A 57,366-nucleotide genomic window follows, 5' to 3' on the forward strand; every position below is an offset into this window, starting at 1 on the left:
TGGATTGCTTGAGCCTGGGAGGTGGAGGTTGCAGTGAGCCAAGATCGTGCCGCTGCACTCCAGCCTGGGTGACAGAGTGAGATTCCATCTCAAATAAATAAATAACTAAAAATGCTGGAAAGAAACTTCTGGTTGTAATATGGTAAGAGTAAATATTGCTGTGTTCATTAGAAATACACATATTTCCAATAAGTTAGAACACCTAACTTACAGTGGCACAAACAAATAGGGGTTTATTTTTGTTACATAACAAGAAGTCTAGAAGAAGGTAGTTGCTGGCACCAACTCATTTATCTAACAGTTTTGTCAGGGACCCTAGCTGTCTTCATATTTCTGCTCTGTCACTTTTAACACTAGCATTTGGCCTCATGCTTACCATTACTTAATGGTCACAAGATGGCCAGATATCACATTAATGTTCAAGACTGGAAGTGGGAAAAGGTGAAACTAAACTCATCTCCCCTATTTTATCAGGAAAATAAAAGCTTCACCAGGAACCTCCTCCCCAAAAATATGCTTATTTCTCCCTGGCCAGAATTCTGCTGCATAGTTAACTCTAGAACAAGGATGCCTGGAAAAGAATTTAATTAGATATACTGCCAGTATGAACAAAACCAACATTTTGTCGGGAAGAAAGAAGGGTAGAATAGACACTGGGTTGGCAGCTAAAAGTGTCTGCCACAGTGGTATTTCCCCTGTGGGGGAAATCACACAAAAACAAGAAAAATGAGAAACATTTATACAAACTTGATATCCAACAAGACTAAGAGATATTTATAACTCTGACCACATTAAAAAAAACTATCAAACATGATCAGCCTATAACCTGAACAATACCCAAGGAACTGACCAAACACCAAGTCCTACCAGAAGTTACATTTTTCAACAAAGCTAGAAGGGGAAATTTTAAAGCAAGCTTGTCCACCCTGCAGCCTGCGGGCCACATGCAGCCCAGGACGGTTCTGAATGTGGCCCAACACAATTTTGTAAACTTTCTTAAAACATTGTAAGATTGTTTTGTGATTTTTTTTTAAGCTCATCAGCAATCGTTAGTGTTAGTGTATTTTAGTGTCGCCCAAGACAATTATTCTTCCAATGTGGCCCAGGGAAGCCAAAAGATTGGATACCCCTATTCTAAAGTAACAGGCATATCTTAACGGGAAAAAAACCCCATGGTATTTGTTATTTAAAGCAAAGGGAAAAGGGTGTGCTGACTAGACGTGAGAAACTGCTTATACAGGCATTTGTGCTGCAATGTAATATATGAATGTATTTTTAAAAAACATGCTTTCTGTAAAACTGCAGAAAAGTGACAAGATTTATGGGGAAAATATGGTTAAAGGGTGGACTATTTTAACACCTACACAACTTTGTCACCAGAGCACTATTAAAACAGTAACAACTCCCAGCCGGCACGCGGTGGCTCATGCCTGTACTCCCAGCACTTTGGGAGGCTGAGGCAGGCGGATCACGAGGTCAAGAGATCGAGACCATCCTGGCCAACATGGTGAAGCCATGTCTCTACTAAAAATACAAAAATTAGCTGGGCGTGGTGGCACGTGCCTGTAAATCCTAGCTACTTAGGAAGCTGAGGCAGGGGAATCGCTTGAACCAGGGAGGCAGAGGCTGCAGTGAGCCAAGATCCCGCCACTGCACTCCTGCCTGGGGACAGAGTGACACTCCGTCTCAAAAAATAAAAATAAAATAAAATAAAATAAACACTATAACAACTCTAGTAAAAATATAAGACATTAATAAATCTTACTTTAAGTATAGGATTTTACCTTAGAAAGGTGATGTTATCTTGTTAGAAACAAGTGTGAGGAAAGGGCGAGGCAAGGTTGGAAGGATATAATCATCAAAAATTCACAGGTGGGCCAGGCACGGTGGCTTACGCCTGTAATCCCAGCACTTTGGGAGGCCGAGGTGGGCGGATCATGAGGTCAGGAGATTGAGACCATCCTGGCTAACACGATGAAAGCTCGTCTCTACTAAAAATACAAAAATTAGCCAGGTGTGGTGGCAGGCACCTGTAGTCCCAGCTACTCGGGAGGCTGAGGCAGGAGAATGGCTGAACCCCGGAGGCAGAGCTTGCAGTGAGCCAAGATCGGGCCACTGCACTGCAGCCCGGGGGACAGAGCAAGACTCTGTCTCAAAACAAACAAACAAACAAACAACAACAACAACAACAAAAATTCAAAGGTGGAAAGACATAATCATCAAAAGTCCAAGTGAAGAGGCTTAAACATTTGATGTTATATCCTTCCACCCTTGGATATAGTGATACTACAAGAAACATGATGTGGGTTCCGGTTCATTATCTTGTTTTTATTTATTTGACAACGGCTTATAAAAAGATACCCAGTGTTTGCTGTTTTAACACTTTCCTTCTTTCATAAAGAAGCTGTTTTATATGGGTCCAAATAGGACTTTATGTCATGAAGTGAAATCATGCTGCATTCTGCATTGTAGTCACTATCTTTTATCCACTCCAACTGCTTCTCTATCATACTTGAAGCAGAAGATAACTGAGAAGTGAAAAGCTCTTGGGAGGCAGCTTGTAGCTTGTGGAACTCCATGTTCTTCTTCCTCCACACCTTCCATTTGTGCCTCAGCAACTAACTTGCAATTCTTCTGTAGAAAGATCTTGGGTGTCAAGATTACAGCAGCTCCGCATTATCCTCACAAGCAACTTCTTCAAATCCAACCCCCTTTGCAAGAGCAATACAGCTTGGGTTGGTTTTGGGGAGCTCTTCTGAAGGCTCAAAGGCTTTGGAATCATAAATTAAATCAGGGAGAATTATATATCACACCCCATGCAAACAGGCTTTTGTGAAATCATTCCAGGCCTCTATAATAATATCAATAATAAGTTTAATGTTGAATCATTTACAGAATTCAAAAAATGTTAGGGCACTCTCACCTCCTGTATAGGCAATCAATATCTTGAATGTTTGCTTTAAAGAATAAGCTTTAAAGATTGCAATCACACCATGATCAAGGGGCTGCAGTAAAGAAGTTGTATTGAGAGGTAAAATGAGAACTGTGATATTTGAGGAAAGCTCAGTGACTACTGGAAGGTGGCTTGGTGTATCACTGAGAATTATAAGAATTTTAAAAGACAATTTTTTTTCTCTTGCAACGCTTTTTTTTTAATTTACAAAAAAAAATCACCCAAAAGATCAGAAAATGTCTGCCCTGTCATCCAGTCTCTCTTGCTAGACCTATAGTAGGCACCAAGGCTAGTCTTTACAATTCATTTTAAAGCTTATAGACTGGCAGAATGATAATCACAGGCTTTAGCTTTAAAATTCCACTGGCATTTGCACCCAGCATCACCATCAGTTGATCCTTTGTAGCCTTAAACCCCACAGTGTGTTTCTAGAGTACTTCCAGTCCTGCTTACTCCATTGTGGATCCATGCACCCAAATTCTCCACATATCCCCTTGAGGGCATCTGCTTCCAATAGAGACTGGTTTCATAAAAACTAAAAATCTGAGCCAGGGAATGGCTTTCCTTATCAATCTAATTTCTTAATGCTGGGGAAAATGTCTTTGCAGCTTCTTCATCTGCACTTACTTTGACTGCACAGACACTTTAACACTGTGGAAAGTACAGTAGTTCCTGAAGCCACTAAGCCAGCCACTACTTCCACTAAATGAAGGCACTTCTGCGGGACTTTCATCTTTTTTTCTTAATGTCTCCATACATTGTGAAGGTATTTTCTTTAACTCTGAGAAAGACTGCATTGGATTGCTTCCTTGTTTGGAATTCAATCCACACACTAAACAAATGCTCCACTTCCTCCATTTCCTTATGCCTTGTTCCAGTAGATTTCCTAACACTGGCAGTTGTTCCAGCTAGATAATTTTCTTTTATTTTCCCCATCATTGTCTCTAATTGTACATACATTTACTCCTTTATGCCAGTCGCATGACCAATCTCACAGTTTCTTTTCTTTCAAAACACTGTATAGTTTCAAACTTGTCTTCAATTGTTAAAGCTTTTTTTCCTTTATACTCACTAGCAGAAATTTTATCACAAGCACACTTCCATGGCACTTACAAAACCTCTGCTTGCTCCTTTTCTGGAATACAAAAACGTTTAGCAAAAAATACACAAAGATGGGAGGGAACAATGTAAATAAGCGCTTCCAAGACAGCCAGAGGAAGGATGTGGGGGCAAACGGGAGTTATGTACAGTACTGTATGTATTCAGGACTTGCTGTGCTCAGCTAAATCAGATACTCTGAATTCAGCTATTCCCACCTGGTGGCCCCAAACATCAACTTGCTGGGAAAACTCATACATGAGCCTACATAATTTCAGCATTATACTGACTCACTTCCGGCATACTGACCTCATTTTAAAAGATTTTGCATCCCAGAAACATGCGTTTTTAACAGATCACACTGTATACATAAAGGGTTCATATTTTGAAAGAGTTCAGATAAATGTATGAATAGTATCACTAAAAAATATAAGAATGTCTGGCAATATCCATCATGTTCTAAAATTACTGTCAAAGAAGGCAAATATACTCCTTTAGAAACAACTCCACTGTAATGGCAAAAAGCTTTTAAAATTCTTCTAAAAATAATTTTGAGCTCAAAACATTTTACATACCAACTCTAGATACTGAAAAGAACCATGGAAATCATGCAATTAGTATTTTCATTGTACAGATGAAGACATTAATGTCCCAGAGAAGGTGTAATACGCCCAAGATTACACAGCTAATTAGTGACAGAGCCTAGATAGCTTCAAAAGACAGTAATTTTTTTAAAAAAAATTTACTATTGTATATTTCTTTAATCTCATAGTCACTACATAAAATATATTTTCTACTGGTAAAAAATAGATCAAGCTTTTCCATTTGGTTAAATCATTTAATTATTTGTATCATACACAAAGAGTGTTATCTCATATGCACGCATCTATTCATCTACACCAGTGATCAAATAAGAAATAATGCCCCAAACCAGGGTTTGCAACCGCCAGTGCGAAATTACTCCCATTGCTCCATTCTGGATCCATCCACAGAAGATGGCACCTCCAATTTCTCACCTGCTGTCTAGGTTCATCAAGCTCCCTCTCCAAATCTTCCAGCAAAGTCACCACCTCTTCTCCACTCTCAGGATTATGCTCCCGCACCCAAGACTGGAGCTCCTCAGGCAGGATGGTCAGGAACTGCTCCAGCACCAACAATTCCAGGATCTGCTCCTTGGTATGTACCTCTGGGTTCAGCCACTGACTGCAAAGTTCCCGCAGTTGACTGAGAGCCTCCCTGGGCCCAGGTGTCTCCTGATAGCAGAACTGCCTGAAGCGCTGACGAGAGAGTTCCCTGGTATAAGGCAAATTCCTAGGTAGGGCTGATTCCTGATCCCAAGTATGGTCTTCTTCCTTAACCTTTACTTTGATAATCTCCCCTTGTTCTTCTGGAGCCTGGCCAGCCAAGGCTGGGAAGACCCTAGAGACTGCTTCCATCCCGAGCTTAGACAGCTCAGGGAAAGGCTCTCTCCAGTTGGGGTCTAGGCAAATGGGTGATTTTACTTGAGCTCCTTTTTTGTTCTTGGTCAGGAAAGTTTTTTATATAAGAAAACACTCAACACAGGACAACTACAGACCCCGTTTAAAAGGACTTGTTTACGTGACAACACAGGGCAAGTTACTGGGGCAATTCCATTGAAAGTGAAGCCATCCTCTGAAAAGACCAGAAATAGTGAGCACAGAGCGACTCACTAAAGCTTCAGGGTCACAAAGTGAGCGGCAAGATACTTGCCAGACAGAAAACTGAGGTTATGAAGGATACTTTGGCCCTAAATAAAGCCTGGGTGTATGAGCCTAGGCAAGGAAACGAAGATCGGAGCAGCCTGGGCGAGGGCGGAGAGGGAGAGGGGCTCACAAGCTGCCTGGGGAAGAGGCCCGATTGTCGCCGCGCACATGCACCCTTCCCTCGGCCGCAGCTCCCACCTCTGAGGAGCTCAGACCCTGTCGAACCCAGACTAGTGGGTCGAGGGAAACACTCTACGGCTCAGGTGGCAGTTCCGCAGACACACCCGCAGCTGTGCCCGTAGGTTCCGGCCGGGCCCGGTGAGCCACGCTCACTTCCGGTCCGCTCTAGGATTCCAGGTGGTGCAGTCTTCTCACTGGTTGTGCAAACACCTACGGTACCAGTAATTCTAGGGAGGCAAGTACTCTGGAAACTACGGAGAATTAACTCCGGAATTACCTAGTTATCTGGCATCCCGGTGAAAAGAGTTTCACAGCGTGAGTAGTGTTGGAGTAGAGGCTGCTGGTCTGTGTTTTCCTGTCACCATGATAAACCACCGCTAGCACTCAGACCCGCGGTGCTCACCGCAGCAACCTGAAACAAAACGGAGAGGAGCATCCCTACGACTACCACGTCAGCGAATCTGTAGGCTCCTCCCCCGCCTTTCCTCATTAATTTCGGGCCACTTTCACCTTTCCCTTTCACCCTAAATCAGACTTAAAAAGAAATGTAAGAGTTAGTCCATTGTTTCCATTTTACGGATTAGAAAACCAAGACTACCGAGAATGAGCCTCAGTTGTTTAGTCCCGGAGCACAGAGCCGTGACTAAACAACTGTGGGAAACTGGTCCCAGAAATCTAACAAAATCTGGACGGCTGATCAGCGCCTAGAGAATCACTGGAGTGGAGTAACCAGAACATTCCCTTCAAGCAGTCACTGGGATCCTCCATACCTCTGGTAGCGCAGAGATGCCCAAGGAATATTTCTTGAATTGCTGCCTGGTTCCCTTCTCCATTCTCTGTTTCCTTCTGCTGTGGTCCTCATGTTGATTTCTCGTATTTTGGCATTTCTGAGTAGAGAGGCTTTGAATAATCAGAACATTTCTTTGAGAAATCTCTAAATAAAAAAGAAATCTTACGCTTAGAGTCCGTGAATGGTCTTGAGTAACATTGTGTATAAAATTTTTGTCTGTGTGCCTGTGTCATCCAACCCTGAAAGGATCATATTCCCAGCCACTTTTCACGTGCTGAACTTATCTTTTGTGTTTCCCCCCTAACTATCCTTTGCAGTCAGGGATTCTACTACCTTTTTCTCATTCTGCAAGGCAGTGATCTCTGCCATGCTGAGCACAGTAGGCAGTTAACATGGAGTAAACATGACTTCTAATTCCTTTACTGACGAGCCTTACTCTTTTTTTTGTTTTGTTTTGTAGATTTGCATTTGTTAATTACTACAACAGTGATAGACACTTATAAAAAAGTCAAATATTTAAAAAGTCAACATGGCAAAAAGTGAAGTTTCTTCATCCTCAGTTCCATTCCTCAGAAAAATTGATGCCAAGAGTTTGTTGTATGTACCTCCAACCTATTTTTAAAATGTATATATAAAATTGAGTACGATATTATTATGTACAAATATAACTGAGTCACAATTATAATTCATTATAATTTACAAAACTTAAATCATACTAGACTACAATTCACCAAGTTACTGGGCTTTTTTTGTTTGTTTTAAATTTAAATCCTCCCCCACAAACTGCCAAGCCAACATGTGTTACATGTCTATCCCATTCTTTTTAGTGGCTGTAGAAGAGACTATTTTGACAAGATATTGCTAAAAGATCTGCACCCCAGAGGGATGTTTATCATGAGTCTTAACACACATGAGTGTGTTAAGATCCTTTCCTTGCGCTGTGCTTTCCAAGACCTTGGGAAGAGGTTGCTCTGTATGAAACATATTTTGTAAAATTTGCAAAAGTATGCAAGTATAGTGAAAATTAGTTAAGACACTTGCCTCTCCCTACTCCAGCTTATCCTCAGATACATCATACAGGCCTTAGAGTACCCATAATTTTATGTTGATAACAGCTATTCTTTTTCTTAAAGAGGACATTCTAAATTGTTAAGTTTCAGACCTCACAAATCTGCCCCGGTTGATTTCTGAAAGCTAATTTATGCTCCCAAGAAAAGCGCAGGAAAGAGTGAACAGATCTCCCTGAATTTTATTTTGACAGTTACTCCTTCTTCAGCAACAAAGCGTCAGCTTTCCTGTCAGCGTGGTCTCACCGAAGCCTGACCTAACTCTTCCGGATTGGAACAACTAGAAAGTTTATTATCAAAGAGGTATTTAAGCACGACTGTATATACCTATTCTATGCTTGCGGTTGGTCCCATGGTGTAATGGTTAGCACTCTGGACTTTGAATCCAGCAATCCGAGTTCGAATCTCGGTGGGACCTTTCAAAGGTGAACGTTTTACAGTTCTTGGCTTGGCCTCTGGATGTGGGAAAAACTCGTTCCTCCGCTTCCCGTCGAATTCTTGTCGAAAACACCTTAGTGGCCGCGTGCACGGTATTGGACTCTCCCCTTCTATCCAAGCATGAATTAAGTACCAAGCGCTTTCTCCTAGAAGAACGCTTTCAAAGCGTATCAAATTTACGGGTTTGGAGACAAAGAGAAAGATGCTCCTCTTACCTACTTACAAAACGCTCCAGCAGCAACGTGGAAACCCAATTCCTGTGATGGAGACAAACGCTTCCTCAAAAGTGCCTAGGTTCGAAGCCCTCCTCGCTGCCACAACTAAGTCCTGCGTGTAAAGTGGCTGAGCCTTGGTCTCGGGCGTGTCTTTTTGTTTGTTTTTTTTGTTTTGTTTTGTTTTGTTTTTGTTTTTTTTTTTTCCGCTGTGGACCTCGCGCCCCGGGTTACTTCTCGGCCCTTTTCCCTATCCCCCATCTTGATGAGACAATTCACCCTCATCTGCTTTCTCTAGTCCCCCGTACTTCTTAGTCTCTCCGCTCACCCCGACTGCAACCTCTGGAAATCCCTCCAAAGCCAGCAGCCCTGGAGGGCTCGGGTCCCTGGTATCCACGGCGTCGGGTCTTCCAGCGGAGAGAAAAACTCACCTAGGGACCGGACCCTGGCCTCGCCGCGCCGGGAGCTGGCATTCCCAATTCAGGACTAGACACGGTGGAGGGGCCCTACAACTTGTGTGGGAGACAAGGGAGATGGGGGTAAAAAGACCTCTGCCTTCGGCCGTTCGCCTGGCATCTCGCCTCTTCAGCTCCTAGTACCAGGGTGAAAGGAGGGGGCTCCCTGACAGAGTCCTCCCCAGACACTCCCAAACACTCGGTCCGAAGCACCCGGGAAACAGTCCCTTGGAGCTGAAGGTCAAGAACAGAAAATGTACCCGCTATCTTGCCTCCCTTGAACTGTGTGTGTAGACCAGGATTGAATTGGAGATAGAGGTGATGAAACCTGGAAGGTCTGGAAAATTCCTGATAGACACTCATTTAGCTGTTAGAATGAGGTGGGAAATGTGAGGTGGCAAGGTGAGGGAAAGATGTGCCCTAGAGGACAGAGAGAACAAGAACTAAATTAGAAACAAGCATTTGTGTTTTGTACAAATTAATCTCTTCTATGATGTAAGAGACAACGTTTAAATCCAATTATTTATTTTCAGATATCTTACTTTGACATTTTGATTTTCGCATACATACCAAAAAACCAAGTCGAATCCTACTTTCACCAAGTCCATTAAACCATTAATAATTCATTAGCTCATATTATGAATTACCTTTGGTTACACAGAGACTCTGTAACTAAGTTTACAAAATTTATGAAAGCATTATTTTGGCTCCCATTAGGTGTGCTTGATTGTATTTCATATGGTCTGTAATGGTGCTAATTGCAGAGGGAAATAACATTTTCTTGTGGTGTTGCCTTAGCTAGTGTGGCCCCACCTTCTTTCCACTTTGTTGATGTTAGCATGATGAGATCTCACCCAAAGTGTTCTCCCTTTTCCTAATGGCCTAACAGCCTCTTCTACCTGTTTGGGATGCTTATAAGTCCAGCCATCCTTCCACCTAACACCATAGCCAGCCTGTGGTACTGTACCTAATCATTATGATCACATCCATCATCAAGCATCCACTTATCCTAGCTCAAACCAGTAACTCAGAGTTTATCCCAAGCCTCTAAATTAAGGCAATGGACAAGACCTGATTGGAGATGGTGCCTGCACAACGTGACCCAGAACTGAACAGAAGGCCAAGGAGCAGCTGCTATGAGGAGGCAGAAGCAGCCACCAACACTGGGAGAGGCTGGGAGCTTACATACATGCTCTCCCTGATGCCTTACATGTTCTGTGGGTCTCCAATCCCTTTAGGAAGCTGAAGAAATTCCCGTGGGTATTTATAAAAACCCCATCCTTGAACAAACTTTAGTTAGGTTCCTCTGAGTCCTCCTCTCAACTAGGTCCCATCCTTGGCTTGCCCAGCCCAATTTCAGCAAATAATCCGGTTGAGCCTAGTTTTAGCAAAAGTCCTGCTAAGCCAATTCAGTAAGAATTCCTCACCTCAAAATCCTATCAAGTTTCCTTTTTCCACCCTTGATATCTAATCAAGTTCCTCGTAGTCATTTTCTATCAAATGGTTGTCTTACCCTTACTATTGGCTATAGATCCCCAGCTGCCCCTGATGTATTTGGATCTGAGTTTATTTAATCTCTCTCCCCTATTGCAATTGTCTGGAATAAAGTCTTCCTTGCCTATTTAACTCCATCTGGTACATTTTTTCTTTGACAGTTTCATCAAAGAATGTATAGGCATATCCTGGGAAAACTTCTTTTCCAAAGAAGACATCCAGCTAAGGATTGAGAATATGATCAGTTGCCCAGAGAAGATGTGTTCAGAATAGAGGACCAAGCCAATTAATGGTAGCTGATTTCCTGAGGAAATTAAAACCGATTTTAAAATCTGTCCATATCAAAAAATGTGTTACGCCACATTAACAAAAATGAAGGATAAAAACCATGTGATTATATCCATAGATACAGAAAAAGTATTTGACAAAATTCAACACCCTTTCATCATAAAAACTCTCAAAAATTAGTTTTATAGAGCCAGAGCAATTAGATAAGAGAAAGACATAAAAGTCATCCTAATAAGAAAGGAATTAAAATTAACTCCATTTGCTGATGACATGATCAGCAAATAGAAAACCCTAAAGATGTTACAGAAAAGTTAGAAATGATAAATTCAGTAAAGTTGCAGGATACAAAATCAACATTAAACAATCAGTAGCATTTCTATATAATGATGAACTATCTGAAAAGGAAATTAAAAAAACAATCCCATTTACAATAGCAAGAAAAACAAAATAAAATACTTGGGTATAAATTTAACAAAAGAGATGAAAGACCTGTACACTGAAAACTATAAAACTCTGATAAAATGACAAAAACACAAATAAATGGAAAATATTCCATGTTCATGAAAGAATTAATATCTTTAAAATGTCTACACCACCCAAAGCTATCTACAGATTCAATGCAATCCTTGTCAAAACTCCAATGTCATATTTTACACGAATAGAAAAAACAATTCTTAAATTTGTATGGAACCACAAAAGACCTCAAATAGACAAAAAAATCTTGAGCAAAATGAACAAAGCTGGCCAGGTGCAGTGGCTCACGCCTGTAATCCCAGCACTTTGGGAGGCCGAGGCGGGCGTATCACGACGTCAGGAGTTCGAGACCAGCCTGGCTAACATGGTGAAACCCCGTCTCTACTAAACAAAATACAAAAAAATTAGTCGGGTGTGGCGGCGAGCGCCTGTAGTCCCAGCTACTCGGGAGGTTGAGGCAGGAGAATGGCGTGAACTCGGGAGGCGGAGCTTGCAGTGAGCTGAGATCGCGCCACTGCACTCCAGCCTGAAGCCTGGGCGATGGAGCGAGACTCTGTCTCAAAAAAAAAAAAAAAAATGAACAAAGCTGGAAGCATCACATTCACTATTTATATCTATTATAAAGTGATTGTAATAAGGCATGGTACTGGCATAGAAACAGACATACTGACCTTTGAAAGAGAATAGAAAGCCCAGAAATAAACCCATGTATTTATTGTCAATTGATTTTTGACAAGGTGCCAAGAACACACAAAAGGAGAGCTTCTTTAATAAATGGTGATGGGAAAACTAGTTATCCACATGAAGAAGAATAAAATTAGACTTTTATCTTACACCATATATAAAAATCAACTCAAAATGGATTAAAATACAAGACTGGAAGCTATAAACCTATATACTGAAAAATAAATAGATAAGGGAAAAGCTTCATGACATTGTCTGGGCAATGATTTTTTTTTTTTTTTTTTTGACTCCAAAGCACAAGCAACAGAAGCTAAAGCAGACAGACGGGATTGCATCAAATTAAGAAGTTTCTGCACTGCAAAGGAAACAAAGTGAAGAGGCAAACCACAGAATGGGAGAACATTTGCAAACCCTATATCTAATAACGGGTTAATATGCAAAATATATAAGGAATTCAAACAACTAAATAGCAAGAAAACAATCAACCTGATTACAAAATAGGCAAAGGACCTGAACAGACATTTCTCAAAAGAAGACATACAAATGGCAATACATATGAAAAAAAGATGCTCAGCATCACTAAGCATTGAGGAAATGAAAATTAAAGCCACAATATCACTTCACACGCATTAGAATGACTTTGTTTTGCTTTTTGCTTTGTTTTGCTTTTTGTTTTGAGACTGAGCCTGGCTCTGTCGCCCAGGCTGGAGTGAAGTGGCAAGATCACGGCTCACTGCAACCTCAACCTCCTGGGCTCAAGCGATCCCCTTGCCTCGGCTTCCCAATTAGCTGAGACCACAGGCATGCACCACCACGCCCCGCTGATTTTTATTTATTTTGTAGAGATGGTGGTCTCCCTATGTTAGCCAGACTGCTCTCAAACACTTGGGTTCAAACTCCTGGGCTCAAGCGATCCTTCCACCTTGGCCTCCCAAGGTGCTGGGATTACAGGCATGACCCACCACACCTGTAACAATCTTTCATCTTTTTGACAAAATCTTTTTTATAAAAGCCGGCTTTTATCAAAAAGATGAAAGATGATAACAAGCGTTGACAAGGCCATGGAGAACAGGCAACTTTTGTACATTGTTGGTGAAAATGTAAAGTGGTACAACCATTATGTAAAATAGTATATAGATACCTCAAAAACTAAAAATAAAATTACCTTATGATCCAGCAGTCCCACATCTAGGAATATATCCAAAGGAATTGAAATCAATATATCAAAGAAATATCTGTACTCTCATGTTCATTGCAGTTAATAGCCAAGACATGGAATCAACCTAAGTGTCCATCATCAGATGGATATATAAAGAAAATGTGCTAGGCCGGGAACAGTGGCTCAAGCCTGTAATCCCAGCATTTTGGGAGGCCGAGGCAGATGGATCACCTGAGATCAGTAGTTTGAGACCAGCCTGGCCAACGGGGTGAAACCCCATTTCTACTAAAAATGCAAAAATTAGCTGGGCATGATGGCGCATGCTTGTAGTCCCAGCTATTTGGGAGGCTGAGGCAGAAGAATCGCTTGAACCTAGGAGGCAGAGGTTGTAGTGAGCTGAGATGGCGCCATTGCACTCCATCCTGGGTGACAAGAGCAAAACTCCAAAAAAAAGAAAAAGAAAAAAAAGAGGAAGAAAATGTGCTATATATACAATGAAATACTATTCAGACTTTAAAAAGATAGAAATTCTGTCAGTTTTCACAATGTGGATGAACCTGGAGGACATTATGCTAAAAGAAATGGCCAGACCCAAAAAGAAAAATACTTCATGATCTCACTTGTATGTGGAATCTAAAAAAAAAGTTGAACTCATAGAAATAGAGAGATTAGAATAATGGTTACCAGATGTTATAGATGGGGTGGAAGTTGGGGAAGGAATAGAGTTGTTAGTCAAAGTGGTACAAAGTTTCAGATAGACAAGAGGAATGTTTTGAGATCTATTGCACAGTAGGTGGCTATAGGCAATAATTTAAAAAGTGAAATTAAATTAAAAAGAAAAAACCTGTCCAAGTTATGAGATGTGTACCTGGGAACATCGAAGATAGAAACTGGCCAGAAGCGGTAATCCCATGCCTGCAATCCCAGCATTTTGAGAGGCTGAGAGGGTCAGGTCAAACCTAGGAGTTCGAGACCAGATTGGGCAACATGGTGAAACCCCGTCACTACCAAAAACAAAACAAAACAAAACAAAACAAAACAAAAGCAGTCCCAGCCACTCCAGAGGCCGAGTCTGGGAGGTGGAGGTTGCAGTGTGCAGAGATCAGCCACCTCCCAGACTCAGGCGATCCTCCCACCTGGGTGACAGAGCAAAGCCCAGTCTCAAACAAAAAAAAAAAAAAAAAGAAGAAGAAGAGGAGGAGGAGGAGGAAGAAAAAAGCAGCTTTCCTGAGGCAAACATTTACAGAAATAAAGAAAATTCTAGGCCAGGTGCAGTGGCTCACGCCTGTAATCCCAGCACTTTGGGAGGCCGAAATGGGCGGATCACCTGAGGTCAGGAATTCAGACCAGCTAGGCCAACACGTCGAGACTCCGTCTCTACTAATAATACAGAAATTAGCTGGACTTGGTGGCACGTGCCTGTGGTCCCCACTACTCGGGAGGCTGAGGCAGGAGGATCGCATGAACCCAGGAGCTGGAGGTTGCAGTGAGCCGAGATCGCACAATTGCACTCCAGCCTAGGCAACAAGAGTGAAACTCCGTCTCAAAAAAAAAAAAAAGAAAAAGAAAGAAAGAAAAAGAAAATTCTAGATGAATGGAGATACCATGTAGATACTTCAGCCATGTACAAGCCTTAAGACCAACATAGGAAACATCTGAATACTTTATTAAATCACAGATTCAGGAACATCCCATCCCCTACTGCCCTGCCACTGAGGTTATAATGCAATAGATAATGATCGAGGCCCAGAATTCTTCATTCATAACACACACTTTGGGTCACTCTGATGTAACAGCCCAGAGGAGGGTGAGAGGAACAAGAATTTTAGTCATTACTGGTTAAGAGTGTAAACTAATAAAATCCTTTTGGAGGGCCATTTGGCAATATCTATAAATATTTTAAATGAGTATATCCTAAGACACAGCAAACTCACTTTTAAAAATTTATATTGCAGTATTACATATATATACATTCAAAATTTTATGTATGTATATATAAAGTTATTTGTTGCAGCATAGTTTATAATAGCAAAAGATACAGAAAACCCAAATTGTCCAATAGAGAACTGGTTAAATAATATATGGTAAAGTATGCATTGGGATAAATGCATCCTTAAAAAAGAATAAGCTTTCACTTTTTGTGATGATAGGGAAAGCTCTCCAGGATATATTGGTTAGGGAAATGGGGCAGGATAAGGAACAATATTCATAATATGTTGTCATTTGTGATTTTTTTGAGATAAAAATAGAAATATATATTTTATGTAATATATATTCATATGTGCTTAGTATAATCCTGGAAAGAATTAACAACAGTGGTTATCAGTAAAGAATGTAATTAGGTGGTTGGGGAATAATTATGGGTGGGTGCAAGATTTTATATAGCTTTATACTTTTGGAATCATGTGAATGCAGTGCCTATTCAAAAACTTCAATAAAGTAAATAAAATATATTTTTTTCTCCGAAGGCCCACAATGGAAATCACAAGTAGAAACTATTCAATATGGACATTCCTCTCTGTCTTGCTTTCAGAGGCATCTTTAAATATAACTGGGAATGTCGTAAGGAGTATATTTTTCAGCTTTGTCACATCTCTAAACAGAGACAAATCCTCCTCAAAGCTAGAGATCAGCAGACAATAATGTTTAAGAATTTTGTTGGGGGAGGGCACTTTAAAGTTAGCAAACAGCAAAAATTTCAGTAAGGTTAAAATTAGGCTGAAAATACCTGCAACACATAGTATCAATAATTTGTTGTACATGTTTATGTGGATGATTTTTATCATTTATTTTAAGTTTATTGACAGTATTTTTCTATAGCCCTCAATTAATTATTCAGTTGCTCCTTCAGAAGAGCTGGAAACTCTATGTAGAACACAAATATTCCTTGCCCTTAGAAGGTTACCATCTGGAGGGAAAAGCAAACACTACCCAAATGTCTCAACTGGCTAATTTAACTTACAAGTATGATCAATGTTGCTGAGGAAGAACTGTCCCTGAGATTTGAGAGAATCTTGTACTCAGAACTGAAAATTAGCAGAGGCCAGTTAAGATACATTTAGTAATTTACTCGGTTTCTTGGCAAATTAATCTACCCAAGATAAACGCTAACTAGGCAGCATTCAGACCCATCCTTTTAGAGGGTTAAATAAAACCTTAGGCAACGACGAGGATGGGATTCGAACCCACGCGTGCAGAGCACAATGGATTAGCAGTCCATCGCCTTAACCACTCGGCCACCTCGTCACATGTCAAGTGTGGCAAAGTCATTTTCTTCCTCCGCACAGTTAGTCCTGTAATAATACTATTTTTAATCGCTCTTTTTCTGGCTTAATCCTGATTCAGTCCTTACAACCACACTCAGGATCGGGTATTTTTTAGGTACATTTCGCAGCAACCACAAAAGTGATAAATGACACCTAGTTCAGTTCAGTTACTTGGCACACATCAAACGAACAGATAAAAACAGTACGCCTAGGTATTAAACACGTAGATCCTTGCTGAACACCGGAATGAATGGACATAGGATTTGAACCCTGGTTTGCTGACTTGGGTCCAGCTAGCTGCTCTGTGTTCTCCCTTTGGAGGGACCGGATTATTCCTTCTCTTGATGAGAACATCTCCAGGGATTCCTGTTTTCTGGGAGGTGCCAGAAATTAGCAAGTAAACTACAACAAACAGCAAACCGGCTCTGTGATTCCCTTATACATTTTTGCTTCGGAAATAGCCGGACAGCAAGGAGACGCTTTCATTTCTCTCTTGTTCTTTCTCTGGGTTTTGGAATTATTGCATTGCTGCGATATGCAGCAATGGGTCAAAATGGGGTTGGAAAAAAAGTAGAAAGACTCCCCTATGCGAACATTTTCGTTCTAGAGTAGTTTGGAATGTTACTGCGTAAGATGATTTAGCCTGGCTGCCACCAGCACTTACAGGGTCGGGTGGGGCAATCCTTCCTAGAGCAGGAGCCAGCTAGCTTGGGTTGGGGTTCTGTCCCACTCACCGTGTGATCTGGGCGGGCCACTTCACCAACTCCATCCCATAGTTTTTATCTATCCAGGAAGAAGCTGACTTTGGCAATTTCAAATAAACCCAGCACCAAGGAACCCATCTACTCACTAGGGCTTCTCGGCTTTTCTATATTTGGTGGAAAATATTGGAGAGATTATTTCTTGCCCAAATACTGGGGTGTTTTTGTTTTTGTTTTGTTTTGTATTGTTTTTCCTTCCTTTGAAATCTTTACTTCTGTTTAGGCAGAAGGGACTGTCTTCTCTCCCCATCATGTTCCTTTACCAAATTTCATATATCCATCCTCACCATACAAGTACCCAACATGGAAAACTGACCTGGGTTAGAGGACTAAAGATTTGTTTATTTAATGATTCAAACAATCGTAGTTATTTATTTGAATGAGGACAGTTGTTACGATTTTCCGGTCCGAGGTGGGTGTATCACTTGAGGTCAGGAGTTCGAGACCAGCCTGGCCAACATTGTGAAACCCTGTTTCTACTAAAAATACAAAAAAAAAAAAAATTGGCTGAGTGCGGCGGCGCACACTTGTAATCCCAGCTACTCATGAGACTGAGGCACGAAAATCACTTGAACTCGGGAGGTGGAAGTTGCAGTGAGCTGAGATCACACCACTGCACTCCAGCCTGGGTGACAGAGTGAGACTCTGTCTCAAAAAAAAAAAGAAAGAAAGAAAAAATAAAAGAAAAGAAAGTAATTATAGCAAGGTTGCAAGATACAAGGTTAATATATAAAAGTCAATTCCTTTTCTACATACTAGCAATACTCATTTGGAATTAGAAATTAGGAAAGCAACACTATTTATATTAGCACAAAAAAAAGAAAAGAAGAAAGAAACAGAAGAGAAAACAAAAAAGAAAAAGGATACTGAGATATAAATCTAACCAGATATGTACAAGATCTATGTGAGAAAAGCTACAAACTCTGAAGCCATCAAAGAGAATCCAAATAAATGGAGAGATATTCCATGTTCACGGATACGAAAACTCAATATTGTCAAGACATCAGTTCTTTCCATTTGATCTATAGATTCAACACAATCCTAATGAAAACCCCAGTGAGATACTTAGTTGTAGAAAAAACAAACAAACTCAAAATTTATATGGAAAGGCAAAAGATTCAGAATAGCCAACACCATGCAAAAGAACTATGCTGAAAAACTAACATTACCCAATGTCAGAGTTACAGTAATCAGGACAGTGTGGTGGTGTGATATGGTTTGGGTGTGTCCCCACGCAAATCTCATCTTGAATTCCCACGTGTTTTGAAAGGGAACTTGTGGGAGGTAATTGAATCATGGGGCAGGTCTTTTCCATGCTGCCCTCATTATAGTGAATAAGTCTCACGAGATATGATGGTTTTAAAAAGGGGAGTTTCCCTGCACAAACTCTTCTCTTGTCTGCCGCCATATGAGACATGACTTTCACCTTCTGCCATGATTGTGAGGCCTCCCCAGCTACATGGAACTGTAAGTCCAGTAAACTTCTTTCTTTTGTAAATTGCCCAGTCTTGGGTGTGTCTTTATCAGCAGTGTGAAAATAGACTAATACAGTTGTCAAAATAATAGAAAAATAAATCAATGGGAAGAAGTGAGAATTCCGAAATAGACCCATAGAAAACTTATCTTTGACAAGGAAGCAAAGGCAATTCAGTGGAGAAAAGCATGATTTTTAAAACAAATTTTAATAAAACAATTGGAGATCTATATGTTAAAAAAAAAGACTTTAGACATTGACCTTAACACTTTCATAAAAATTAACCCAAAATTGATTATACACCTAAATGTAAAACACAAAACTCTAGAATTTCTAGCAGATAACATAGGAGAAAATCTAGGTAGTGTTGGCTTTGGCAATTAGTTTATAAAGACAACACCACAAGCAAAACATCTGGAAAAAAAATAAGTTGGATTTTATTAAAATTAAAAACTTCTCTGTGAAATACACTGTTAAGGGAATGAAAAGAAAATGTACGAAGAACTCTCAATAATTTAACGAGAAAACAAACAACCCAGTTAAAATGTAGGCAAAAGATCTGGACACTTCACTAAAGAAGGTGGCAGCTAAGCTTATTTACAGATTCTCAACATCATACGTAACTAGGGAAATGAAAATCAAAACAGCAGGTGGGGAGTGGTGGCTCATGCCTGTAATCCTAGAACTTTGGGAGGCTAAGGCAGGCGGACTACTTGAGGCCAGGAGTTTGAGACCAGCCCGGCCAACGTGGCAAACCCCCATCACTACTAACAATACAAAAATTAGGCAGGTGCAGTGGTGTGTGACTGTAGTCGCAGCTACTTGGGAGGCTGAGGTGAGAGGCCTGCTTGAGCCCAGGAGATTGCAGTGAGCTGAGATCGCACCACTGTACTCCAGCCTGGGTGACAAAATGAGACTCTGTCTCAAAAAAGTAAAATATAAAAGAAAAACAGAGTTTTAAGAAATTTATCACCCAGAAATAATATATGAACCTACTTTGGATCATAAATCGAACAACTCACCTATAAAAAAATTTTTGCATAACTGGGAAAATTGAACCTGGACTAGGTATTAGATAATATTAAGAATTTTAGTTAAATATTTTAGAAGTGATAAAGTTATTAAAATTATGGTTTTGTTTGTTCGTTCTTTTTGTTTTCTGTGCCTCAGGAGGTCCTGACAACATGTGCCTTTTTTTTTTTTTTTGAGATGGAGTCTCACTCTATCGCCCAGTTTGGAGTGCAGTGGCGCAATCGCGGTTCACTGCAAGCTCCACCTCCCGGGGTTCACGCCATTCTCCTGCCTCAGCCTCCGGAGTAGCTGGGACTACAGGTGCCCGCCACCACGCCCAGCTAATTTCTTTTTGTATTTTTAGTAGAGATGGGGTTTCACCGTGTTAGCCAGAATGGTCTCGATCTCCTGACCTCGTGATCCGCCCACCTCAGCCTCCCAAAGTGCTGGGATTACGGGCATGAGCCACGGCGCCCGGCCACATGTGCCCATTTTTTAAAATGTTCTTTTCTCTTAGACATATACTGAAGTATTTAAACATCAAATTACATGATGCTTAGAAGTAAAATACTTCAGTGGAGAAAAGGAGAGATGAATGAAATAAGAATAGTAAATGCTAATTGTTGTTGAACCTGGTTGATGTGTGCATGGAAAGTCATTACACCATTCTCTCTAACTTTATATAAGTTTGAAAGCTTTAATAAACAAAACTAGAAGAGCTTTTTTCGATGCAAGCATTAGCTGTCAACTACCTGTTTTTGTCAATGATATTCAAAATTACTCTCACTCTTGTTTTGAGGGGAGAAGGGGGACAGGGTCTTCCTCTGTCGCCCAGGCTGAACTGCAGTGGTGTGATCTCAGTTCACTGCAGCCTCCGCCTCTCAGGCTCAAATGATCCTCTCACCTCAGTCTCCCAAGTTGCTGGGACTACAGGCATGTACCACCACACTTGGCTAATTTTTGTGTGTGTATTTTTAGTAGAGATGGGGTTTTGCCATGTTGGTCAGGCTGGTCTTGAACTCCTGACTTTCCGCCCTCCTTGGCCTCCCAAAGTGATGGAATTACAGGCGTGGATCACTGTGCCCAGGCAGAACTCTCACTCTTAAGGCTCCACCAATGTTGAGGTGTTTGAGGGGGGGAAAGTTGTTGTTCTGTGGGATCCTGGTACTGAAGACATGATCTGGGTAACCCCTAACTCTTTCCTACCCACCCACCCCTCTATGCCCTCCATTTCCCTCTCTCTTCTGACATAATGAGGCATGCAGGCCTGAGTGAAGGAGTACATTCTGGCAGCTATGGGAACTATGGCTATGCTGATAGTGCAGCTAATGCCTGTGAAGAAGAAAGAGAGACTCACTGAAAATTTGATCTGTATAGGTCCTTTGGTTTATTTTTTAATTTAATTTTATTTTTATTTATTTTTTCTGATGGGTTATCTTTTCTTACATATGATGATGATAATTCATGACACTTAAATAGTGATGTTTTGTTTTGTTTTTGACACGGAATCTTGCTTTGTCACCCAGGCTGGAGTGCAGTGGCATGATCTCAGCTCACTGAAACCTCGGCCTCCCAGGTTCAAGTGATTCTCCTGCCTTAGCCTCCCGAGTAACTGGGACTACAGGTGCTCACCACTACACCCACCTAGTTTTGTGTTTTTAGTAGAGACAGGGTTTCACTAGGTTGGCCAGGCTGGTCTCAAACTCCTGAGTTCAGGTGATTTGCCTGCCTCAGCCTCCCAAAGTGTTGGGATTACAGGCGTGAGCCACAGTGCCCAGCCTCTTTTTGCCTAAATCTTCCTAATAATTTTTTATGATGATGGCCTCTCTTTCTTCTCTTCCCCAATACCCCATTCTTTAAATAAAGCTTATGATTTTGGCATGTTTCTAGTAGGGCCCAATTCATATGTGTATTAGTCTAGTTACTGTTTTATATTAACTTTATAAATTCCGTTGACTTGGCTTATAATAGCTTTATGATTTTTGCAACTTAGGTAGGCCATTTGATTATCGCTGGTGACAGAATAACGTAATTACTAAACTCTGAATGGAAATAAAGTATTCAATAAACTCAAATTGAACTTGGAGTATTGTTGCTTTAATCTAGTGTATTTATGGAAAGCAAATCACAAAGATGGACTGTTGAGTAAAAGAAAATATTAAAATATTGTTAAATACTCTGTATTGCTGCTACTTTGGGATTTACCCATTTATAGGCACCAAAAATAAATTTTTTTTTTTTGAGATGGAGTCTTACTCTGTCACCCAGGCTGGAGTGCAGTGGCGCGATCTCAGCTCACTGCAAACTCCGCCTCCTGGGTTCAAGCCATTCTCCTGCCTCAGCCTCCCGAGTAGCTGGGACTACAGGTGCCCCCACCATGCCCGGATAATTTTTTTTTGTATTTTTAGTAGAGACAGGGTTTCACCATGTTAGCCAGGATGGTCTCGATCTCCTGATCTCGTGATCCACCCACCTCAGCCTCCCAAAGCGCTGGGATTACAGGTGTGAGCCACCACACCCAGCCAAAATAAATTTTAAATAAAATTTTAAACACTTTCTCATTCTTAAAGTTTACTTTGATGGGTACACAAGTCTAGATTGGCAATTGTTTTATTTCAATACTTCCAAAATATATTTTATTGTTTCCTGGATTTTATCATGAAGATGCTTGTTAACATTCTAATTGTTCTTTCTTTGCAGAAAATCTATACATTCTCTCTGGCTGATTTGAGACATTCTCTTATGTTTGGTATAACACAGTTTCAGTATGAGATGTGTAGTTATGGTTGTTTCTCTTTAACGTGCTTGTGACACATTTGCTTTCTGACTCTCTAAGTGAAAATTTTCTCTCCAATTTGGGAAATTTTCCAGGTATATTATATCTAAATATTATCTTACTTACATTTTTTTCTCTTCTTTTATTCCTGAACTCTAATCATATATACTTCAGAATTTTCACATAATCTTCCATTTCCATTATTATTATTTTTTAAATCAGTATTCTGTGGCTGTGTAATAAAGTACTCCAAACTCGGTGGCTTAAAACAACATAGAACTCAGCTGGAATGTATCATCTCATCTCCTTGTAAAATCGGCTGGATTTACAAATTCAATGTGAGTTGGCAGGTCAGGTGGGACTCCCTGCTCTTGGATGCCCTTAATGCCTGGATGTCTGATACTTGGCAAGGGCTATTTTCTGGAGTTATCAGTTTTCCTTCATTTGATCTCCCCAACAGGACTGCCCAGCTTTCTTATACAGTGATAGTGTCCCAAGATGTTGAGAACTGATGCTGTAAGCTTTCTTGAGACCTGCACTTAGAAGTAACACAGCATCACTGCCACTGTGTTCCCATGGTCAAAGCAGATCACAAAGGCAGCCCACATTCCGGGTTAGGGGAAAAAGATTTGGCTTCACCTTCTGATGGGAGGAGATGCAAATAATTCGCAGTCATGTTTATCTATCTCAGCTTGCTTCATATGTTCCATGTTCTTAACTATTTTTGCTGTATTCTGGGTTAATGTTTTGGCTTTATCTTTCAGCTTAGTAATTCCTTCCCCAGCTGTAGCTAATGTGCTATTTAGCCTTGTCTATTAGGAATTTTTTTTTGGCCGGGCACGGTGGCTCACGCCTATAACCTCAGCACTTTGGGAGGCCGAGGCGGGTGGATTACCTGAGGTCAGGAGTTCAAGACCAGCCTGGCCAACAAGGTGAAACTCCGTCTCTACTAAAAATACAAAAATTAGCCGGGTGTGGTGGCACACCCCTGTAATCCCAGCTACTCGGGAGGCTGAGGCAGGAGAATTGCTTGAACCCGGGAGGCAGAGGTTGCAGTGAGTCGAGATCGCGCCACTGCACTCCAGCGTGGCTGACAGAGTGAGACTCTGTCTCAAAAAAAAAAAAAAAAAAAATTAACTATTATGTCTTTATTTCTTGAATCTAAATTTTTACATAATTTTACTCACTGTTTTGCATACTTCCATTTGTAATCATATCCTTAATTTATTGATACATGTCAGACATAGCTGTTATACATTTTGTATCTTAAAATTTAACGTCTACAGTTCTTTAGGTTTCAATATGACTTTTTTGTATGTGTTGAGTCTCAAGCATAGTAATTTACCTTCTTAGGTTTGTAGTAATCTTTATTATTAACCTTATTGTGTGATCTTAACATAAGAGAGTTCTGCAGGCCTAACTCAGGGAAGTTTTCTTTCAGAGAGGATATATTTCTACTTCTGCCAGGAGGTAGGTGACAAACTTGACCCTGAACCACTTGGTCTCACTATAGGTTTTGGCCTATAACAAGAGTGTCAGGCTCAGCTCCTCCAACTCTCTGCTTTTCTGATATTAAATATTCATCCTCACAGTTGTATTTCTATTGGTATCTGACTTCAGGTTAAACCCACTCCTCTGTTGGTCCAAGTTGGCTTCCAGCAGTTCTTGCTCCCAACTGTTCCAACTCCCAGGAACTTTAGGCAGAGTTCCCACAGCTATGGCTTTGACTACTCACTACACTGACCTGGGCTCCAGGTGTTTCTAAGTCACTTCAGCGCCCAGAAAATATTCGTTTATTTTTGTTTTGAGTGACCTCTAAAGAATTCCTTAATCCTTTGTGAAACCAGAAATGTCACAAAAAGTGTACTATCTAGAGACTTTATTGAGAAGACTTTTTTAAAGCAAGAACCAAAAAGTACAGACCAATGGCTGAAAAATATATAAGCACGCAAGATTATCTATTTAGTATTCCAATGGAGAACGTACATCCTGAGCCTAGTCATGAGAAAGTATCAGTCAGTGAAAGACATTCTATTTTTAAAAATGAAATGAGGCCGGGAGCGGTGGCTCATGCCTGTAATCCCAGCACTTTGGGAGGTCGAGGCGGGTGGATCACGAGGTCAGGAGTTCGAGAACAGCCTGGCCAACATGGTGAAACCCCGTCTCTACTAAAAATACAAAAAAAAAATTAGCCAGGCGTAGTGGCAGGCACCTGTAATCCCAGCTACTCAGGAGGCCGAGGCAGGAGAATCATTTGAACACGGGAGGCGGAGGTTGCAGTGAGCCGAGATCGCGCCATTGCACTCCAGCTGGGCGACAGGGTGAGACTCTGTCTCGGAAAAAGAAAGAAAGAAAGAAATGAAAATAACACTATTTTTTAAATGACATATCAATGTCATAAAAAATAAAGACTATGCAAATATTTTTCACTAAAGAAGGCTAAAAAAGATAGGACAACTAAATGCAACGCCTGACCCTAGACTAGATCCTATGAGAGGAAAACATCAGATCAATTGGTCAACTTGAAATGCAGACTGTAGATTAAATACAGCTATTGTATCAACGTTAAATTTACAAAAGTTCCTAATGGTACTGTGAGTATATAGTAAAGTACTTTAAGTAAAGGAAATGGACGTGATGTATGCAACGTACAGGAGAGAGAAGAAGCAAATCATAAGGCAAACGGGGTAAAATATTAATAATATCTAAATCTGAGTAAAGGATAGAAGGGTATTTTTGTGTCATTTTTATTTTTTCAACTTTTTAGTGAGTTATAAACTGAGAAAGAGAGAGGGAGAGATTTCAACGGAGGTGCCTCAGAAGTCAATAGTTGTGAATTTCGGTTGGGCTGGGCCAGCTCTTTAAAATACGAGAAGCTTCCCCCACCTCCCCTCAGCATTCGAGAAACCAATAATTTTTCATTGCTCCATGGTTTCCTACAGATTGGTCGCCAAGCAACAGATGCCAGCCCTGCCTTACCTAATTCATCTTTTTTTCAAATAACACTACTACCCCACCCCAACCCCCACCAGTTTGGCTTAGCAGGGGACCCTCAGAGTTTTGTCGGAAGTAAACTACTCTAGAAGTGCGGAACTGGGTACCTACGTGATGCCTCTCCACCCGGGCCCAGATTTCCAGTTTGTCCTTGTGATTGATTCATGACATCTTGAGCTCGCAAGAACGTTCCCTGCCATCACCACTAAATGTTCAGCGGACGTTTTGGGCTTTTGGAAACGGTAGTGATTTGAGAGTCTTTGTTCCAAGAAAGGCAGTGCTGGGCGCGGGGACTGGAACTCGGTAGGCGAGGATCCCCTTTGACGCCCCCCTACAGTTCCCCTTCAAACTCGTAGGTCTCAGCTGGTACCCGGGCTGCGCTACTGGCTTTGGCCTCCTGGGGCCTTATGGTTGAAAACAGCAGGAAATGAAGCTGGAAAAAGCGAGAGAAAACAGATTGTCTGCTTTCAGGCTCCTTCCTTTGTAATTTCACTGTGTTGCTTTCTTTGGACGCTGCTTGTGCAGGACCCAGCCTAGCTGTTTCACAAATTGCGGAGTTTGCATTCATGATTTCACTGCAATTTACTGAATCTTTGAGAAATACTGATTATAAATCATGAAAGAAATGCAAAGGAAGCTGTCTGTGGTTGGGGGTGTAGCTCAGTGGTAGAGCGCGTGCTTAGCATGTACGAGGTCCCGGGTTCAATCCCCGGCACCTCCACCAGTTTTGGGAGTGCGCACTTTTCTCCTCTTATTGGACCGGTTTCCACTTTCATTTCTCCCTCCTGTTAAATAAACCTAGTCTCATTCATTCAATTTTCTGCTTGTACAGTCTTTGTGGTGTTAAATATCTATCGATAGCATTGCCATACCAGGAAGGTCTTGAACCCTTTGTAACAAGCATTTTTGCTAATTAATCAGCCTGGTTTCTTTGGATTTCACGCTATGGTATTACTGAAAAACAGAAAGAAAAAAACAGAAAAAATATAAAAATAATAAGAGACCCTTTGTTTTATTCACTGTTTTTTTCTTTTCTTTTTTGAATTCTAAAGAATTCTTGGAGCAAAGAACAGCATGGAGGTGGAATAGCAGAAACATATCTTATTGATGTCTTTCTTCTGAGCTTCCAACTACCCTGTATCTTACCTTTTCTTGAATCACCAGATATGGAAGCGGTGGGCCCCGTTAGTACTGTGGGGTGATAGGTACATGAAGGACAATAAAATGCTGTCTGTCATAGCATGGGGTGCCTCCTAAGTCTAACCTGAATGAGACAGATGGGATTGGCTGGTTAAATGGAGCCAGAACTACTGCCCCTTTGCTGAAATAGCTTAGTGGGAGTGTGAGAGACCAGGCATCCAAATATCTCTGGTTCAAGAAAATTTCAGTAAAAATAAATGACATGTTTTTGGGAAAAGGGCTTGTGGGAAAAGTGCATGTGGGGTGCCTGCATAAACTGGCCATAAAAATATGAGACAATATGTTGTGGAAAGCCACAAGAGGCCTCTGAGGAGGAAAGCCTCCTAATTGCCATCATGTTCCCATGCTCAGAGCGAGACCAGCTCTCTTATCTGTAAACACTGTGCTCGAGGAGAAAGACACTCCTTTGAAACAATGGAATGTGGACAGACTCCAAGTTAAGCCCGCTCCCACTAGCTACTCTCCGATAGGTTAAAGATATGCTGTTTGAGCACAAAGGAGATTCATTTAAACCGCTATTGCTATAGATTACGGCTATGACGCACTGCCACCTTTTCACTGTTTCGCCCTGAACATCTGCTTCTTAGATCTAAGTGATTGTACTCTATAAAGAGTGTGGAGACCAGAGCTCTGAGCCTTTTGCAGCCTCCATTTTGCAACTGGCCCCCTGGCTCCCCACCTTTACTCTTAACTTGTCTCTTCTCAATCCTTTGTCGCCACCGGACTTTGGGTACCCTACGGGTGGTGTTGAGGCTGGTCTCCAACACATGTTGAACTCATTTTACAAACACATTTAACTAGATGACCACCTCCACTGCCCCTAACACAAAAAAGTATGCCACAACACCTACATATGTTAATCAATCCAAATCAAAGGTGATTTGCCTACGCCAGAGCTAGTATGAAATATTGATCAAATACATAATATGAGAGGAAAGAAACCAGTTTTTCCCTTTTTAACTTATTGATTTCTAGAAATTATGTTTTATTCTGATAAATTATTCTGTATAATATATAATGTTAATAGATGTTTATGAGGCTGGGCATGGTGGCTTATGCCTGTAATCCCAGAACTTTGAAAAGCTGAGGCAGGAGAATTGCTTAAGCCCAGGAGTTCCAGACCAGCCTGGGCAACACAGAGCAACATCATCTCTTTTAAATTAGCAGGGCATGGTGGTGCATGCCTGTATTCCCAGCTAGCTACTTGGGAGGCTGAGGCAGGTGGATCGCTTGAACCCAGGAGGTTAAGGCTGCAGTGAGCTGTGATTGTGCCACTGCACTCCTGCCTGGGCAAACAGAGGAAAACACTGTCTGAAAAAAAAAAGCTGGGGGGGAGGCACTGTTTATGGTATGTATTCCCTATTTAAGTCTTTTTATGGTATTTTGTGATCAAATACATTTAAATTGTTTTTCATGACAAGACAAGGATATTCATTATCTTCACTACTACTTAACATTGTAATGGCAGTATTAGCCAAAGCATTTAGACATGAAAAAGTAATTAAAGGATTAACTACTGGATAGAACGGGATAAAGCTATCTATGTATCTTGGTAGGATTATGTATCTGGAAGCCACCCCTCAAAATGAAAAACTTACTATAAATAGAGAATTTGGTAAAGAAGCTGGTTGCAAAGTTAACATAAACATACTCACACACACACACAAAATAGCTTTTCCATATTCAACCTTTGAAGGTTTTTGAATATCAGTTTTATTTTGAAAGCTAACACATGAAGGAAAAGAATCAAGTATTTATCCTATCTCTCCTGTATGGAATGTATTTCAGGATAAACATATAGTTGATGAGGGAAAGATTTTTCTTCTCAGGAAATAACAGCTAATAAATGCAGGAGAGATTATAAAATTAGAGTCAACATTTTGCAACTGGTATTGCTATAACACATCCAGGTCACAATTGGCAATGGCTGCTATAACCATGAGGTGAAATTGGATGAAAGACTCTAGAATGGTCAGAGTAGGCTGACGTCACCTAAAACCAAAGCTAAATTTTATATCATCAAATGTGAGACAACTACATATCATGTAACCCATAATAAAGTAAAGTCGACCATGCCCAGGACCACAATAAAATACTTGTGTTGAAAATTAAATTTCTATAATCAAATAGATAAAAACCATTTGTTTAGAGTAAATATTGGAGATACAGAAATGTGTTTAATAACATTATAATGATGCAATCAGCTAAATCCAGAATGTGGAAAATTCTCCTGGACAAACTGACCTTCAAGAAATAAATGGCATGGAGTCCGGACACGTTGGCACATGCCTGGAATCCCAGCACTTTGGGAGGTGAGGTGGGCTGATCACTTGAGGTTGGGAGTTCGAGACCAGCCTAGCAACAGGCTGCAACACCGTCTTTACTAAAAATACAAAAATTAGCCGGGCATGGTGGCAGGCGCCTGTAATCCAAACTACTCAGGAGGCTGAGGTACAAGAATGGCTTAAAGTCAGTAGGACCCTTTTTCCCCAGGTTTTTAAAATAACCTTTATTTTTTTAAAAGGTAATATGTGCATTATAGGAAATTAAAAAACACAAGAGGCCAGGCATGGTGGCTCACGCCTGTAATTGCACTTTGGGAGGCAGAGGTGGGTGGATCACCTGAGGTCAGGAGTTCGAGACCAGCCTGGCCAACATGATGAAACCCTGTCTCTACTAAAAATACAAAAAATTAGCTGGGTGTGGTGGTGTGTGCCTGTAATCCCAGCTACTCAGGAGGCTGAGGCAGGAGAATCGCTTGAACCTGGGAGGCGGAGGTTGCAGTGAACCAAGATCGCGCCACTGCACTCCAGCCTGGGCAACAAGAACAAAACTCTGAAAAAAGAAAGAAAGAGAGAGAGGGAGAGAGAAGGAAGGAAGGAAGGAAGGAAGGAAGGAAGGAAGGAAGGAAGGAAGGAAGGAAGGGGAAAAAAGTAAAACACAAGAAACAAAGAACAAAGTCATCGACGATCACAAGTAGTTTATACTTTGATGTGTCCTTCTAGGTCTTGTGTGTGTAGACATAACATCCAGTTATATGGGATTGAGATTTTACAGTATATAGTATATATTATGCTTTTTTACACATCATAAATATTTACCAATTCAGAATTGCAAAGCTATATGAGTATTCTGATAACCAAGAATATACAGCACCAACTCAGTCTGTTAGAAAAAAAATGTAATATTCCCTTTTTTGGGACAAAAATTTTATAGAAGGCAAAAATGGAGACATGCCTCTGGATAAAAGCATTAGCAGAGTTCTGATTAAAATACTTCATTCCCTTAGTGCTCAATTTAAAATAAAACATAAAGCAACTGAATACACTAAGTAAATGTTTCTAAGAGAATTCATTAACAGATCTATACCATTAAAATATTAGCAAGAAGACATGTTTCCTTTTAATTACTTCATATATTCCTATTGTACAGCCAAAAGAGATGCACATACATCAATGGCTATTGTCAAAATGGAAATATGGACACATCTGCATTCATCTCTCCCTTTATACTTCCTTCTGCCTCTCTACTGCTAACCTGATGAACAAGTCCTGATATACACTACCCAGTGGTGGTTTCACAATGCCATGTCCAAGATACATCTTTTCTAAAGATGTTTACTGAAAAGTAAAGTGCTCATATAGACCTATGGTTATCATCTAAAACCATGTTCTAGATAATGGAGATACTAGCAAAGAGCCCTTCCCTTCACCTTTCCTCTTTTCCCTCTTCCACCGTCCAGGTGGCTATGTCCAGCTCCAAGAGGTGGACTAACAAAGGTCACTCCTAGAAGACAGGCCTTCCTAAAAACTAACAAAAGGATATAAATGGATTGTTTTGCTACCTCTACTTCCAACACACTTTGAGCAAAAGGACTTACATTTTAATATACAACAATATTAACTAAAATGCACATATAGAACAATGGTTAGACCATCTGAACTAATCTAACTCACCTGCACAGAACTCTTCCGCCTACATACTTCTTCCTCCACAACTTGCCACTACCCAGTGAAAAGTCAGTGTACTCTCCAAAACACCAAGTTTAACAATTCCATTCCCAAATACAACCACTCCTAGGCAATTTTGGTGGAAGGTGTTACTTTAGTATCTACTTTTAACCTATGTTGTGTGCTTTTACACATCTACAAAGACAAGATGTTTCAAATAGGAGTTGTTTTCCACTGTATATACAGTAGCAGTGAATAAATGGTGCATATACATAACACAGGCTATAATTTAAAAGTGTCTTCTAAATAGGAACATTATGGCCTAGAATCCTTCCCCTTCTCACCTCTAAATTAACCCTGTGGACAGGTATGAGCATCCAGAAGAGGTATAAGCATCCAGTTAGAGATTTTAACAATTTCACTTCTGTGGGGTTTTTTGTTGTTGTTGTTGTTGTTTGTTTTTTGTTTTTTTGAGACAGAGTCTCACTCTGTTTCCCAGGCTGGAGTGCAGCGGCGCGATCTCAGCCCACTGCAACCTCTGCCTCCCAGCTTCAAGCGATTCTCCTGCCTCAGCATCCCGAGTAGTTGGGACTACAAGCTTGTGCCACCAAGTGCCCGGCTAATTTTTTTGTATTTTTAGTAGAGGTGGGGTTTCATCGTGTTAGCCAGGATGCTCTCAATCTCCTGAGCTCATGATCTGCCCGCCTCGGCCTCCCAAAGTGCTGGGATTACAGGCGTGAGCCACTGGGCCATGATCACTTCTGTGTTTTTAAGAACACTCTAAGAATTTTAACACAAAGTGTACTCAATGTATCGGTTTACTAACTCTACTTTTGTCATACACTAGCAACCTCCTTAACATCTGGAAAGACTAGATGTTGTAAGTTAGGACTCGTTTGTGCATTTATATACACTATATACACAGCATAGTAAAAGACCATAAACACATTGGTATAAAGCCCTTTGCACTTTCTTCTCCTTCCTCCGTGAACCAGCACAAATATAATAATGTGTACTGCTCAGGGAAGTAGTTTGATCAATTTTCAAAAGACAATATTTCATATGAATCAAAACAATGTCTACAATGTATTTTGTGCATTTCTAAACATTTAGAAAGCCTAGATGTTTCAATTAAGGACTTAAGTTTGTCCACTATATACACAGTAGCGTTGAATAAACCACACATATGTAACAGTGGTTATATCTGAAAGTGTCTTCTAAATTGAAACGTTCTAGTCTAAAATCCTTAATTTCTTCCCACTCCCCTCCACCACAAACTCAGTGGATATAGGCACTTGTGTCACTTAGCTGATGTTATCATTTCACTTCCAAAAGTCCTTTTCAGGAGACAGTCTTTAAATGAATTTTAACACAAAGTGTACAAAATATGTTAGTTTATTAACACTACTTTTGTCACACGCTGGCAACCTCTTTAATATCTAGAGACTAGATGTTATAAAATTGACTAGATATTAAAAAATTTAATATCTAGAGACTGTATATTATAAAATATACACTCAACAACTCATTTGCCCAGTATTTACACAATATGCACAGTATAGCAAAGTTAAATGAAAAGCACATAACATATAAGGCAATGGATAAGCTGAAATTTTCTAGTACACACTAGCAAAACACCTTTTGCAGTTTCTTTCCTCCTACCTCCCTCAACTCAACGAACAAGTAGAGAGCACACTGTTCAGAGAGGTGGTTTAACAATTCCACTTCCAAATACAGTATTTCCCATCAGTCTTTAAAAGCTATTTACAAAGTGTTATTCAACTACTTCTACTTTTAAATACATCAAGCACTTGTAAATAGCTGAAAAGACTAGATATTTCATACAACTTTTCCACCATGGACACAGCACTGTTAAATAAAATTGCATACATGTAACAATGGTTATAATCTGAGGTATCTTCCAAATATGGTCATTTTGGTCTTGAACCATTCCCTCCTCACTTCCTTCTCTTTGCCTTTAATTCAGTGGACATGTACAGGCACATGTAATGCTTGGAGATGGTTGAACAAATTTGCATCCAAAAGTCAGTTATAGAAGACAAGCTGTCCTATGAATTTCAACACAAAGTGTACAAAATGTGCTAATTTTACTGAGTACTTTATCATACACTGGCAACCTCTAACATCTAAGGGACTAGATGTTGCAGAATTATGACTCATTTGTTTATTATAAATTTATACATGGCAAAACAAAATCCACAAAACATACAGAAAAATGGTGTCTAAAAAGTCTAAGTATAAGCATACTAGTATATTACCTTTTGCAATATCTTCCCTCCCACTTCCACTAAACCATTAAACAAGTATAGACCCTACTATACCGCTCACAGGGGCAGTTTAACAATTCCACTTTCTTTTCTTTTCTTTTTTTTTTTTTTTAGATGGAGTTTCGCTCTTGTTGCCCAGGATGGAGCACAATGGCATAATCTTGGCTCACTGCAACCTCTGCCTCCCAGGTTCAAGCGATTCTCCTGCTTCAGCCTCCCAAGAAGCTGGGAACACAGGCATGTACCACCACGCCCAGCTGATTTTGCATTTTTAGTAGAGACAGAGTTTCACCATGTTGACCATGGCTGGTTTCGAACTCCTGACTTCAGGTGATCCACCCGCCTCGGCCTCCCAAAGTGCTGGGATTACAGGTGTGAGCCACCGCGCCCGGCAACAATTCCACTTTCAAAAGACACTATTTCTTATGAATTTTAGCAAAAATATATTTTTAAGTGATTATTTACTCTTACTTTTACATTAGAGGTTAAATGTTACCTGTAGATTTAATGTATGCTGGGCGCTTCTAAACATCTAGATAGGCTAGATGTTTCAGGTAAAGAGTATATTTATTTGTCCACCCTATACAAAGCAGGTTTTTTTTTTTTTTTTTTTTTGGAGGCAGGGTCTTACTCCATCACCCAGGCTGGAAGTGCAGTGGTGTGATCTTGGCTCACTGCAACTTCTGCCTCCCTGGTTCAAGTGATTCTCCTGTCTCAGCCTCCCAAGTAGCTGGGATTACAGGCGTGCATCACCACACCCAGCTAATTTTTGTATTTTTAGTAGAGATGGGGTTTCACCATGTTGGCCAGACTGGTCTCGAAATCCTGGCCTCAAGCAATCCAACCACCTCAGTCTCCCAAAGTGCTGGGATTACAGGTGTGAGCCACCGTGCTGGTCCTGCAAAGCAGTCTTGAATAAACTGTACACATGTAACAATAGTTAAAATCAAGAGTCTTCCAAATAAAAATATTCCAGCCTAGAACCCTTCCCATCTCAGTCAACCCAGTGGCCAATAATGCTCAAATTTTCAGAGGACAATCTTCCCAAGGAATTTTAAAACAAAATGTTCAAAATATATTAGTTTACTAACTCTACTTTTGTCATATACTGGAAACCTCTTTAATGTCTAGAAAGTCTAGATGTAAATTAGGACTTGTTTTCCTCTATAAACACTGTATATACACAGATAAGGAAAACAAAGTGCACAGACATGAGAGACAATAGTTAATCTTGCCTCACCGTAAGCACACTGGTGGCATAGAGCTCTCTGCACAGCCTCCTTCTCCTCCTCCCCTGAACCAGTGCATAAACACAATGTTTGTTACTGAACTGGTGGTTGGCCATTCACCTCTCAAAACATTTCATATGAATTTTAACCAAAAGATATTTACAAAATGTAATATTTTACTATCTCTAAATTTAACATATATTAGACACTTCAGAACATCTAGAAAGACTAGACATTTCCGGGAGCAGTGGCTCAGGCCTGTAATCCCAGCACTTTGGTAGGCCGAGGTGGGCGGATCATTTGAGGTCAGGAGTTCAAAACCAGCCTCGCCAACGTGGTGAAAACCGTTTCTGCTAAAAATACAAAAATTAGTCGGGCATGGTGGTGCGTGCCTGTAATCCCAGCTACTTGGGAGACTGAGGCAGGAGAATCACTTGTACATGGGAGGTGAGCCATGATCGTGCCACTGCACTCCAGTCTAGGCAACAGAAAGAGACTCCATCTCAAAAAAAAAAAAAAAAAAAAGACTAGACATTTCAAAAAGTACTTGGAGTTGTCAGCTACATATACAGTAGTGAGGAATAAAATGCACACACAGGACAATGATTATAATATGTAAATGTCTTCTAAATATGACCAGTCTGGCATAGGACCTTCTTCTCTTCCTTCTCAGATCTTCTCCATATCCTAGTCTAACCCAGTGAACAAACGTGTATGTGTCTGCTCCTGGTGTTGCTTCCAGAGGTGATGCAACATCTCCATTTCAAAAAGTCATCTCCAGAAGATGTTTATTTTCTACGATTTTTTTTAAACAAATGAGAATTTACAAGATGTGTCATATTCTTAGTCTATCATACGTCAGCAGCTTCTTTACATCTGGAAGGGCTAGATGTGGCAAATGTTTTCTTGTAAAAGTTTTGGGTGAAGCTGAGAGCAGCTTTCTCACATTATAGGTACACCTTCCCAAGGCGTGGTGGGCATCTCCAAAGCGCCAAATGTGGCCTGTTACTCCATTTTTCTCTTCCCACATCGAGGTCTGGTAGAAGGAGGGCCAACCGCCCCATGGCCATTACCATTCCACTCGTCCTCATCCGGGACTCCGCTGACCTTCCGGCCGTTAAAGCCGTTGTCCACTGTCATCAGGACCAGGTAGTCTCGCCCAATTGGGACAGAGCGGTCGCCCGAGGACAGGATCCGCGCTGCGCCGTGGCCTAAAAAGGAGGCCGGGCCAGTCCCTAGCTCCGCCTTCCCGGGCCCTGCGCCCCAGTGGCCTCTGCGCTGTTCTTCCCGCCCCGCACACACGCCGCCACCCAAAGGCTCTGTGTCCCGGCGGCCACCCGGTCACCGAGGTGTAAGAAGAGGTTCCCCGCTGCTTCAAGTCGGGGCCCGACGGGTGGGAGCCGAGGCCGCGGCCTCTGCTGGAGCTCCAGAGCCCAAGTCTTTTTTAAGAGGCAAAGCTTTCTTCAGAGGCAAAGCGGGGGAACTGACATCGGCGGTAGAGCGTGCACGGCGGCATACTAAGTTGCTCTGGTTATCTTGACTTAATAAGCCACCCCTGTGGTCTGGCCAGAGGCAACAGACCGTAAATCAATTGATTGTTCAACATTCCTTCCCAAAGTGGGACACTCGGCAACCTTGGTTGTCTCCTAAGGTCAGTTCCTGGAATTCTTTTAAATGCAGTTCTAACATTATGGCGTCAGTGAGGCAGTGGGGTAGGTTTTGTGATCAGTGGAGCTGCATGAAGGAATGCCCTAGGGGGGGAGCCTGAAGCCAAGCCCCCTTTCTACTCTGCCTCATTTTATTCTCTTTTTATTTCAGGTAGATTTAAGATAGTCATGGTCTTCCCTTCTCTTCCACAGCAGTTTGTAGAATGCTCATCTCTTATTTTATTTGAGATGGTGCCTGTCACCCAGGCTGGAGTGCAGTAGCACAGTCTTGGCTCAACTGCAATCTCCGCCTCCCGGGTTCAAGCGATTCTCCTGCTTCAGCTGTGTCCGGAATTCGTGAGTTCTTGGTCTCACTGACTTCAAGAATGAAGTCACGAACCCTCATGGTGACTGCTACAGCTCTTAAGGTGGCACATCTGGAGTTGTTTGTTCCTGTTCGTGGGCTCATGATCTTCCTGGCTTCAGAAGTGAAGCTGCAGACCCTCGCGGTAAGTGTTACAGCTCAAAAGCAGCATGGACCCAAAAGAGTGAACAGTAGCAAAAATTATTGCAAAGGGTAAAAGAACAAAGTTTCCATAATGTGGAAGGGGATCCGAGCAGGTTGCCACTGCTGGCTCAGGCAGCCTGCTTTTATTCTCTTATCTGGCCCCACCCACATCCTGCTGATTGGTAGAGCCTAGTGGTCTGTTTTGACAGGGCGCTGATTGGTGCCTTTACAATCCCTGAGCTAGACACAAAGGTTTTCCACGTCCCCACTAGATTAAACTAGATACAGACTGTCAACACAAAGGTTCTCCAAGGCCCCACCAGAGTAGATACAGAGTATCCATTGGTGCATTCACAAACCCTGAGCTAGACACAGGGTGCTGATTGGTGTGTTTACAAACCTTGAGCTAGATACAGAGTGCCGATTGGTGTATTTACAATCCCTGAGCTAGACATAAAGGTTCTCCACGTCCCCACCAGACTCAGGAGCCCAGCTAGCTTCACCCAGTGGATCCCACACCAAGGCTGCAGGTGGAGCTGCCTGCCAGTCCCGGTGCCATGCGCCCGCACTCCTCAGCCCTTGGGTGGTCAATAGGACTGGGCACCTTGGAGCAGGGGGTGGCGCTCGTTGGGGAGGCTCGGGCCACACAGGAGCCCATGGAGGGGGTGGGAGGCTCAGGCATGGCGAGCTGCAGGTCCCCAGCCCTGCCCCACAGGAAGGCAGCTAAGGCCCGGTGAGAAATGGAGCACAGTGCCGGGGGGCTGGCACTGCTGGGGGACCCAGTACACCCTCCACAGCCGCTGGCCCGGGTGCTAAGCCCCTCATTGCCCGGGCCGACAGGGCCGGCCGGCCACTCCGAGTGTGGGCCCCGCCAAGCCCACGCCCACCCGGAACTCCAGCTGGCCTGCAAGCGCCGTGCACAGCCCCGGTTCCCGCTGGCGCCTTTCCCTGCACACCTCCCTGCAAGCTGAGGGAGCCAGCTCTGGTCTTGGCCAGCCCAGAAAGGGGCTCCCACAGTGCAGCGGTGGGCTGAAGGGCTCCTCAAGTGCCGCCGAAGTGGGAGCCCAGGCAGAGGAGGTGCCCAGAGCCAGCGAGGGCTGTGAGGACTGCCAGCATGCTGTCACCTCTCACAGCCTCCTGAGTAGCTGGGATTACAGGCGCACACCACCACACCCAGCTAATTTTTTATATTTTTAGTAGAGACGGGGTTTCACCATGTTGGCCAGGCTGGCTTTGAACTCCTGACCTAAAGTGATCTGCCCGCCTCAGCCTCCCAAAGTGCTGGGATTACAGGTGTGAGCCTTAGTGCCTGGACTATCTATTTATTTATTTATTTATCTCGGCTCACTGCCGCCCGACCTCTTAGGCGCAGATGATTCTCCCACCTCAGCCTTCTGAATAGCTGGGACTATAGACGTGCACCGCCATGCCCGGCTAATTTTTTTGTATTTGTTGTAGAAATGGGGTTTCCTCATGTTGCCCAGACTGGTCTCCAAGAGCCTCCCACCTGGGCCTCCCAAAGTTTTGGGATTACAGGCGTGAGCCACGGGCGCTCCGCCTATTTGTTCATTTTAAAAAATCTAATTTTGCCTTTCTTGTCTCAGATTTCTCCCATAATTTGAATGTATTTAATGTGCCTTTTTATTTGTATGTCTTATTGTAACTTGTGTTGCTTTTGTCCATATATTTTTTATATATGTAAATGCTGTGATTTATAGAGTTCAGTATTATTTCTTACTCTTTAAACATGATGTTTTGTATGTTACTACATGCATATTTTCTTCATTGTTTCTAATTGTTTCTGGACCAAACTAAGGGTCTGGCTGCTGTTTCTCTATGCCCAATAACGAGATGCAGATGAACTGGAGAGGAAGAGAGTTTTTATTCCTGTAACCGGTTACAGGAAGAAGGCCTGGAAATTATTGCCAGACCAACTCAAAATGTCAAAGTTTTCCAGAGCTTATATACCTTTTAAGCTATATGTCTACGTGTAAGTGTGCATTCATCTAAAGACATAAGCGATTAACTTCTTTCAATCTATAACTAAGGTCTGAGTCTTGAAGACTTTCCTCTGGAGCCTCAGTAAATTTACTTAATCTAAATGGGTCTAGGTGCTGGGGTAAATTACCCTTATCTTGTCTCCTGCTAAATCAAGGAGGTTTGGGGAGTTCCTTCAGACCTCCAATAAACTTGTTTGTGGAGGCCTGGTGAGTTTCTTCAGACTCCCAATAAAACTTGTTTAATCCTAAATGGGTCATGTTAAGAACTCCTTCGTTATTTTGTCATGCTTTAAGGCCCACGAAAGTCCTAGGCAAAACTCTGAGGGGCTTTTGGTACATTCCAGCCTTTGTATAAGGGCACTGGCTTTTTTTAGCTTTCAATATTTAACTTAACCACTCAGTCAGTACTGAAACAGTTGTGATGCAGGCCTGAGTTGGTGAAACCTGGCCTGCCGCATAATGGATACAGAGTAGTTCATGTGTAGGTCTACCACCATGATATTTTGATATAAGAAATACAGACCAGCACAGTGGCTTACGCCTGTAATCCCAGCACTTTGGAAGGCCGAGGCGGGAGAATTGCTTGAGCCTAGGAGTTCAGAGACCAGCCTAGGCAACTCCGTCTCTACCAAAAATAATTTCTTTAAAAATTAGCCATGGCTGGCTGTGCGCACCTGTAGTCCCAGCTATTTGGGGGGCTGCAGTGGGACATCGCTTCAGCCTGGGAGATTGAGGCTGCAGTGAGTTACAGTCATACCACTGCACTCCAGGCTGGGTGACAGAGACCCTCTCTCAAGAAAAAAAAAAGAAAAGAAATATATATATTATACAGATATGTGTGTGTGTATATATATATTATGTGTGTGTATTATGTACGTGTGTGTGTGCGTATATATATATATATATATATATATGTCTGTGCTCCTGGTTACTGACATAGAACTTCTGAAACAAAATATATCTGTGCTCCTGGTTACTGACATAGAACTTCTGAAACCCTTAGGTGGGCAGTAGGAAAATCTTTTGTTCTAATATTTGATCTTTGACCCCAGTTCCTGACACAGAGCTCCTAAGACCTTTTTTTCTAATGAGAAGACTCTTGGTGGGCTCCTGGATAGCCTCAGGAGCTGATTGTCAGGGAAACCAACCATGTGATCAGAGAGATAGAACTTTCAGCTCCAACCCCAAACCTCCAGGGAGAAGAGAGGCACTAAAGGCTGAGTTGATCACCAATGGCCAATGATTTAACCAGTCATGCTTATGTAATGAAGCCTCCATAAAAAACCCAGAAGGACAGAGTTTATAATAGTATATAAATATAAATGATATATACTAATATATAAATATGTATATAAATAAAAATGTAATATATACATATCTGATAATAAATGATGCAATAAAAATATTTCCTCATATCCCTCTACATGTATGTGTAAGAATTTTCTTACAATTTTCCACATATACACAGGAGCATAGTGGCTTGGTGTCACAGGTTAGATTATCTGTGAAGTGGACCTTGAGATAGAGTTGTTTTGTTTTGTTCTGTTTTGTTTTGTTTTGTTTTTGAGACAAGGTCTCACTCTGTTACCCAGGCTAGAGTGCAGTGGCACGATCCCTGCTTACTGCAACCTCCACCTCCCAGATTCAAGCGATTCTCGTGCCTCAGCCTCCCAAGTAGCTGGGATTACAGGTTCACGCCACCGCACCCAGCTAATTTTTTTTTTTTTTTTGTATTTTTTTGGTAGAGACGGACTTTCACCATGTTAGCCAGGCTGGTCTCGTACTCCTGACCTCAAGTGGTCTGCCCGTCTCAGCCTCCCAATAGGCATGAGCCACTGTGCCCAGCGAGATAGAGTTTAATGTGCAGGATGTTTATTATGCAGTATCTTTGAGATCCACATCTGTGGAAGGCAGAGAGTAGACTCAAGATTGAGAAGAAGTCAAGCTAGGATGCATGCAAGGTAGGATGCATGCCTGACAGCCTCAGCTAACACTATGGGGAGGTCTGAGGCTAAGTGGTCCATCTGTTCCACTTTGGGGCCTTAATATTCTTGCCCCTTCGGCTGGGCACAGTGGCTCACGCCTGTAATCCCAGCACTTTGGGAGGCCGAGGCGGGCAGATCACCTGAGGTGGGGAGTTCGAGACCAGCCTGACCAACATGGAGAAGCCCCGTCTCTACAAAATTAGCCAGGTGTGGTGATGCATGCCTGTAATCCCAGCTACTTGGGAAGCTGAGGCAAGAGAATTGCTTGAACCCAGGAGGCAGAGGTTGCGGTGAGCCAAGATCGCACGATTGCATTTCAGCCTGGGCAACAAGAGTGAAACTGCCTCAAAAAAAAAAAAAATATATATATATATACCTATATATAGGTATATATATACATATATACCTATATATAGGTATATATATATTCTTGTCCCTTCACTCATTTGATATGAACAGCCTCAAAAAGGATGTGATCTTGGGCAGGCAGCTCTGCAGCTGAAACAATTCCTGAAAGTCCTGACAGTTGTGGATTGTCTGCTGAATGCACTTGTAATAGCGGAGGCAACAACAAGTCCTTCCTTGCAGGTAGATCTGGACAGAGCATCTGTGTCTATTACATTTGGTCATAGAGAATGTGTTAACATGATTGCCTAAATACTAGCCAATTTCTCTAAGGATGGCTGTGTATTATTCTGCACTTTATTCAGCAGTGCAAACCAAAAACAAACAAATAGAAAGTCAAATAAGGACATAAACAGGCATTTACAAAAAGAAAAGATACAAGAGGCTAATGAGGATGTGAAGATGCAGTATTCGTTAGTAATGAACAATAAATAACAATAAAACTTCATTTTACACTACTGAAACAAGCAAAATTTAGAAGTCTCAATAATTTCATAGCAAAAACAACAGAATAAAAAGGTTACCTACAGAATGGGAGGGAATATTTGCACATCATATACCTGTAAAGGAGCTAATTTTCAAAATATATAAAGGACTCATACAACACAATAGCAAAAAAAGAATACAAACAAAAACCAAATAACCTAATTAAACAATGGGCAAAAAACTGGAACACACATTCCTCCAAAAAAGACATACAAATAACCAACAAGTATACAAAAAGATGCTAAACATCATTAATTATCAGGAAAATGCAAATCAAAACTATAATGACATGTCACTTCATACTTGTAGAGATGGCTATTATAAAAAACAACAAAGATAACAAGTGTTGGCAAGGATGTGGAGAAATTGAAACCCCTGTACACTTGTTGGTGGGAATGTAAAATAGTGAAGCAGCAATGGAAAACAATATGGAGGTTCTTCCAAACATTAAAAATAAGACTACTGTGTGATCCTGCAATCCCACTTTTGGGTATATTTGCAAAAAAATTGAAATCAGGATCTCAAGGAGATATATGCACTTCCATGTTCATTGTAGCATTATTCACAATAGCCAAGATATGGAAACAACCTGTATCCATTGACAGATGAATGAAAAAAGAAAGTGTGGCATATATATCCAATGGAAAATTATTAGGCCTTAGAAAAGAAAATCCTGCCATTTGCAACAATATTGACGAACCTGGAGGACATTATGGGAACTGAAGTAAGCCAGTCACAGCACAAATATTGCATGATTCCACTTACATGAGGTATCTGTAACAGTTAAACTCAGAAACGGAGAATGCAATAGTGGTTGCCAGGGGCTGGGAGGCTGAAGAAGATGGGGAATTGTTGCTCAATGGATATATTTCAGTTATGCTACATGAATAAGTTCTAGAGATCTGCTGTACAACATAGTACCTATAGTTAACAATAAGGTATTGTACGCTTCAAAATGTGTTAAGATGACAGCTCTCACTTTAAATGTTTGTGCCACATACAAAAAATAAAGACGAAACAAAACCAAAAAAACCCAAAGAGACATAAGGAAACTTTGATTGGTGGATATGTCTATTACCTTGATTGTGGTGATGGATCATAGGTGGGTATTTCCTTATGCCCAAATTCATCATATTGTACACATTGTGTGCAGTTCTTTGTATATCAATTATACCTCAATAAATCTGTTTTTGTTGTTGTTGTTGTTGTTGTTTTGTTTTGTTTTTGAGACGGAGTCTCGTTCTGTTTCCCAGGCTGGAGTGCAGTGGTGCGATCTCAGCTCACTGCAACCTCCGCCTCCTGGGTTCATGTGATTCTCCTGTCTCAGCCTCCTGAGTAGCTGGGATTACAGGCACCTGCCACCGCGCCCAGCTAATTCTTGTACTTTTAGTAGAAATGGGGTTTCACCATGTTGGCCAGGCTGGTCTCGAACTCCTGACCTTGTGATCCACCCGCCTCAGCCTCCCAAAGTGCTGGGATTACAGGCGTGAACTACCGCACCTGGCCAATAAATGTTTTTCTTAAAGAAATCTAATGTCAAGAGTTGGCAGATTTGTTATTGCTTGGCAAAGTTACCTTTCTCATGAGAAGCTTTTTGTTTCCTTCAGAACCAGTTCTCTTCATTAAAGTCCTGTTCTAATCTATCATGAGAATCCATTCTACTTCAGCTTATGTGTGTTCCATGGTACATATATTTTAAAAGCAGTTGGCTATAATGGGAAACCAGGAAGAGGAGAAACGAGTAAATGACACAGTGGCAACAATCATACTGTTACTAAAAGACAAATGGCTGAGTGGGATACATACCCATGCACTATTCTCCCTTATCCTGCTCCCTCCACCACCAAGAAGTTGATGGAGCCAGAGGTCCTTGCATTGAAAGCAATATGGCTTTATTTCACCATCTGCATGCACTCCTACTTAAAACTAAGATAAAGAAAGGTGGTAGTGACTTAGTTGCTTTGCATTTAAATTACTTGGAAATGTTCAATGTTTACATGTCATAGAACACAAGAACTCACAGGCATATAGGGTCAGTGTGATATCAGTAATTTGTCAAGTTCTCATCCCTTAGGTCAACAGCTGGTACACCAGAGCAAGTGTGCTATATTGAAAATAAAATAATAGGATAGGCCAGGCACGGTGGCTCACACCTGTAATCCCAGCACTTTGGGAGGCCGAGGTGGGTGGATCACCTGAGGTCAGGCGTTTGAGACCAGCCTAGCCAATATGGTAAAACCCCGTCTTAACTAAAAATACAAAAAAATTAGCTGGGCGTGGTGGTGGACACCTGTAATCTCAGCTAGTTGGGAGGCTGAGGCAGGAGAATTGCTTGAACCCAGGAGGCGGAGGTTGCAGTGAGCCAAGATCGCGCCATTGCACTCCAGCCTGAGTGACAGAGTGAGACTCTGTCTAAAAAAATAAAGAAAGAAAGAAATAATAGGACAATAACTGAAAATAAAGAAATTTCTTTGCTGGAACCAAAAGGGAGAAAACATTCATCATGTGATATTAGACAGGACATAAGGAGATATTGGGAGCTTTTCAAAAGAATCAAATTCACCACACAAGGCTGGGCGCAGTGGCTCATGCCTGTAATTCCAGCACTTTGGGAGGCCAAGGCAGGCAGATCACGAGGTGAGGAGATCGAGACCATCCTGGCTAACACGGTGAAACCCCGTATCCACTAAAAGTACAAAAAATTAGCCGGGCGTGGTGGCCTGCGCGTGTAATCCTAGCTACTCAGGAGGCTGAGGCGGGAGAATCGCTAGAACCCAGGAGGCAGAGGTTGCAGTCAGCCAAGATTGTGCCACTGCACTCCAGCCTGGCGACAGAGCAAGACTTTTTCTCAATAAATAAATAAATAAATAAATAAATTCACCACACCAAAAAAAGGTCCTTGCAAAGATCAAAAATCCACTCAGTATCAGCATCTAATCTACTAAGCCAGCCAGCACATGGAATGATACATCAATAAAAAACTAAATAAACATATATGTCTGTATTCAACTGCCTCAACTTCTGGTGTTTTAATCTATTTTCAAAATTGTTAGGGGGAGAAAGACAAAGGCCTTGTTTTGTTTACAGAATTCATGCAATGTCTCACTCTTTAAAGAGATAGGTGGGAAGAGGAAGTTCTGCGGATCAAATCTGGGTCCTCCAATCTTTACCACTGAACCACATCCCCACTATAGGTATTACTGACTGTTCTGATTGTTGACCAAAATTGCCACAAAAATGGTGTCTTTATATAGTTTCTTGTAGAATAACTACCAGGAAGTGGGAACGAAGATGAAAAGTAAACACTAGCAGTGACATCGAAAAAGGAATGAAATAACCTATGAACAAACCGAATAGGTCTTGCTTCATTTTGCTCCTTGTGGGAAAGACAAATTAGAGATACCAAGGATCGAACTGGGAACCCTAGGCATGCAAATTGTAAGCTCTAGCACTTATTATATCCTTGCAACCATAAGCTCTAGCACTTATTATATCCTTGCAACCATCTCTGTTCTCTCCCCAATCTTGAGTCCAAAAAATTTTCATAAACATAATTTGCATAGCTGTTTCTTCAAGGTTGTGTCAATAATTCAGGTCTTATTTTTGAGAAGAAAAAGTTTACCCTTTAGGTCATTCAAATGACCTTAAATTCAATTGAACCAGACCAGGTCTCATTCAACAAGCAACTGAAAAAATGGCTTACAATACAATATACGCTATATAAACCGATACTATAGATTGTATATATGACAGCCCACCCCCCCACCAAAAAAAAGTAGCATATTGGTGAAAAGACCAGGGTAACAACGGCAGAAAATGTATCTTAAGGCAAATACTTCGGACAGTTCCTGATATAAAGCTCAAAGCTAATTTTTTAAAGTGCTTCAGTTGTATTTAATACTTAAGCAAAACATTTTTGACTATACATCTCTATAACGCACAGTACTAAAAAAGTCCAAAATTTTTATCATAAAGATGGTTATGAAACTGAATACCACAATGGTTGTAATGTGGTATTACAGTTTATGAAGACAGTTTTTGTTTTTTTTTTCTGAAAGTTTTTTGGACATTAACAGGCGCTCAACATTTTCTTCCATTTACTCCTTTCTGAACTGGCTCAGACTGCTTAGCACATATGCAGAACGGTGTTAAGAAGGTCGTAAAACGCCACAATTCCAACAGCCATATTTCCGTGGCGTACATGGGCTGGCGCGGAGGCTCAGAGAGGGCAAGGCAGGGGTCGGGCTGCAGGGCGAGCAGGACCATGCAGCGGTGGTGGCAGAGTTGAGGACAGAGCCCGGGTAGACGAGGCATGGCGCGTCAGGTAAGACAAAGCCAGGCAAGCCAACGGGAGGGACAGCGCGAGTGAGGTGAGGCCAAGCGGCGTGAGCTCCAGAGCAGGTGAGGCAGCTGGTTTGCGCTGGAGCCCCTGCCACGAGGAGGCGCCTGCTCTGCCCTCGCCCCTGCTCAACCCTTCCGCCTCAAAACTCTTAAGTTGATCCTCGTGGCTGAGAGAAGGTAGAATCATCTTCAACTGTGCTCCAAATAACTATATTTCTGGTTACAAATCTTGTACCTTCAGTCTTAACAATGTAAACCCAATTTTGTTAATGAGTGGTAAGATTTAAAGGTGTTCTAAAGCAGTTAGAAGTTACAGGATTTTGACAGTTGGAGAAAGTTTGGCACTATGCAAGTGTGCCATGTTAAATACATCTGACCTTTAAAGCCACCGACCTATTTTCAAGTATTTGAAGACGTCAGAAGTTCTGCCCAAGCCTAAAGAAAGAGGACTAACAAACCAGTATTCTCATTCTTAGGCTTACTAAAGTGGAGACGCCGGGGATCGGACCCGGGGACCTCGTACATGCAAAGCACACGCTCTACCACTGAGCTACATCCCCCTCCTACACATGAGACCTTCTTTTCCATCTGTTTACTCATATAGCTCTTAACAATATAGAGTAGCGCTACCCAATTCCGTTGGCTTTTTCAATTTATATTCATAGAAAATCAAGTCGGTTCAACAAATTCTTATTAATGCCATACATAACTTCCTTGTACTTTCCCTAAATTTCATTTGCCACAAACAGCTTATAAGAGTAGATTTATGTTAAGTTTGTTGCCTTCTCTAGTAAGGTAGCTTCTGGAGGGCAGAGGCTATTTTTCTTTCATCAGGCTTCCCACACCCTTAGTATAGAGGTGGAGTACAGCAGCCACTCACAGAGCAGTGAGAAATAAATTACAGGTGTCCTCTGTTCAGGATATAGTTCACAGTACAGAGACTTGCAATGAAGTGTGAAGGTTGAGGAGGGAGGATTCAAAATTATATAAACAGAGCATTCCAATAGCGTATGACAAGTGCTCTGGCAAAGATAAGCATATATAACTACGGCATTAAGCAGAAAGTATACCACATTCTTGATCAAAAATTGACGACTCCAGGAATTTTGAAAGACTTGACCAAATAAATAAAGGCCGAGAGTTACGCACGAGGACCAATATGGGTTGTGCTTCTCGGATTCAGGCCAAAGTTCTCTGCGCCGGTGGGTGGAGCTTCCTTGCCCGAAATGAACACGCAGTAGCGATCTGTCCCGCTAACTTTGGGGCTTTGCGGACGACAGGTCTCAGGCAGGAGCTTGCGAGCCTAAAATGCATTAGCTGGTTTTTATTGAATTTACGCTTAGCAGAGACCTACCGAGAAATGAGATCCAGCTCGCCGCTGGAGGGAACAGCTCTGGCCTCCCAGTGACGCTGATATAGAAGCGAGGCTGGAGTGATTTTTTTTTATAATCCCGCTAGAGACAGAATGGGTAAGGCACCGTTAAGCGCTGACATGCGAGCTCCAGCACCGCTTCTCCCTGGTCGGACGCTCACTGAGCTAGCAGGAGGGGACCGTTGAGTATTTTCCGGAACCGTTTATCAGCTTGGCCTTGGACCTATGTCCTTTTACCCTTCAGCAATAAAAACATGGCCCTTTCCCCCCGCTCTCGGGCGGTTAATTTTAACCCGCAGATCGCAGTTTCAACGGACTAACATTCCTCGCAGACCAAGCCTCGTCTCTGCCTTCTTAGGATTCAGCTTGGGGTGGTCCATTGACTTCTCGGGGGAGCTCCTAGCCTTTGCGGCCGCGTCACATCTCCAACCTATGCCTCGCCCTGCCTCTCATCCCCGTTTTCTTTCTTGCCCGCCTAAGTGTGGCGGGCAGAGATACTATTCCCCGCCTTCCATCCCGCCCCTTCCTCCATGTCGCGGACTCCTTGTCCTCGCCGCGGACTCCTTGTCCTCGCCGGTTCACCTCCCTGTGGAGGACCTCTTCTCTCTGTCATTGGAACAAGCCTTGCTCGGTCGTCAGTGTGGATGTTCTTGCGTCCCCTGGAGCACTCGAAATCTCCCCAAAAATACCAGAGAGCAGCGGTGGGTGCCCTGCCCCTTCCGGTACCCCTCTGGCCGCAGCCGTGTTGAGGAGGGGAAGGGAGAATAGAAAACCAATGTGAAAAAAAAGGCAAAAGCTAAGATGAAACCTTTTGAATCAAGTAAAAGAGGCCCCCAAATAAATAAATAAATATAAATCTCTAGAAATAAGCAAAGAAAGCCGAACTGGAGGATAAAACCTTTGGCTCTTTGCTTATTTCTCTTGCCGCGCTTCTTTGCATCCTAGACTAACTCCCTTCCACCCATCACCTGCCGCTCCTCGCTGCCGCAAGTGGTTCCTTAACAGACCGCAACGGGTGGCGGAGAGATCTGGGTGACCTGACTCGCGCGTCCATCCCCCGGCCTGGGCTGCGCTAGTAACCAACAGGCCAATGCAGGTTCTAGGAATGTCAATCCCTGTCTACAGTTTAGCCATGCGTGTTTAGTTAAAGCGGTGCATTTGTTAAAATTGATGACCTAAATTGACACATCAGTATTACTCAAAGTCCATAGTTTACAATAGGGCTTACGCTTGGTGTTGCACATTTTTTGGGTTTGGATAAATGTATAATGACATACATCCACCATTATAGCATACAGAGTATTTTCGCTGAGCTAAAAATCCTTTGTGCTCCACCAATTAATCAGTCCCTCCCTCTCCCTCTAACCCTTGGCAACTTCTGATCTTTTACTATCTCCACAGCTTTGCCTTTTCCAGAATACCATACAGTTGGAATCATACAGTATGCAACTTTTTCAGATTGGCCTCTTTCACCTAATAATATAGTACATGTTTCCTCCATGTCTTTTCACGGCTTGATAACTCATTTCTTCTTAGCACTGAATGATATTCCATGGTCTGGATGTGCCACAGTTTGTTTATTCACTTACAGAAGGAAATCTTGGTTGTTCCCAAGTTTGGGCAATTATGAATGAAGCTGCTATAGACATATATGTGTAAGTTTTTATGTGTACATATGTTTTCAACTTCTCTGGATACTAAGGAGTATAACTGCTGGCTTGTATGATAAATGTATGTTTAGTTTTGTAAGAAACTGCTAAAGTCTTCCAAACACATCATACCATTTTGTGTTTCCATCAACAATGAATTAGAGTTCCTATTTTTTGACATCCTCAACAGTATTTGGTGTTGTAAGGGTTCTGGAGTTTGGTCATTCTAATAGGTGTGTGTGTTGTCTCTTGTTTTAATTTGCACTTATCTGATGGGATATGGTGTGGAGCATCTTTTCACAGGCTTAGTTGCTATTTGTTCTGGGTATGTTTCTTTTCAGTCTTTCTTTGCTTTTCGGTTTTGGAAATTTCTACTGATACATCCGTAAGTTCAAAGCTTCTTTCTTCAGCCATGTGAAGTCTACCAATAAGCCCATCAACAGCATTCTTTATTTCTGTTACAGCATTTAATTTTTATCTCTAGCATTTCTTTGTGGTTGTTTCTTAGAATTTCCATCTCTTTGTTTACATTGCCCATCTGTTCTTGCATGCTGTCTAATTTAACCATTAGAGTCCTTAGCATATTAATCCTAGTTGTTTTGAATTCCCCATCTGGTAATCCCAAGATCCCTGCCCATGTCTGTTTCTGATGCTTGCTTTACATCTTCAAGCTTTTTTTTGCCTTTCAGTTTGCCTTGTAACTTTTTTTTTGATAGCTCAAAATGATGCACTGGGTTAAAGGAACTGCTGCAAATAGATCTTTAGTAATGTGAGAGCAAGATGCAGGGGGACAGGAAGATTTCTGCAGTCCTCCAATTAGGCCTGTCTTTTAGTAAGCCTGCACCTCTGCACTGTGAATCATACAAGTGTTGCTTAATTGTTTTTCTCTTCCCTTAGATGGACAGGATGGCTAGAGTGGGCTGGAGTTAGATATTTCCCTTCCATGACATGGAAGGTTAGAGCTGTCTGGGTTGGGTATTTTCCTCCAAGAGCGGATAAAACCTCAGCAGGTTAGGCTCTGATTAACCAGTTTCTCCTGAGGGCAGAATTTATTAAGACAAACAGGTGCTATTCAGAATAGTCCCTTTTCCTCTCCCCATGTGGAAGCACAAGGGTATTTTTCTCTAATATTTACTGCAAGAATCTGGTCAAGTTCCTGTAAGTAAAACACACAAAAGCATGGGGGCCTTGCTGTGACTGGGTCCCCCTGGAGTTTTTAACTCTGACTTGTCCACACCTAGCCTCCAGCAGTTCATTGATCAGAATTCAGGTTTTCTTACCTACACAATGGTTCCCACAGATATTTCTGCTCCAGTGTGCTGTGATTTTCAGTGCCTGTCTCTCCAATTTGGGGGGACACCAGTTTCCTCTGTGACCTTTTATGAATCTAAAGTTACTGATTTTTCACCTCCTTCAGCTTTTCAGTTGTCAGAGCAAAGTGGCAACATCCACGCTACTTACATGCAGAACCCCAAACTGGAAATCCAAACTTTTTACTGTTTTATTTTTTTTCTAGTCCCAATGAATTGTACCTCTATTACATGTAATTGTTTCAAACAAAAAAAAATATGGATGGGCACAGTGGTTCACATCTGTAGTCCTAGCACTTTTGGAGGCAAAGGCAGGTGGATTCCCTCAACTCAGGAGTTCCAGACTAGCTTGGCCAACATGGTGAAACCTCACGTCTAAAAATACAAAACCCAGCCCGGTGTGGTAGCACGTGTCTAACAATCCCAGCTATTCGGGAGGCTGAGGCAAAAGAATCACTTGAATCCGGAAGATGGAGGTTGCACGGAGCTGAGATCCTGCCACTGCACTCCAGCCTGGGTGACAGAACAGAACTCTATCTCAAAGAGAAAAACATAAAACAAAAAAACAGGAAACAAAATGTACTTTTAAATACAAACGGCTAAGGAGCTAAGGAAAAATATTGGTATTTGTATACATTCAGAAATGTGGCTAAAAGGAGAACTCTGACAGCCCCGCAAATTTTCAGCATAACTCTGTGTGCGGAAGTTGCGGTTTCTTGGTTTCACTGACTTAAAGTCGCAGACCCTCGCAGTAATTGTTACAGTTCTTAAAAATGGTATATGCAGAGTTTGTTCCATTCTGGTGGGTTCACGATCTCACTGGCTCAGGAGGAAAGCTGTAGATCATTCATGGTGAGTGTTACAGCTCGTAACGCAGTGCGTCTGTACTTGTCCTTCCTTCCACTGGGCTCGTGGTCTCGCTAACTTCAGAAGCGAAACTGCAGACCCTCACGGTGAGCATTAACAGCCCCTAACGCGGCGCATCTAGAGTTGTTTGTTCCTCCACGATGGCCTCGTCGTTCTGCTAGCTTCAGAAATGAAACTGCAAGCCTTAGCGATGAGTGTTACAGCTTATAAAGGCAGTATAGACCCAAGGAGAAAAAGAACAAAAAAACAAAGCTCCCACGGCACGGAGAAAGGTCCCAACCGATTGCCGCTGCTAGCTCGAGTAGCCTGCTTTTATTCTCTTGTCTGGCCCCACCCACATCCTGCTGATTGGTAGAGCCTAGTGGTCTGTTTTGACAGGGCGCTGATTGGTGCCTTTACAATCCCTGAGCCAGACACAAAGGTTCTCCACGTCCCCACCAGATTAGCTGGATACAGAGTGTTGACACAAAGGTTTTCCAAGGCCCCACCAGAGTAGCTAGATACAGAGTGTCCATTGGTGCATTCACAAACCCTGAGCTAAACACAGGGTGCTGATTGGTGTGTTTACAAACCTTGAGCTAGATACAGAGTGCCGATTGGTGTATTTACAATCCCTAAGCTAGACATAAAAGTTCTCCACGTCCCCACCAGACTGAGGAGCCCAGCTAGCTTCACCCAGTGGTTCCCGCACCAGGGCTGCAGGGGGAGCTGCCTGCCAGTCCCGGTGCCGTGTGCCTGCACTTCTCAGCCCTTTGGTGGTCGATGGGACTGGGCACCGTGGAGCAGGGGGCGGCGCTCGTCAGGGAGGCTCGGGCCGCACAGGAGCCCACGGCGGGGAGGGGAGGGTCAGGCACGGCGGGTTGCAGGTCCCGAGCCCTGCCCCGCTGAGAGGCAGCTAAGGCCCGGCGAGGAGTCGAGCACGGCAGCTGCTGGCCCAGGTGCTAAGCCCCTCACTACCCCGGGCTTGCGGACTGGGGGGCCGCTGCGAGTGCTGGGCCCGCCGAGCCCACGCCCACCCAGAACTCGCGCTGGCCCGCAAGCACCACGCGCAGCCCCGCTTCCCGCCCGCGCCTCTCTTTCCACACCTCCCCGCAAGCTGAGGGAGCCGGCTCCGGCCTTGGCCAGCCCAGAAAGGAACTCTGCAGTGGCGGGCTGAAGGGCTCCTCAAGTGCCGCCAAAGTGGGAGCCCAGGCAGAGGAGGCGCTGAGAGCGAGCAAGGGCTGTGACGACTGCCAGCATGTTGTCACCTCTCAACACAAATTGACTTGTTTTCAAATAGATTTGGTGATTTTTTTTAATGCAGGTTTTAATTTCAGGCTTCTATTATCACATACCTTTTTTTAGGATTTACAGTTCTAGGCTGGGTGCGGTGGCTCACGCCTGTAATCCCAGCAGTTTGGGAGGCCAAGGCAGGGGATCACTTGAGGTCAGGAGTTCGAGACAAGCCTGGCCAACGTGGTGAAACCCCCTCTCTACTAAAAATACAAAAATTAGCCAGGTGCGGTGGTGGGTGCCCATAATCCTGGCTACTCGGGAGGCTGAGACAGGAGAATTGCTTGAACCCGGGAGGTGGAGGTTTCAGTGAGCCGAGATCGTGCCACTGCACTCCAGCCTAGGTGACAGAGCAAGACTCCGTCTCAAAAAAGAAAGATTTACAGTTCTAGTTATAGCAAGCTTTCTGTAACATTGATTGGGTTAGGCAAAGATCGTGTCAGTCATTTTGCAAATGTGTTAATCTTCAAAAATAGGCTGTAAAAGTACAAAACTATGAAAACAAAATGTAGATTATATACATGTGGCTCAGCTGTGAACAGAAAAAAAGGTCAATAGTGTACAGTTTCCTGATACAAAGCACTTCATTGCAGTGCCAGCAGGCTGATCTCAAATAAGGTCTCCCTTGTAACACAAGAGCGAAGATTAATTAGTCTGTTCTCATACTGGAACAAAGAACTACCTGAGACTGGGTAATTTATGAAGAAAAGAGGTTTTATGTTTTTTTTTTTCTTGAGACATAGTCTCGCTCTGTTGCCCAGGCTGGAGTGCAGTGGAGCGATCTCCGCTCACTGCAAGCTCCGCCTCCCGGGTTCACGCCATTCTCCTGCCTCAGCCTCCCGCGTAGCTGGGACTACAGGCGCCCGCCACCACGCCCGGCTAAATTTTTTTGTATTTTTAGTAGATACGGGGTTTCACCGTGTTAGCCAGTATGGTCTCCATCTCCTGACCTCGTGATCCGCCCGCCTCGGCCTCCCAAACTGCTGGGATTACAGGCGTGAGCCACCGCGCCCAGCCGAAAAGAGGTTTAAATTGATTCACAGTTGCACACGCTTAACAGGAAGCATGACTGGGAAGCCTCAGGAAACTTAACAATCATAGCAGCAGGTGAAGGGGAAGCAAGCACATCTTACCGGACGGACCAGGTCAGAGGGGTGGGGGAGGTGCCACACACATTTAAACGATCAGATCCCCAGATCTGATATCACTATCGGGAGAACAGGAAGGTGGAAACTGCACCCATGATCCAATCACCTCCCACCAGGACCCTGCTCCAGTTAGACGTGAGATTTGGGCTGGGACACAGATCCAAACCATATCACAAGACTTCTATCAAGGACATCCTGCACTGCATAATTAAAATAAAAATAGGATTCTTTTACGATGTTATCCTTGCTCTATGGAGAAGAGCAGAGCCAAACTGTTTATTTTTTAAACAGTTTCTTGGTAAAATATTTTGTGGTTGCTAAACCCATGTACTACTGCATAAACTCAGCCATGGACAGCACATTAAAGAAACAAAAGTTTAAACTCTCTAGGAAACCAGCTGGTGGACATCCTCTCTAAAGCCCAAATTGCACGTGCACCGAGACAAACGTTGCTGCTTCAAAACAACCAAAATTGGGAAAATAACTGAGGTCCAGAAACAAATTCTCTCTCTCCTGACTCCTCTTCTTCTCTTAATATGGTGGATAGATTCTTTAATATTCAAAGGCTTTCAAATATAAACAGAAATATATGCTACTGTTTGTCTAATACACAAGTAATTTTTAAAAAGTCACATACTATTTTCACAATATATTAAAAATCATTTTTATTTCCCTCACGTTTAAATATTTTAATACACACTCATAAAAATTCAGGTCTAATATGTCAAATTATTTTATTTTTGAATGCTAGAAACACCTTAGTACTGTGTTATTGTTAGAAAATGAAACAGCAGGCCAGGCGCGGTGGCTCACGCCTGTAATCCCAGCACTTTGGGAGGCCGAGGTGAGTGGATCACCTGAGGTCAGAGGTTCAAGACCAGCCTGGTCCACATGGTGAAACCCCATCTCTACTAAATATACAAAAATTAGCCGGGCGTGATGGCAGTCGCCTGTAATCCCAGCTACTCAGGAGGCTGAGGCAGGAGAATTGCTTGAACCCGGGAGGCGGAGGTTGCAGAGAGCCAAGATCGCGCCATTGCACTCCAGCCTGGGCAACAAGAGCAAAAACGTCGTCTCAAAAAAAAAAAAAACAGAAAATGAAACAGCAATGTTGTATTCATCAATACCTTACATCAGCGGTTCTCAAACTTAAGCATGTACCAGAATCACCCTCAGGGCTTACTAAAACACAGATTATTGAGCCCTACTTCCACAGTCCCTGACTCATAGGTCTGGAGTAGGCCCAGAGAATTTGCATTTTTAGTAAGATCCTAGGTGATGCTGATGCTGTCGTTCTGAGGACCACACTTTGCGATCTACTGTCTGACACTGAATTCTGTTTCTCACATTTTGTAACCCAGATTTATATTTGAATATTCACATTTCTCTTACGCTTTTTATTCAACAAGATACAGATTTACTCACCCAATCTACTGAGTGGGGATTTTTCTTCTTAGACTAGGTGGAGGGTTGGTTTGTGGATAATTCCAAGCCCAAAACCTAAGACTGGGTATGCCTTACAAGATGAATCTATCCCAGTACTTTACTCACTGAACTAGCTTCTGATTACAGTTAGACTTTGTATAATACATCAGGAAATTTCCCAGTGGTTTACTGTAACCATCTATGGTTCTACTTTTCTTTATTCTGGCCATTTCAAATGACTGGATCTGAATGGCTTATATACATAGTCCTGCTCTGATAAAAGCCAGTTTTGCAACCCCTTGTTCTGTGTTGGGCCTGGTGAGTTTCCAATTACCCTAAAGGACTTAGTGACATTGATTTAAGTCTTCTTTCTCACACTCATGACCTGCAAAATTCACACAATTCTTGCACAACAATTTAAAACTTATTTTGGGGAAAAAAAACTGATCGAATACAGTATATTTTTAAAAACTTTTTTCGGAACAGCAATCTTGCACATGTGGGGATGTAGCTCAGTGGTAGAGCGCATGCTTTGCATGTATGAGGTCCCGGGTTCGATCCCCGGCATCTCCAATAGACGCTAAAATTTTAGTGCTGATTCTTGTTCAATGTATGTGCTGCCGAGCAAATCTTTCGCTCACTGTTATTGCCAAGGTCTCTCAGGCCCTGGAGCTGTAACTCCTTTTCTGGAAAGTGGGAGGGGTAAGAAAGGAGGTTAGGCAGAAAAAAGGATTGGTTTGTTTCCACCTCTGCCCTTCGTTTTTTCAACATCTCTTTGATCTTTTCACAGTGCTTCTAGGTTTCCAGGCTAAAACCAAGTATTTTATTTCTCATTCCTTCTATTTTACAAGTGATTATATATATATATATGTGTGTATATACACGTGTATATATACATATATATACACGTGTATATACACATATATATATATATTTTTTTTTTTTTTTTTGAGATAGAGTCTAGCTCCGTCACCCAGGCTGGAGTGCAGTGGTGCAATCTCGGCTCACCGCAAATTCCGCCTCCCAGGTTCATGCCATTCTCCTGCCTCAGCCTCCCGAGTAGCTGGCACTACACCATGCCCGGCTAATTTTTTTGTTTTTTTAGTAGAGACAGGGTTTCACCGTGTTAGCCAGGATGGTCTCGATCTCCTGACCTCGTGATCCACCCGCCTCGGCCTCCCAAAATACTGGGATTACAGGCATGAAACACCGCGCCAGGCCACAAGTGATCATATTTAAAGTCAAGTGTTGAATAGAAAGTACATTACTGGGCTGGGCCCGGTGGCTGGGAGGGGAAGGAAATATTTTTCTTCCTATAGCAGAAAGATAACTTGTAAATGTAGAATAAATGATGGATTTACAAAATCATCATTTGGCAACCATCATACTTCTAACTGATTCAGGCCAGGATCATCAATGGGTGCTAAATTAAGTTGATAAAAGTTGAATGATAACAGGATATTTTCATAGTCTCAAAGTCAGGATACTTATTAATGACAATGGAGAAACCTGGCAAACACTGTCATAACCAGGTGACCAAAATTAATACCACTGGTAATGGGACAACAGCCATTAAATATCTCCCGATAAAATGCACTGAAAAGGGCACAATGTCAGTTCTCTGGTATTCCTACCCAAAACACATAACCTGAATTCAATCATGAGGAAATAGCAGACTAACCCAAATAGAGGAATATTTGATAAAATAACTGGCCTGTACTATTTTAAAAATACCAATGTTATAAAAGAAAAAGAAAGGCTACAGAACATGACAATTCAACATGTGCTCAAAGATTTTCTTTTGCTAAAAAGGACATTTTAGGGACAATTAGCACAGTCTGAATAAGGCCCGTATATTGGACAATAGTATTGTATCAATGTTAATTTCTGATTTTGATCATTGTACTGTGGTTATGTAAGAGGGTGTTTTCCTGTTAGGAAACATACATTGAAGTATTTAGGGGTAAAGCATCATTATATCTACGACTTATTCTTTTTTATTTGTATTTTTTTTTTTTTTTTGAGACAGAGTGTCACTCTGTCACCCAGGCTGGAGTGCAGTGGCGCTATCTTGGCTCACTGCAAACTCTGCCTCCCGAGTTCAAGCGATTCTTCTGCTTCAGCCTCCTGAGTAGCTGGGACTACAGGCACGTGCCACCACACCCAACTAATTTTTGTATTTTTAGTAGAGATGGGGTTGCTCCATATTGATCAGGCAGGTCTCAAACTCCTGACCTTGTGATCCACCCACCTTGGCCTCCCAAAGTGCTGTGCTGGGATTACAGGCATGAGCCACCACTCTGGCAACTTATTCTTAAATGGCAAATGGTTTAGTATGTGTGCGTGTGTGTGTGTGTGTGTGTGTGTATACATATATATAGGAACTTTAATCTCATATGTATATTTCATATGTATAAAATATATATGTATACATATATACATATGAGATGTGAGATAAAAGTATATCTCACATGTAAAGTATATCTCACATGTATATGAGATAAAAGCATATCTCATATGTATATGAGTAAAAGTATATCTCATATATATAAAATATATATGTATACATATATATACACATATGAGATAAGGTCCATATTTGGGAAGATTGAGTGAAGGATGCAACTTTTCTGTAAAAATGAAATTATTTTAAAAGTAAAAATTAAAAAGAAAAGAATGAGATAGACCTCAGGCTAGTCAAGTTGCTTACCAAAGGTCCACATTTGGTAGTGAAGGACCCAGGACATGCATACAGACTTTGTCACTGACAACTCCATGCTCCTCACTCCTGTGCACAGTCAGTCACTTTATTGCCAGCCTCTTCTCTGCATTTATATGTGAACAGATTTTTCTCTGGTGTGACTTGATCCATTGAATGAGCATTGCTTTCACTAGAGGGAGGAAAGCATCTTTGGATTGAGAGCCACTTCACTTTTCAATCTGTGCTCCAGTATATAAACTTAGAAGTTGTTTGCTAAGTTTGCACA

The 57,366-nt window shown here is 42.0% G+C and overlaps 1 protein-coding gene and 5 non-coding genes across 6 annotated transcripts in view; 3 read left to right on the top strand and 3 right to left on the bottom strand.

Moving 5' to 3' along the window:
* The window catches only part of ZBED9 (zinc finger BED-type containing 9), a 15,971-nt gene extending 9,865 nt beyond the window's left edge, over positions 1–6,106 (bottom strand). The window contains exon 1 of the mRNA XM_003271999.2: positions 5,068–6,106. Coding sequence (XP_003272047.2) covers positions 5,068–5,487 — 420 coding nt within the window. The 5' untranslated portion in view covers positions 5,488–6,106. The remainder of the gene's footprint in view (positions 1–5,067) is intronic.
* Positions 6,107–8,158: 2,052 nt separating this feature from the next.
* TRNAQ-UUG lies at positions 8,159–8,230 on the top strand. Its single transcript has one exon. It is a non-coding gene; the product is annotated as a tRNA-Gln (tRNA).
* Positions 8,231–16,180: 7,950 nt separating this feature from the next.
* On the bottom strand, positions 16,181–16,262 carry TRNAS-GCU. The gene has a single exon. It is a non-coding gene; the product is annotated as a tRNA-Ser (tRNA).
* Positions 16,263–25,947: 9,685 nt separating this feature from the next.
* Positions 25,948–26,019, top strand: TRNAA-AGC. The gene has a single exon. It is a non-coding gene; the product is annotated as a tRNA-Ala (tRNA).
* Positions 26,020–45,823: 19,804 nt separating this feature from the next.
* TRNAA-UGC lies at positions 45,824–45,896 on the bottom strand. Its single transcript has one exon. It is a non-coding gene; the product is annotated as a tRNA-Ala (tRNA).
* An 8,984-nt stretch (positions 45,897–54,880) lies between these two features.
* Positions 54,881–54,952, top strand: TRNAA-UGC. Its single transcript has one exon. It is a non-coding gene; the product is annotated as a tRNA-Ala (tRNA).
* Positions 54,953–57,366: the final 2,414 nt, after the last annotated feature.

This window comes from Nomascus leucogenys, chromosome 22a (genome assembly GCF_006542625.1).
Source record: "Nomascus leucogenys isolate Asia chromosome 22a, Asia_NLE_v1, whole genome shotgun sequence".
Lineage (NCBI taxonomy): Eukaryota > Metazoa > Chordata > Mammalia > Primates > Hylobatidae > Nomascus > Nomascus leucogenys.